The sequence below is a fragment of the Magallana gigas genome, chromosome 6 (assembly GCF_963853765.1).
Source record: "Magallana gigas chromosome 6, xbMagGiga1.1, whole genome shotgun sequence".
Taxonomy (NCBI): Eukaryota; Metazoa; Mollusca; class Bivalvia; order Ostreida; family Ostreidae; genus Magallana; species Magallana gigas.
The window spans coordinates 12009724-12069621 of NC_088858.1; the positions used below are offsets into that span (position 1 = coordinate 12009724).

Here is a 59898-nt window from a genome sequence, read left to right on the forward strand (position 1 = left end):
AATAAATGTCGTATTGTTCAGACAAATTACAAATAAACATGTATATGTTTTGTTTGCTAATATTTCTGAGGTTTGCTTGGTTTACAATCGATGCATTGCATGCGGGTTGAATAACCCTAATCATTCGGGAGATGAAACCAAACAGTTCCCTTTTCTAAACATCCTACGATGCATTTTAGTTTGTTTTTTCGTTTGCCCAAAAAGAAATTATTTTTTATTTACTTTGAAGATTTCTTACTTTGAAAGAAGAACGATTCTGCAGGTGTTAATAGGAGAAAGTCCATAATTTTCTAAGATAAACGGTTTGTATGGAAAATTATTTGATACTATAATAACCAAAAATATCGAACCAAGCAGCTTTAATGAACGTCAACAGGTATCTCTTTACCTTTCAAAATTGTTAACAGATATAATTTCACATTCTCACAACGTGAGAGATTTTGAGTCCACTAGTGGTATTGAACTTAAGACCTAGACTGGCATTATTACCCATATCAACTACTAGTAATCTGTCGTTTAAATATGAAAAACGAAGAGGGAGAAACATTCGGTCTAACATAACGAGATGCAAATCATACGATTTGAATTAGATATCATAACTCAAGTGTTACAGTCCCCCAAAGTATCAATTTCTTCAATGTTGTAAACTTAAACGGAAACGTCATCTACAAATATTACACAAACTTACCGATACGTTATGTACAAATATTATACAAACTTACCGATACGTTATGTACAAATATTACACAAACTTACCGATTAGTTATGTACAAATATTATACAAACTTACCGATACGTTATGTACAAATATTACACAAACTTACCGATACGTTATGTACAAATATTACACAAACTTACCGATACGTTATGTACAAATATTACACAAACTTACCTATACGTTATGTACAAATATTACACAAACTTACCGATAAGTTATGTACAAACATTACACAAACTTACCGATACGTTATGTACAAATATTACACAAACTTACCTATACGTTAAGTACAAATATTACACAAACTTACCGATACGTTATGTACAAATATTACACAAACTGATACGTTATGTACAAATATTACACAAACTTACCGATACGTTATGTACAAATACCGGTATTACACAAACTTACCGATACGTTATGTACAAATATTACACAAACTGATACGTTATGTACAAATATTACACAAACTTACCGATACGTTATGTACAAACATTACACAAACTTACCGATTAGTTATCAAATTAAAGTTATATATATTTTAGTTACAGTTATTAATTTTCGTTCGTCATGTATTATTTGGCTTTTGAGTTAGTGGTCTTTTGGTACGTGATTTACATGTACAAACAATTGTCTGATGATTTCATCAATTAAATTGGGCTACCATATTTAAATTTTTTTGCAGTAATTGTTTTGAAACAAGAAGTGTACAATATTGCAGACCCAATAAAACAATTTAATCAATTATACATGACGTCGGATCCAATACTTTTCTATAGTTTGGTTTTAAATTTTAAGAATTGGGCAATTGTTATAAAAAATGTTTTACAGTGTATAATTGTACAGTGGTTTGTGTCTGACAACAAAGACAATATAAATATACATTTCTGTATGTATTAACTATACATTTCTGTATGTATTAACGAATAGATACATTTCTGAATGTATTAACTAATAGATACATTTCTGTATGTATTAACTAATAGATACATTTCTGTATGTATTAACATTGGCTGTTAATATATGTATAATATATGTTTATATATAATAAATGTTTATATTTACTGTTCTTTGTTCGAACGTTTATTAACGAGAGACAAATAAATTGATTTTGTGCAATACTTTGTTTTTCTTGAAAACTGGTTTACTAGTAATTAATCAGAGTATATTACCCATCATTATCTATTTATATATTACAATATTCAGCCCAAGTTTATGTGCTATACAAGAGCTTTTCACACCATCATTACGTGTGCTCGTATATGGAGATGTAACAATTTTAAAATTAGTCATGTTGTATATTTTATTTGACAAAATGAAATTTATCAGAAAGGACAGCATCGTAATGCCTTTGTTAACTCCTATCTACTATACTGTATTCAGTTATGAAGATGTTCATTACAACCAATTCATGCCATGAGTCCTGGTCATTTAGTTCAGATTACATAACATGTATAATTGTATAACTTAGAAATCAGACGACCGGGCTGTACAGTATGGCAATAATACAAAGTTGAATATTTACTCACTATAATGCTTTGCTATTTCCTTCAACCTTAGTTGGCGATTTTGTAAGATGATTGTTAACAACACATAGTATTGTATCAATACACACTTCACACCTTTGCCTTTTAATCACTGTTGCATTTTCATGGAGCATCTTGGCACCTACGCATTTTTGTCCACTATCAGATCAGGCGTGTACTGTGACCATTCTGGATTGGATGTAAAGATAAATAACCATAATATTGAGTTGAGAATTGGATCACAGAAGAAATAAAGAAATTGTCGGATATATGAACGTGTCTAGATTAATATTTCACTTCTGCAAATCATGTTGACAAACTGCACTTTGTACATGTATCATAATGCTACTTTGTGAGACCGGTTGGAGTCTGCTTGCTTGAAGACACTAACTGGTTTTGAAACACTTGATGTAAATTTGGTCCTAGTCTATTGATTACCATAAACTTTAGCATTAAGTAAAATGTGCCTTGTTCATAATATGAAGGGATAAGGAACTATCAGACAGACGTCGTACATCATTCAACGAGTCGTGACAATGTGGACAACTCCTAATACATTAACTTATATGTCCTCATCCTTGGGGCTTTCCCTGCTAAGAAGAGATAATTGCATTAATTAAGGCTGAGTGAAAATCGAATAAAAGTGAAGATTTTTTCAAGAAAATGGTTGAATCCACTTTTTTGTGTTGGTTTTTAAATCGACGTGAAGAACAAATAAGCATAGCAACATTATATGCCTGTTTTGGAGCTTTTTGGGTTTAACGTGTTATTCTAAAAATGACTTGATATAAGTTACAAAATGTTCAGTCTTAGTATAATTATAAAATCCCTTTACAGTGTAAAAGACCTGTTTTCAGTACTTAGAGCTAGAATTTATTTAGATTTATTTTGTTTCCTAAAAATAAACAATGCATGCATGTATTGACCAAGTTTTCCTCAAATTGAGGAATGAAAGCCATTGGAACGAAATATTTTTTGCCATTGCAACGAAACAAAATATTCAACTTAAGTGAATCAGAACAGTGGCTCAAGCAAACACAATTTGTCGTGTAATATATTCTCATTGGTTCAAATGATCGTCCCTAGAGATAGACAAGATATCAAAATTGAGTCAGATTTCAGCATATAGATATCCGAAGAAAACAAATTTGCTCTAAGGAAACGAGGCCAGTAATCGTTATTATACACGTATAAATGTTGACTGTGGGTGAGCGTTTTTGTCAGCCCCCTGAAAACAGAATTCTGTATTACCCGACGCAAAGCGTCAAAATTTTGATAATATGAAAAAACAAGAATGAAATAAAAATCACCGTCTATTCCTCAAATAAACGTAGAATATACAAGACAAGCTTGTTTTCAGACCTCTTTTAAATACCAATGTCATCTAAACATTCTCTGGTAATAGCTTTTATCTCACGGGAACCACTCTACAGACGTTAAAGCTGTTTCTTAGTGCTCGATAGCTGACGAATTATTGTCTCACTTGCTACCAAACCGCTCCGTTGTGCGTCCGTTGTTGTGTCTTGACTGATTACATATTATGACGTCACGCTGTTTTTTTAGAGTTGCATTTATTTTATTTATAAGTTTATTTACATCATCTTCAACGAATGGACGAATAAGATGTATTGTTTTGCCTCGGACAAGAATGTCTCGACGTCATTGGATGGAATGCGTCACATGATTGCCTTACAAATTTCTTTACACGGCAAGCGTCAAAATTTATACGGCAACATGGCGGAGGCAAAATTATTTGAACTGATATTTTACACAAACTTTCGACCATACCTTAAATTTTTAAGCCCCAATATACTAAAGGTGACCCCCCCCCCCCCTTGCCCATGACCTTAAATTACGATCCTACGATGACATCCAGGTTTCCGCCGACGACTGACGAGGAACGAAAAAACAAGAGATTTAAACTATGAATTTAAATGTTACTTTGTCTCATGTTTGCTTAGATATCAAACTTTAGGTCATCGACAGAACAAAACACTTATAAGGTTTGTTTGTTACAAAACTAATAAGTAATTATGTATTTAAATTGTGGGGTGTTTTCTCGATCTCTCCTCTGGCCCGGTCAATTTAACTTTAATGTCCCAGAGAGCGATATATCCCATAGGCCTCCTAAATTCCGTGGAATCATTTTTTCATTGATTGTCAATTTTTTTACAAGTTTATATATATATACACACAAGAACACACACACACATCCTTACAGATATCAGGTTTAACAATTTTGTACTTAGTAAGCCTGAAAAATTCAAGAATGTAAAAAATAAAATTACAAATTACAATTTATAAAAGATATTTTAAATGGCGTGTACAACGTGGAACATCAGATGCCTTGCTACCCATTCATCTTCTCTTTCCCTAACCAGGTTTAATATATTCATTGGTAATATTTTAGGTGCCGTATTGATGATATGTGCAAGCGTGATTTACTTAAGGTGGCTCACTATACTATGAAATAGGTTCTAAAGTCGGCAGAAAGTTACTCGATTAATTTGAAAGATAGCAAGTCTTACAGGCAAAAAAAAAGCAATTTAGGTTTTAAAAAAATATGATGTTCAAAAATTTAAATCAGTAAAATAAGAACAAAAAGACCGAGGCAAATTTAAACTCATGTTATGCGGTGCATGATCACAAGCCCGATAATTTAACCACTGAGCTATCATGGTATTAAACCATCATGTAATGACGTAGTGTCGTCAAAAGTTTTTGTGTTGATATGAGTGAGCTACCTTAACATGTCTATATTCAGCAATCTTCGACCTCGTTCTTACAAAGAAAACATTTAGACTTGCCATCTATTTGATTTGAGATCATTTTCTTTAATGGTTGGCGTAAAATGATGATCGTTAAATGCAACTTATGGTTTTTCCTGCAACTTCTATTAAACCAAGGACTTTCAAAATATTCACAAACCTTTTATTTGTGTAATTAAAATTGTGCATTGAGATTGAAAGAGATTTCAACAGGTTTAATTTAGAATATGTAGTAGAGATTTTTGGTTAATTTTCATCTAAATCCCTCACAAAATTGCAAGAAATAAATCAACTTGTTGTATTTTTGATAACAAAAGAATACCATGAGAACGAGTATAGAACGCAGGCGATAGTGTGATTGATTTTACAATTGTGTAAAAAAGAATGAGGAAAAAACTGAAAGTTTGTTCAACTGTAAAGAGATTGTGCATTTTGGTTAGACCTTCATACGAAATCATTTTATTTCGATATATTAATCATGTTTATCACATATTCATGCGTTGCTATTACCAAATTATCTTATATTTACAACAAAAAAGGGAAGATATTTTAGCTTTATCAAATTAATATATAATTTATGATAATAGCTGCACCATAACGATGTGCCCTTGCTGCACTAACTCGTAATTATAAGCTAAAGGCATTATAAATTGATCGGTTAAATGACCTTGCATATTGTGCATGCGCAGTGCCATTATTACTTCGTACGCCTTTACCCTCAGCCTGACAATGAGTGTAACCCTTGACAGATGTGTGAATACTTATATCTGAGATATATATATTTGAGAGCCAAACTGTTTTAGAGGGGTTTTATACAACAATTTATTTTAGAATAAGTTTAATTATCTTTTGCGAGAACTACGAGAACTAAATATACAATACTTTAGACAAGTGTTACTGATTAACTATATTTTAAAACTATTTCTGTTTTCTGTTGTAGATATTGAAAAAATGTGTTAAACAGAATTGTGTCAAGTTCACCATTTATTCTGTTTCGATTGTCTTAATGTTAGTTTAAAGCGAGATTTCATTTAGTGAAGTCATTCAGGTCAAACAATACAATGGGTTGCTTTACATAGTCGAGAATGTGCCATGTATTGGGATCAAAGAGAACTTCATGCGTATAAGTAATACACAACCCGCATGTTGTACAAAAGTGTCGGAGAAGCAGCAGCGACATGAAATATGCATGTAATATTAATTTCCTTCTACCAAATGCATGCTTTTCCTTCGGTTTGAATTAAGTTGAGTCGCTTTTAATGTTTCGAACATGAATCGTCGCTTAACTAAAATGCTGTGGACTCTTTGGAGAACACAACAAGAGCAGCTCTGCTCCTGACATCTTCCAGCTGATGTAATTAAACTTCATACAAAGAAGAACATAATTATATTCTTTGGGAGGCCTTTGTCCCTCCGTCACTTCTTAAGATTGAAAAACCATTTGAACGTTTTCAGTACACATTGTTAGTTTTTCTTCTGGGAGGCAAATAATACCCCCCCCCTTTCAATTTGTAAAGGGGGAAAGGGTTGTATTGGCAATGTAACATAGCCAGCGACGGTTGATATATAGAGCCATTTTAACAAGACCGTGGACTTTTAGTAGGACGTAACTATTACTAAACCTATTTCTTGCGTCAATACAAGTTAAAAATGACGCCGGTTTCAAACGAAACATACACCGATTGCCTAGTCTTAGCTCAAAAGCATACAAATGCTGTTGGTTTCAAAGAGCCATGGTTGAGTGGCCTACAGTGAAATAGACACGACTACGCCATATTGCCGTTGGACACAACTACCTGAAGTCCAAGCTCTTGTTAAAATGGTTCTATGTGTAATACTACTCACATCGACGAATCGATTGACCTTCAACCCTATGTTTTGCCCGCAAGGGAGCATGCATCCCTGATTAGTTTTTTCCTCCAATAAGATACTGCAATAATTTATGGTCCAGTCAATGCCGAACTCTCTGAACACCAGAATCAAGCTAAATCCGTCCCTCAGATAGATGGAAACTTAGATTACAGCAATTTAGTTCAGGGTCATAACTAAATGGTCTGTTATCAGGACCGACGTTAAAAGAGCTGGTGATTTTTTTTATTAGTTGAATTTGAAAGATGCGTTCTCAAATACCCACTTACGACATGCATGCAAAGGTTTTTAAAAAGCTCATATGTTCTGTAGATTTTTAAATAGGTTCTTGCATAAAGTAACAACACAATGTTCTGACCTCGTGAAAATGTACTTATCATCAAATCATTAGTCAGTATTTATTTCACAGGTACTTGTGAATTTGTGCAATAATGGATCGCGGAGAAAACAACACAACAACATATTACAAAAGACTGGGTACTGGGTAAGTAGAATACGAATATACGTTATTTATTATTCAAATCTTCAATAAACAATGTCGTGCTATGTTGTGTTATTATTCACCAGATGATTTTTACGTCATGTACAAGTATATATTTCCAGAATAGGCATTGAATAATTAACCTAGGATTGGGATTAGCTTGATAACGTAGAGTAGAATAGATCAATGTTCATGAAATCTGATTTGAATATATCTGCTTAATTCAGCATTCGTTACATTCATTAAGATGCAATAAAGAGATGAGTAGATATTCTTAATTATATAGTCTTATAACTATAAATAACATAGCAGCATTGTTTACCGGAAATGACAAGCTAGTCCACACCTTCACATGATTAAATACTATTACAAGTATACCCTTAATCAGCGAAAAAGGCAATCTCAAAGTTTTGAATTGAACATAAAACAAAATAAAGGAAAGGATTGATAGAATTTATAAAAATGGCTGTGATATCAATTTTCGCAAGGTTAAAACATCGCGTGACGCAAGGATTCCATGAAATTAAATTATTGCATGTTGAAGTTTGATAACTGCAGCAGAGACTATATGATTACCAAACGGTGAATATGGATCAATGATGTTGTTGCTTCACTGCAACAGAACCTGGATACATGTAATGGTAATATTGGGAGTAATTAATTTAATCTGAAGAGTCGGCTCTTCCTGGGATTACTTCTGACACAAAAGATCTTTTCATACAAAAACGTTGTGATAATATCTCATCTACCGTCCGACAACAATTCGGTTTTGCAGTGATATATATTTTTTGTTATTGTGTGCAAAACTGCTGAAGTAAATGATATATTATTGCAATTGTTTGAATAGGTATATATATTCTACTATCAATAAAATACTCTAACCAGTCTCTATTTATTACTATGACTATTTAAAAAAAAAACCACATACATGTTCTTATCAAAGAAGAACAATTGAAATCGATGCGAAATAAACAGAATTACCTTGATTTCTTCTTCCACATACATTATATCCGGGGGGGGGGGGGGGGGGTAGCGTGTCACAAAATTTACGAAAATGGGGAAAATATGTAGCATATTTAATTTGCATTAGTCATTTTTAACGAAAAATGTCTTAAAGAAAATGATACAGGGTATAATTTCTGGGTATTCAATATTTTGCGATTTGAAAGAGGCTGTGAAAAAATCGAAAACTAGAACATCGCGAAAAGTACTGGATACGGTATACTGGGAAGACAATATTTAAAGGTTTTATCTTGAATTATTCTTGTCGTCTTTTACAAAATTTTATTTAATTAGCAGTGTTCTTAATCATCAGTCACAACTGGCCGTACGTGTTTGGTGATCGTTCGTGTGCCACGTGTTCTGTGCGGCTCATGTGGCTGACTGTAGCATTAAAAATCGCGTTGCAGTGATTGTAAGTGTAACATAAGTGTAAGACAAACTAACGTTTTAAGAGCCAATCGTACATGTAGGTGGCATGTGAGATTACATTTTTAGATGGGTGCCATTCGCAACGTGTGATGCCCGGAAGAACCGTTCATGCGTCGTACGATTGTCGTACAATAGACGTACGTTCACGCGAATCGCAGCAGTAGTACATGCTCCATGTGAAATTTGCAAGTTAATCGAAACTGACGTCTTATATTGGACTTACGCCAGTAAAAGTATTTGTGTTCCTGATTTCTTTGTAAAAAGAGAGGCATGTGTATATACTGAATTAAAAGTAAGTGTACATCTGCGGTTACATCGTAAAGAAAAATATGTCAGTACAAGAACTTGATGACATAGAAGACCATGATGCTATGATTGCTGCCCTAGTAAACAGATAAAGCAAAATGGCCGTAAGGTAAGGCGGTAGTGGGTAAAACAATGGATACAAAGACGTCGATATTTTGGCCAGTACCAGACCTTATTTACCAAACTTGAATGAGAATTTCATGAAGACTTAATGGCTTCATCTGGATAGACAGCAACCTTATTGCTGAAGTTTAACAGCGTGTTGCCCTTCGTATCACAAAATCCTTTAAGTATGTACATTATTTAGTCTACTTTGATAGTAGATATTCAACATGCTGTCAATTTTTATTGTACATGTAAATAAATAAAGTTAGTTAGCACTAATTCAGGCCGGCGAAACTAATCAATGATATATATTTCTGTAAATTCATTAACAAATCTATCTGGTGATTCAATATAATTTCCTTTCTGTTAGTTGATTGACAGTTGGAGACTTAATTTTTTTGTGACTGCATGGAAATAGTTACAAATACCCTGAATTTAGCTTTAGGGTTGGTCATAACACCTTTCATATTGCATTCCTGAAGTTTGTTATGCTATATATGACGAATAACAAGATGAAGTATTTACGGTACGGTTTCATCTACACCAGAAGAGTGGCGTTATATTTGTCAACATTTTTGTATATGCTGTTTACTAAAGTTCATTGTTTTCCATTCTCTTTTAATTAAATAGTTGTCCTTTTGTCCTTTCCTTCATTATCTAGAGTTATCCTTTCACTTGTAAATTAGAGTCATTTTCCCTGATTATCAACTCCCTGTTGATTCCTCGTGTGACCCACATCAGGTCATTCACCTGCCAGTTATTTAAAGTCTAAATGCTGCCACACACTGTAGTAATGTACCTGTGTTTTTGCGAATATTCATTGCATATGTACCTTGGGGGTTTTTGTTGTAAGGAAAATAACCCATTCTCTTTTAAAGTATGGAACAGTGTTACTGTCATAAAAATAATATTGAAATAATAATTTTCTATGGAAACCTATTTTTGTCAAAACTTAATATTTTGAATCTTATATTTGATTTGAACATCTTTATCTTTAGATTATTTAATAACCAAATTTCATAATATGTTTTTGTTGCTTTTATGTACATTGATAATGATTTTTAAAATGTATTAATAATTCATATTTTGTTTCTTGTTTCAGTTTATTACCACTAGGATACAATAAACGATGCACCTTTTTGTGTTTGGTAATACTATCTGCAAGCCAAGGCAGAATAATATTGCTTTTAATTTCAGCACCAACGGGAACTTCATTTACTGTTGCGTTGATGGCAAACTTGCAAATAAGAAAACTAATTTGAAAAAACAATGTGTGTCGCCCTACTATTATTATAAGGAGTATTGCTTAATCATCCTTCTTGCTTTGGTGGATGCAGATTATGGATTTATACAGGCTAACGTATGTGGCAATGGACCAGCTTCGGATGCTGGAATATATAAATCCGATTATTACATGTAGTAAAGATCACTATTAAAGAGATAACCTAGTATATAGTTTGAATATTCACTGTATTAATAGCATTTGTTTGAAAAAAAAATATTGGTTTTAATTTTAGTGCCCTCTCTCGTAGGTTTGGTATCTCAAAAGCAAGAGATAACGACATAACCACATCCAAAAACTGATTGCCATTGCCCCCGCACAATTTTTTAGGTTTAAGAAGATAAAAACTTGTGTCATAATTATTCTGATCTAAGTAATATGTTTATATGTTAATATATGTCCTCATTTTCTACAAAACAATTCGGTCTACTCAGTTACATGTATATATTCCTAAATACTTACATTTTCCAGTGTTTTTGCCTGTGATAACACTACGTATCGATTTTGTAATATATAACCCATAACTTCAAATGAAGCCAACTTGAGGCGCCAGCGGGGTTTGCTTACTTATATTTAAATATTTAATCCTACCATGGTTAAAAACCATACAAATATAAGTAATAAGGAATCATTCTTTGAATATTATGAGGTGATAATTTCGGTCGGGGCTTGATCAAATCTATCATAAAGCCCTTTGGGCTTTATTGGATTTGATCACGCCTCGACCGAAATTATCACCTCATAATTCTCAAAGAATGATTCCTTATTCCTTAAATAATGCATTCCGCCCACAATATTTCATGTCGCGAGGTTATGCTCAACTTTGCGGGGCCCTTGTAAAGAAAGTAACTTGTCATGTAGGGTTGCTGTGATTCCTCTCTTGGCTTCAACACGTGAACGTACATGAACCACCTCAATCTCAGCCAATTGTTTTTTTCAAATCATTATAGATTGAAAAAATCTTATTTATTAAACGACTAGGTTACATGAATATTTTTTATATATGTATGTCAAAATTTTTAAGAACATCGCCTTTGTTTTCTATGTCAATGCCTCGTCCTCAAGAGTAAACTTCTCTTTCGGATTCCTACTTGTCTCCCATTATATACTACTATGTATGAGCACCTCTTTGTGCAACAGTTTTTTTAAAATCCGTCAAGAAATTCCTTCTTTGAAAATTTATTAAATAATCTAATTTGAATCTTGGGTTTTCCAACAATAAAGTTGGAATTTCCGAGCTTTATTTGGAATTCCAACATTATTTTTCCAATTATTGATGTTGTGATTTTTTTTTATTACAGAGTGGCAATAATACATTTCGATCTTGAATAGTGAAAATTAGATTAAATGATCAAAGGTTATTATCAAGGGAATTGTTGTTTTTTTTTTATTGTTGATGATATATTAGATTTGCAAGAAAATGGTTAAAAATATTTTTTTATAGCTTAATAAACACAAATCTAACAACACGGAAGCGATTTAGGCTAATCTTTTTCGGTTTTTATCGTTTGTTATAATAAACTTGGTTATTTTTCAAATAAAAAGCGCAGTAAGGTTTGCATCAGTCTATTAATCTCCAAACCGCTTGATACGGAAGCCTGTAGGCTCTTAATGAAAAAAATAATTTATTTGGTGGCCTCCAAAACTTTAAAGTTGCACTTTAGGCGACTACGTGTATATGTTAAATTGTTGTTAAAATTATTAACTCGCTTGAGCTTGATATAAGCCTGCAAGATTTCTACAGATGTTAAGAGATATCAACATCATAATCAAAATATAAATATCGTTTTTTGAATTGTAAATTGTAAAGAATTGAACATTTAAAAATTCTTATAACTTGTAAAAAGATCAGTGGGTTTCGATTTCATGACGCGCTTATCAGTAGCTGACGCTTTGACTTATTGCGCTACGCTGGTAAGATATCAAAAGCTTATAAAGTTAATTTCATCGTTTATTTTTTTTTTTTGGGGGGGGGGGGTAGGGCACGATATAGAGATGTCCAATACCTCCTCGATTAAGCAACTGATCTTATAAATGAAAAAATACGGTTAATTTCATTGTCTATTTAAAGAGAGAAAGTACTTCGCAAAATGAAGGGGTCCCTTACCTATGTACTAGTATCTCGTTAACCAGCCACAACATTGAGGTTGGTTAAATTTTCACTTAGCTAATTGTAGTAAATGTCAATAACAAATCATCTTCTGAGAGTCCAAAACTAATTCAAATTAGATTTAAATGTAAATCGATCCTTAGGCTATCGATAAAAAATCAGGTATCCATATCACCAGTCATTATTATAGCGAGCTCTAAGAACCAGTGTGCGCGGGAAAAAGAACGAGCTAAACCTACAGTTCATCAAACAAAATTTTTTGTCTGCGTCCCATAATGCTCTCTAATGTTTTCACCCGTGGTGCTATGCCAAAAATGGCCGACTTTTAACTCGTAATTTACGGTGTCTTAAGGTTTGAAGACACGTTTTGAGTTAGGCGAGACTCAAGAGATTTGTTACATGCTTCCATACCTTTGTATTGAGTCGTGATACGTAAACAAAGACGAACAAAGTCATGGATGACGTCACAGTGCTCTCGCGCTATATTTCCCGCGATAAAGTTAGAGGTGGATCAAACATCTGTAATTGCGTGTACTAGCTATTTCAGTATAGACTGCGATACCTGCCTCATTGACATTCAATGATTGTATGATTTGTTTTTAATTTTTTTAATATATAGATTATATAAATATATACTAGCAAGAGTCATACTTTACTGTCATATCTATCCATTTTTAAGCTAATTGTGCATGCATGTACAGTAGGCAGGTACATGTAAGTATATATGAGTAGGGAGGAAATAAACAATAGGACATTTTGAACTAAATAAAAAGTAATAAAGAGAAAAATAAACAGTTAAAAAATTAATGTAGATATTGCATATAGTCAAACCATTAAATTTAAAAGTGGGAAATTACACACCAACCAACAGGGACCGGGCACTTTCTCTCTCTCTCTCTCTCTCTCTCTCTCTCTCTCTCTCTCTCGATCGATCGATCGATCGATCGAGGGGTAGGGGGTTGCGTTGTATGTATCATAACCATTAAAATTAGTACCTTTGGCATACTTATTGTAGAGCAATAATGTCTCAAAAATTCTTTGACGTTCGTTGATACTTAAATAACACTAGGTTGACAATGATGCACGGTAACACGTTATGTGTAATTCTTGATGCGCTCGCCAGAACGGTAGCACCGTAAAACATATTATATACATGTACATGTACTAGAATGAAATTTAATTACTGAAAATTTATTGTGAATCTGAAACAGCTAAGTAATTTTAAATATAGGTAAAGATTTATTCAGCTGCCAAACTGAAAGTGTAACAATTTTTAAACCAATATAATGTCAATATCATCTCTAATAAGTAACATTATACGTAATTCTCGTTCTTTCGAGAAAACACGAAAAACCTCATGGCCACGCAAAGTCCTCAAATTTACCATTGCTTCGTAATTGATTAGTAGGGATAGTGAATTAGAAGAAGGCATATTCTAGACAAATTTAGTATATTTTACATGTATAGTAATGTTTTGGGTTATGTCTCTATAATTCTTTTAGATAAGGAATGTATTTCAATATGCAGGGTCTGATAATTTCTATGATGTACTAGTATATGCCGTATGTTGTCCAAGCATTCCAGAATCTCAAATGTCTATTTAAATTTTTTTTTTTTTTGTGGCTGATAAGAAACATATTGTCATATTTCAAACTGTATTTGTAAGGTAAATGATCATTTTGAGAAGCGATTCATAATTTTTTGCGTGGACCCTGAGGTCCACGCAGAAAATATATAAGCGAGGTTAAACCGGATGCTATGGGGGAAATTCAACCTGCGCATGAGCTAGCCTGGTTCCTGTGCGTAATGGGTAGCTCAGGGAACCAGGCTAGCACACGTTTATCTGAATCGGGATCGGGATTCCGTGCCGTATGCACACATAAGTTCAAAGGCGCTGTAATTGTAAAGTTGTCGGTAAACAGTATAGAAACAAAGTATTCCTTTTAAAGAAATGATTGGCATGTGATATGGACAATCAGTATTATGAAATAAGTTAATGTTACGCCGAAACTACAACATGCATCAAATAGCATAATTTGCAATGTTTTGTTGTTTTCCGAATACACGTGTAACTTAACTTTACTTTTATAGTAGGCGAGACTAGAAAACTTCCCGATTAAATTTTTGTAAGCATTTAAGTATGATTAAATAAATATGTCACTATATAAAAATTTAAATCTCAAGACAAATGCATCAAAATATGAAATTTTTAATTTTCACAAAGCTGTCACTGCATTGTTAACAAAGTAGTGCGAATCGTAATGTGCGCACAAATATTAGAATTCACCGAATGCCTGATACTATACACACAAACTTTATTCATAGATAGATCATAATTATTTTAGAAGTATGAATCCTCTACATTCTAAGATAAAAAGGGCTATACATACATGTATACGTAATACAACGCACAAATTTAGTGGTTAAAAGCAGAGGGCTAGAGTCGGTGGAATCTCTGATAATCTTAAGGCTTTCACGTTTCGTTGGAAACACATGCTAATGGTCCACGTTTTGTAGTCCTTTTTTAAAGGACAGCAACTTGTTTTAATTTTAATAACTCAAAGATTGAATTTTACCGTACGCATACAATCGTTATGAAAGTAGAATTTGTGCAACAGATCCTGCTAAAGAAAACAGCTGTTGCTTTTGATAGCTTTGGTCATTTATCATCTTTCGATAAGCCATTACATTAGCTAGAGAGATCAAACAACGATTTTGCACTATCGAAATAGTTCGTTACAGCAGAAAATAGCCAATCTTGTCCTTGAATGGAATCGAATGAGTGCAGTGTATTTGATGATAATGGTGTCAATATAAAAGGGAAATATTTTTCTTACAGGTAAACCTTTCCTTTTTAAAAAAATTTTCTCGTTATATATGGAGTCCATAGGTCTGATTTAAAAAATATCATTTAGAATAATAAACTTGTAGGCCAAACTATCAACTTGTAGTTATAAAAAAAAAAACGAACCGTTTTCCTGTAGATTTAAGAAAGAATTCATCTTAAAGACACCTTATTGCTTGAAGGGAGACATATCTTAAAATCCAATGTGGTTATTTTTCGCACCCAGTAGCAAAGTTTATTTCTTCCTTCTGTGGGTTGATTTCATCCGGTCTTGTTTTGTTATCAAGGGGGTCTATCTTAATATTGGGTTAAGCCTTGTCTTGCATTTAACACAAGTCCTGTAGATTAAAGTATAAGAAAATCAAATAACTTAGTCGAACTAAATTGTCTGCTTTGATTTATAGATGAATGATATGTTTGATAATATGGTGCGATTAGTTAGCATTGGGTGATTTATTTTTGACGTCGTCGTGTCAATAACTGCCGTCAGGTGAGCAGACAAATTGAATAACGCGCGTTAGCGCGTTATGATAATTTGTCTGCTCACCCGACGGCAGTTATTGACACGACGACGTCAAAAATAAATCATTTAATGCTTATATTTACATTCCCTTAGTGAAGAAATCAATTGTTTACTTAAATAAATCGATATAAAGTGCAGACCACGGAGGGAGTAAATTAGTAACAGCAAGAACAGCTGATTTGTAATACCGGTTTAAACTGGTTTTCACAGAGACCGTTGAGATGAGATCGACTAGAATGAAAATATAATCCATGAAAAATAATTATTGAAATGTTGCTTTAAACAATAAAGTCAACTGTTTTGTTGAATAATTATAAAACATGGTGTTTTGACAACATTTATGAAATACATTTTTTAACCGATTACACATAGAAATCACTGTTTGAGAACTACTTATGTAAATTCATACGCAGTGAATAGGTGTTGCATTTAGAGGCATTTAAACATCACGGAATTTAACGGAAAAACACAGTAGAGTGTAAATATTTTTGTTTAAACGATATCGGTGACTAATTCAAGTTATTATGATTGCAAATAGGAAGTGTCTTGAATTCAGTTTATAGTTTGGCATTAAAAAGGTTCTGAGTGCATTATTCTTGGCGTAAAAAAACCCAACGTAGGTTGAACCATTATTTCTATAATATTCCAACGTTCTTGTATTGATCCCTTTTATTAGCGTATTTCTTTCTGCCTCTCTGATCAGCTTGTTCGAGTAGACGCAGTTTTCCACAATCAGATGTAGATCATCATTTCATTAGACTAATGGGGACTTTAGAAGTGCACCAAGGCTAACCTATTGTAAATGAAGTATTGTAAATTTGACATGGATTTCAATGAACATTGTCTCACAATAGTGCAGGCCACAATAAAACGGCGGTGGTGATTATTCTGATTAAAAACAGGGAAAAGAGTACCAATTAATTCCTCATAGAACTTTATACAACCTTTTGCCCTATCAGTACTTGACTATATTAACTATTTCTAGTCAAATCTTTCGTACCGTTTGAAACTTCATTCCAATTCCTTTCAGAATATGTCGAGAAAAAAAAAAAAAAGAAAAGGGATTCCGCGGCGTTTATAGGTCAAATTTGCAGTTGTTTAAACTTACAGCAATCAGCAGTTAATGACATTGTACATAAAAAAATATACCCCTTTGTTTTCAAGTTAATTTCCCTAGGTATACTTTATAACAGTTTTAGTCTGTTTTTATGTTCGTCATAAGTATATTGATTACGATATTTTTTTTCAAATAACTGTGCAAGTACACATCTCACCGGAACTTCGCCCTTCTTCCGTCAGCGGAACATAAACGCTGTGTACAGACATCTAAACAAAACTCTTCGTATTATCAAAATCTGCAACGCATAATGAAATATAAGTGATTAATTAAGAACAAACCATTTAAAGATTCATTTTCCTCTGAGACCCTTTTAAAACCACAAACACTTATATCTTTAGTACAAATGAAATTTCTTCCAAGCTATATTTTGCTTAACATGTTGAAACAAAAAAGTATTGTAATAGGAATAAACCCATTAAAATCAATGCCGGTTTTATAACAATGTAATTGTTTGTCTTTTGAGGCTGTAAGCGAAAAGTTTAGTACATGTAACATCAGTATTGTTTGAGAAATCGATATCACTTTCAAAACTCGTTTCTCTTGGTATGGTTGTGACAAAAAGTTTATACACATGCCGAGGAAGGAGAACTTAATATAAATTGTGATCTTTTTTACCTTGTGATAATAGAATAAGGACTTTCTTGGTTTAGATATTTAAGACTTAATATCAGGGTTAAATAGGTGATGGTCTAAAAAAACGATTTGAAAAAGTCAAGGTCTTGAAATAGAATATTATGTCATGGTCAGCAATTCTGATAGAGTTCAGCCTTGTTATATACCATCTATCTAAAGTACAAGTTTAAAGTTTGTATGATGAAGGAATCTCATGTTATGGCTTTGACAATGTTTTTCATAAAACGCTTCACCTTAAAAGACAAAAAAGGTCAGGGTCAATTTTTCTAATGGTTAAGCAAAGCTTTATATTTTATGTCTATAGAATAATTTTGAAGGCTGTTTGATAAAAGGAATTTAATGCTATATCCTAGATGATATTTTACATATGATGCTTAACCTAGGGATACTAAATAGGTCATGGTCAAAAGTATGGATCACCTTTTTTATAGATCGTCCAACTATGTTTCAAGTTTGAAGTCTTTAAGTCAAAAGTTGATGTTTTTTATACTATCGATCTGTGATACAAGTTTAAAGTCTGTGTGTTTATTTAAGGAATCTTGTGTGTGTTATGGTCTGGACAATATTTTTCAAAAAACGCTTGACCTTGAAAGACAAAATAAGTCAAAGTCAAACATTTTGATGGCATGCACTCCTGCTCAATAATATTTATCTATGTTCCAATTTCTGGAGTCATAATGTCAAAGGGTACGTACGTTAGAGTAACGTTACGGCCCGAACAAAATATGGATGACGACGAATAATGAAAAGAAAATCGACAAAAACAATAATGTATCCCCTTTGAAATAGAAGATATTATAAAACGGGACTAAAGTGATCATGAACCCGGAACACAATTATATTCAGGTTATCATAAAGAATCATGGGCTTCTTGTTATATAGCTTAGATACCTTCAATAGCTAAGAACATATTCTATATAAAAAAAAGTCTTATGATTGCATCTAATCCCGACTTCTTGTTTCCTAATGTATTGGTTTTTAATAATCTTTCCATTAAGATAAAAGAAACGCGGAAATATGAACAGACATAGAATGAAAGAAAATGAAAATTTTCTAAGAATACTTAGTAATCATTCTGTATAACATTTCTTTTATGAAAGATTAGAACCGAAGTCGCTTCGTACACAATGCATTAATGGCCCTCTATTCACTAATGAACAATACTTTTTAACTTCGAGAAATTACATCGTATAAAGATTATCTAGGGCAGTTTTATAGAGTACATGATATTAAATTTTAACTCGGGGTAAATGTACCACTGATAAATCGCATATTTTCACTAAAAGGGATCAGATTAAGTTTTCACTTTTCTGACACTAAATCTTGGTCTAATTTTTACATTTATAGGTTAACGTCCAGATTACTCGAATTGATAGTAAATGTAAATGTTACATACGAGGGTTGTTCGGAAATTATTGAGACATCACAAATATCTCTCTTTCTAGGTGGCGAATTTTAATGAAAATAGGCATAATCATCTTTTCCCATGGGAGTAAGAGTAAATGTCTCAAAAATTACCGAACAACCCTCGTATACTTAATTTGACTGGTTTCCATATTCATTTCGACGTCAGCAATGAAATATTTAATTTGAAAAGTAATTTAACGTGGTTGTAATTATGAAAACAATAAATTCAATCGGTTTCAATGCTTATGAACAGTACATGTATGTGGTCATACGCCATAATTCATAGGTCCATTTGCATTCTCATCTGTTGAAAACGCATACTGTATACCTCAATGCAAACCTAGATTTTGTGCTACAAGCAATGCTAATTTTTGTAATAAAATTCTATTCATCATATCGTAACAACTTTATACGAATAAATGTGATGGATATCTGGGTAAGTAATATTCTAAATATTTAAATTACCAAAATTTCATTAGAACGTTTTGTAAGAAACCTCGACACTTTATTCTACATCTTCAGGGTTTAAACAAACCTAAAGGGTATTGCGCTCATTTGAGGATTAATTTTTATTAGCAATTTTTTTAATGAGATATATCATCATTGACATTTTACTTATAGAAAGATGAAACTAGTCAAATGCATAAGGTTGGGATTTTTCATAGGAGACAGCGATTCAATTTCATAGAAAGAAAGATAACTTCCACAAAGTTTAATAAAATAGACTTTCTTTCGCAGAAAAGGCATTAATGGCCATATGACAAAAAATATATACTTATATAAGTTACACAATGTATGCGTACCTTTATTACTCAGTATAACAGTGGCTTCTAACGTGATCTGTGTTTTGTATGAAATTGATACCTATGTGGCAACGCACTTTGAAAAAATTGTCAAAGTGCGTTAAATTTGGGACTAAGTTAACCCACTTTTAAAATGTTTTTCAAATTGCATTATGAAAGAACATCAACATTTTGTAGTATCGAGACACTTAACGCCCTTTGAAAAAATATGTATTATTTACAAATTCCTAAATTGTTGATAGTATGATGATTTGTTAAAACTAATGAATCTCATTTACCGTCTTTAAAAGGGGGACAGGTGTGGAAATGAAAGTTAATTACCAGAACATCATTTGATTGATTACAGTAAGAAGGTCCCCTACCCCTCTTTTTCCCTTTCAAAACATATATTATATTCAGCAACTTATAGTAAATGTATAAAATCGGGGAAAAAATACGCTTTGTTGTAAATTAAGTACAGTGATATTGACAAAAACAAAAACAACAATTTCTCCAATGGTATGTTAAATAATCTATAAGCGTTTCAACATTAACCCTCTTTTCAAATTCTAATCAAATAAATCATTTCATTATAAAAAAAAAATCACATGTGCATTGACAAATATTAAATTATTATAAACTTAAGAATAAGCATTTGGGTGTGGGGTTTTTTTTCCTCAAAAAGATCATACTGTTTTTTTTATAACCATAACTAACGTATCCTTTTTTCACACCCTGTTTGTTTATAAGCACATGCAATTGAAGCCAGTTGAAATATGTTATACATTATCTCCATTATTAATGAATCATTTTCGTTTTTGGCACAGCACAATGTACCAGATAACTAGTAAGTTTGCTGCATACACAAAAAAGGAAAATGCGGTTGCTAAGCGACGCAGTTTTGTCATATTTGGATAATTCAAATCTCCCAAGTTTTTCTTTATGTATATTGTCAAACTACGTAAGCTTATGAGAAAGGAAAAACAAATTATAATCGAGAAACTGTTTATCAAGTTAGCTGAGAACGCATTAGGTTCTTTCTAAAATATATCCTATTAAGCTACACAAGGTTAAAACAATTATTTATTGTATCTATAACTATATTTTATTCCGACTAAACCCTGAATTTTTTTTTTCAAAGTTCATTAATATCTACGATATCAACGCACTTTTGAAAACAAAAATAAAAATGAGTTGACGTGGTCCCAAAATTGGCGCACTTTGAAAACAATTTTCAAAGTGCGTAATTTGTCAAAGTGCGTTGTAACATACCTAAAACAATGAAAATCTACACCAAAGCTCTTGCAATTATTTGTCTAAAACAGAATGCTTCCGTCACTTGAACTGACTCATTATCAAAAGTATCAATTTACCATCGTAATACCTGAGAAGAATTGTGTAAATAGATTCATTTTTCTGCGCTAAATTTTAATTAAATTGATTAAGAATGATTTTTAGTACCCCAGATACTAGAATTAAAATATAGGTCACAATTCTTTCCATTATCTTTATCTTCATTTTTATCATATGAGCGATATAGTCATGTATATTTATTTAAAAATTTGTACATGACAAAATTGTCCTCTTCATGTTTTTTGATTTTTAAAAATTTGATTTCTTTTTTTTTTGTACTAGACAGTTAAACGTTATTCATTCATTCATATTATACAATTTTTGTTCTGTCGAAATGCAGAAATAATCAGAGACACCGAAATTATGGGTCAGCCGTGCCACGAGCCGAGTTTCACTTAACATTTTAAACACACCTACATATAGTCTACAGGTATTTAAACCAAACTCGTATATTTGTTTTGTTACTAGTATATTATAAATTGAACCGATTCCCCCATCCAACCAAAGAAGCAGTTTACAATGCCCACTAATAGACCAATGCGATTGTCTACATGTATAACCACTTTTGTTTTTATTGTGACATAAAAGTGTTGTCCCCAAATTACGTAAACTGAGGGCAGTATCTAAATTCTGTTGACTGAATGTTGTCAGAGCACCGTATGATGACCATTGACCCTTTGTCAAACAGTACCTCAAAATTCAAATGCGTGCTTAAAATATTTTTTTGCGAAACAAAATAATTTATATCAGCGGTTTTGTCAGAAGGCGGAATGTTAACTGAATAACGCCACTTGTCTACGCTATTTTGGGTCAACCCTTGTATATTTCTACATATGTAGAATATAGTGAAGGATAAATGAAGTTGTTTGATTCCAGTATAGAAGTCTTTAAATAATAGGTACTATTATCAAATGTAACACAACCGTTTTTTGTAAGCAGTTGCGTCTTGGCCATGGATTCAAACACAGGTCCAAAAATATTAATTTGGTCATGACCTAATTATCCGGCACCTTTTAATTAAGGCAACCGATCCATATTAGGACCTCGTTTTTCTAACCTTAAATATCCATCAGGTATTAAATACTCTGATATTAATATTAAGCGTTTAAGAGAAGAAAAAGATTTACCGAGAGAAATTTTCAAAAGTATTAAACAGTAATTAATTGATGAAGATTGCATTATGGCCTATGAGGACAAGCACACTTTTTTAAATAAAAAAGTAAATACTATCAATAAATACTTTGGTGGAAATGTGTATTATATCATAAGGAAATTATTGAAAATAAATTTTATACCGTTTAGATTTTATTACAATTAATTTTTAAAGATTAAAAGCAAAGGGGGCAACTCTTCGGGAAAAGGAAAAGGTCGATTATTAAGACACATTCCGCTTTTACGTACTGATACATGAAAATTATGTCAAAGAATACTGAATATTAAGCCCATACACATATGTTATGCATCAAGATTCAATGAATCTCGGGCTATTATGGATCGGATACCTTAAATATTTCAATAGATCCATTTATGGATCGGATACCTTCAATACTCTTATATTTTATAGAATACTAGTAAAATACCAACAAATGATGGTGCATCAATTTATTAACACTGACTGACTGGAAAAGGCTTTAAGTTAGAGAGTTTGTTTCGGCACTGCACATCAGATGGACCAGATTGCTGTAAGTACATGCACATGTATGTATTCCACCCAATCTCAATCGATGGATAAAAACATATTCTTTGCATAGATATACCATACAATATACATATGCATATGATCGATACACACGTATCTTTGGGGTTCATTTTCTAACAATTTCAAATTTGAAATCATCGCCTTGATTATATATCTTTCGGCTTATTTCAAATAAACAGACACTGACTCGTTTAAAAGAGCATTCAACCAGATCAGTCCACATGAACATCCGTAATCGAATTTTAGCTTAGTAGAAAGATATGGTCTCCTCTCAGTCTACAGTCCGCAACCGATTCGCGCTTTGCTTTCTCTTGCAACCGGCGCATCTCACGCCGAGTAAGTCTTTCCAGTCTAGATTCTGGTCTTTTTTCTCCCTCGGACTCTTTCACTTCTTCTTTTTCTTCATTTTGCTTGGCGATGTAAAGATCAAGTTCATCCAAAAACACTTCCTTTCTTTCTGTTAAATTATTCGCATACGAATGTTCAATATCTAACAACATTCTTCGGCGTTCTTCGAACGGATCGTCTATGATGTAGTTACTGACGGACTCTCCATTACTGGAGGCGGATTTGGCCATCTCTCGTAGTTGATCTTGGCTGTGCGTGTGACAAGAAAACATACCTGCCTTCATGGCCGCCGAAGCACTCATCCGTGTTATTGAGGATCCTCTGCTGCGACTCCTCCTCTCGATAGCTGATTTTCTAAAAGTGTCAAAGTCCTCAACTATTGTAACTTTTTTGCCTGAAGTCTTTTCGTTTTGCAACCCTTTGTTTGCTTCGTCGTGTTGCTGTGGGTCCTCCGTACCTCCCGTATGGCTGCTGGATTCCGGCTTTAGCACTGGTGTCACTATCACACGTGGTATCGCGGAATGGTTGAGATCCAACTTTGATGCAACGCCATGTTGCTCTGTTGTTTGACATTTGTCCGGTGACATATTTTCAGACAAACTTGAATGACAAGAAATACTTTTAGATCGGTCTGATTTTCCTTCTAGTCTAGGTGATGTACTGGTATTTGCATCCGATTTCACTACGTCATTTCCGGATTTGGTGTTTACGTCATCTTTTAGGTTCTTTTCCATTACTGGGGAGGACAAAGATATAATCGAGCTTTGCCTCCCTGTCGACAAACTCCTAGGTCTTTTGGGACGCTGTTCCCTCCCTATGTTAGCCAGACACGTGTTGGGGCGGAGCATAGGAGACATGGGAACAGCGTCACTGCTCTTTCTGTACATGGCGCTCCTAGACATCCGCTGGTTATCACGTCCCTGAAGCTTTAGACGTTTTTCTGCGTCTGCTATTCTCAACGCCCCAGTTATATTTAAGGGCTTTACGAGTTCTCTCATCTCACCCGTGGCGTCCAGAATTTTTAGGTGAGCGATTTCGTCGCTTTGTAGATGCGACTTTATTTTATTCACTTTGTCTTTGAAGCGTTTGTAGAACAGTTTAATTCCTCGATTGTTGAGGTCTATCAGCTTCAGGGAATATGAAGCCTCGGCATCTAGTGTAGACAGATTCTTCAAAAGGCATCGCTGTTCCTTCATATTGAAAATCACAGCATTCACTTCTTTGTCGTTTTTGCTGGCATTTGGGCGCGACATTGTTCTGGGGTCTATAAAATTACAAGAATATAGAACTTAATGCGATACACATAAATTTGTATTCTACTGACCAGTTTAACTAGCATTCGATCACATCCTTCCCATTGTTTAATTAGAAAAAATGTATATCACATGTGTACATGTAAATCAAAAGCTTGGGGAATTCTCACGTTAACAAAACGACAAAAGATTAAAAACCAAGGTAGACTAGAGTCGTAATCCAATTACAGACGATTACCGTCTTTTCGGATCACCTCGTTCCTATATAGGATTATATTGGATAAAACTCAGGGGATTAATGTTAGACCAATTTCAAAACGTTCAAAACCATTTTCATTTACACAAAAACCGTATACACAGCTATTTTACCTTATGCAATGATGTTTAAGAAACAACACTCTGTAGATATAACTATATGCTACACATTGAATGTAGAGTCAAGGTTTCATGTTTTTAATTTATATATTCAATTGATATTTGGGTTGTTACATGTATATTTATAATCTAAGGCTAGAAATAAATCTTAGATTTCAAAGAGATTAGAAACGTGAAAGGGCCTTTTAATTTCGATGTGTCGGTCGAAGTTTACTTAAAATCAAGTGTAATGAAATACATCAGCAGTGAAAGACTTGCCTTTAAACTTCATAATAATTGCATAAATCTAATCAATGCATAATGCTTCAGAATGTCGGATTATTTTTCATGCGTTTTAAACTGTAAAGTAATAACTTTTTGAATGTTCAATGACAAAATGACACATAGCTATACACAATCATATATAAATCAGTGAACATAGGGTATTCTTACCTGCTGAATTCAGAAAATGATCCTATACACATATATCACACATGTACTTAATTTCGCGTTCTCAAACACAGATTACCTGAAGAATCTATAACTGGTCTAGAATAAAGAAAATTTGGCAACTTGAGTATTCAGAGACAAAACAAGTCTTTAATCTTTGAAATAAGATTAATAATCTTAATACCTTAAATGAAAGGAGACATACCTGAGGTATATGTTAATTTGACTAAATGACGTGTTTCGCGTCATATTTTAAGCAATGTTTGTACTTAAAGGAAATAAAAAGGATCGGTTCGTTATATAAGCACTGCAATTTGTGATGTTTTACATGCCAACACCAACAGAGAGATTATTCCTTCTAAACTAATAAACTTTATTTACTGTTTACTTATGAATAATACATTGCACAAAAATTACTACATTTACAAGTATAACGAATATTAGACATAAGTACTCTTTAAAAAGAATCCTACAATTTAAGATAGTAAAGGAAAATATTTTATTTTATTTAAAAACCGAGACATCTGCTAGAGATGCAGTCCTTGTTTGTACGGTAATAATTTCTGATTTTCGATTCATTGATGACCAGTTGCAGAGAGGAGGATATTGGTATCTTATACTGTGAATGTTTTCTGTGTAAAAGGATGCTACAACTCTTTTATCAAGGCAACATACCGTGTCCAAGGTGAATTACTGGATATCAATTTCGGAACTTGGGGGGGGGGGGGGGATTTGTTACATCATTTGGTTACCTTCTTCGAACTACATGTAAAATATATTCTGATTTTATTCTGGTCGTTCAATTTAAAGTCCGATAACTTGGACATATATGTATGGACGACAAACGTTTATCCTCGACAAGGTCTGCTTCGGTATAATAAAACACCGACTTATTGCATGACTTTTAAGACAAAACAAGTTTAATATCCTTCCAGACAACGACTTTTTCCCTGGACTAGGTCTCGGTACAGTACGGGCAACGCGGATCCCGTGTTTCCCGCGCCCCGTCACGGTATAAACACATCGAGGTGATCGGCCAGGTGAGACAGGTATACTGCGTTCCCATCAACTCATCATCATCTACCTGTCCCCGCCACTCTAAAATTATCGATGGAAAAGTATCGTATACAAGCGGGAGTTATCTCCCCGAATGACAAGTAATATATTTACATTCTACTGTGTTTTTCCATTAAATTCCGTGATGTTTAAATGCCTCTAAATGCAACACCTATTCACTGCGTATGAATTTACGAGTAATTTACATAAGTAGTTCTCAAACAGTGATTCCTATGTTATCTGTTAAAAAAAACATTGCATGAATGTTGTCAAAACACCATGTTTTATAATTATTCAACAAAAAAGTTGACTTTATTGTTAAAAACAACATTTCAAGAGTTATTTATCATGGATTATATTTTCATGCTCGTCGATCACATCTCAACAGTCTATGTGAAAACCAGTTTGAACCGGTTTTGCAAAACAGCTGTTCTTGCTGTTACTTACTCACTCCCTCCGTGATCTGCACTTTATATCGATTTATTTAAGTAAACAATTGATTTCTTCAGTAAGGGAATGTAAATATAAGCATTAAATGATTTATTTTTGACGTCGTCGTGTCAATAACTGCCGTCAGGTGAGCAAACAAATTATCATAACGCGCTAACGCGCGTTATTCAATTTGTCTGCTCACCTGACGGCAGATATTGACACGACGACGTCAAAAATAAATCATTCAATGCTATATTAAAGAGACAGTACGGCGCATCTTATCGAAAAACCGACTTGAAAAAAATTTCCGATTGGGTTTGGTATTTTTGTACTACTCATGAATGTATAAACTTTCAGAAAATTACAAAGTTCTCCATGCAATAAATCTAATTATTTCATTAAAATTAATAATGACGTATAACCTATCACATAAATACATCGCAACGTGTTCGGGGTTCAGCCTTCTATACTATTACGCATGCGTATTTACTGTAAACAAAACACATGCAGGGCTCGCGAAGAATCTCCTGGACAGGTTTGTTGATAAAAATATGTCTTTTCTACTTCTCATAGGTAATAACTGTTCAAAGTTTTTTAAATAACCACAATTATTATTTTTGGAAGCATGTATTTTTCGTGTTTGTCATAGGAGTTGCTACAACCTAAATTTATAAATGAGGCCCCTTGAGGGGTTATTTGACATATTTATGTCTATTAATTTTAAAATGAACCTAAATTGGTAAACCATTTATAAATTATCGAGTAAGTAAGGATGTGTTTCATTTAGAGAATCGCTTTAACCTCGTTTTCCAGGATGACCGTAGTGGGACGAAGATCTTGTAATTTTTCAGCACGTGTCAATTACTGTCAATCAAAGTCCACGTGGTACAAATAAACGATATAAGATTATTCCGGTTTGTACGACCCTTGAATTTCCGGAAGCTCATAATTGCGTTAATTAAGTATGTGAAAGGGATTTTCCTGTATTTCAACTATTATAATAAACGTTATTTCTTATTTCCTAACTATACAATAGGTAAATCTGAAGTTATTCACACATGTGTTTTCAGCTGTACTGTCTCTTTAATGACGATATTTAACCAGATTTTGACAGAGATTATAATCGAAATACTTGGAGTCTTTATTACTATTTTTTTTATTATTTCATAGCTATTAAATAAATTATTAAAGTATTTAATTTAATACTTGTGCAGCAATTGCAAATAAAATATTTTCGATTCCATTATCATATTTTAAGAGGGTCGTTAAAATAAAAATTTTCATGAAATGATTTTAATTGCCTATAAAATTATAAATGTGCAGTGTGATTGTGTTTTTTTAACAATTAATTGGTCCGCCTACATTTTTATTGTTTGTTGTTGAAGTCCATGCGTGTCAACTAATGATGAGCAAGTGATTAAAAATTAGGGCTTCCTATAATTAGCAACCCGGTATTTTTTGCACGTTCGGTTCATTTCTTACAAGGTCTTCTACGTGTAAAGAACATTTTTTGTGAATTCACGTTTTAGTGATTTTGTGTTGCGTTACTTTAAGTATGGCTCGTCGTTTGTCAGTGCGCGAGGATTCCCACTTTCTAGTGCGTTACGTTTGCGACGACAATCTTCAAGCGCGAAGCCGTGTGTTCTTCAAGACTCAGTCTGACTTGAATATTCAGTGTGGAAATGAGTATGACGTTCAGTGGGGCCGGCCTAAGGAAGTCGATCGAGCTGTGGTCTTGCATGCTGGATGTGAGCAGGACATGAGGGCCAAGCTGCGAGAGATGGAAGATACCGAGTGTCTACCAGCCTCTCCTTGGTCATCAACTTCTTTGCCACCTTCACCCAGATCTCCAACTCCACCGCCATTCCAGGAGCCCAAACGTCGCAAGAAAGAAAAGTCACTTGTAAGTACATAAGTGAATAAAATTAAATTCGTCTATTTTACAAAAATCACTAATAGATGTATATTTTCACTATTATTTATTATCTATAGATATATTATCCTAGTTTATAACGTACATAATTAATGCTGCGAACAAAACCATTGGTTAGTAGCCTTACTTTGATTTATCTTTTTTATAGTTATACTTGCAAGTTCATGCACACAGGTTTATAAGAGAAAGCTCCATGTTTTTTTTAAATGACAAGTCATACTCCTGATAGAAACTAATGAAGACTGGAAAATAATTTTAAAACAAAAATTCCATTACACACGGTAGGTTGTCGATTCACGATCATATTTTTGTAAAAATATCAAAAGTAATAATATTAATAATTTGTAAAAATATCAACTATGTACATGTATTTGTAATCAACTCTATAATTGAAATTATAAACCGCAAATATCATAAAAATGTTTTGTTTTTTATTTATACGTCGATTTTTAAAGAGTTGGCGGAGTTCGCTGTTCATTCAGATATTCAAAATTTGACTAACAAACTGTAATCGTTTTTAGGCAAAACCTGAGAAGCCAAGGGCAACTGTTCTTGCCGTTGGACAACCCCCAGCTGTACAACCTGCAGTGCCGGAGCCAGAGCCTGCTGATCCACCTACCTATCAGACTGATGAAGCCCCGTCCACGTCAGCTGATCCGCCAATCTGTGAACCACGAACGCCATCCACTCCAGTTCAGGGCACCACTCCCGTACGGTTCCGTCCCTACCACAACTCCACTGCAGAAGAAGGCACCGGAAGTTCCTTTCAACTGGCCTTGATGAGGGAAATGGTGGAAATGCGTCAAGCCATCGACACCCTGACGAAGAAGTTGGACGCTGCCAACCGCCGCATTGCATCGTATGAGGCCACACAGAAGACTGTGCTCTTGAACACCAACGTCTTGATCGACTTCGCAAGGAACATTCGAAGCAAGCGCCAGGATCCTATCGCTCCTGTGGCCGTGTCGACAACATTCTCGCTGGACGACATACCCGAGGAATACGCGATCGGTGATGAGGAACTGCGCCAGATAGTGAGGGATTCCCGGTATATTAAAATATAGATACTGGAGTATACAAGGGAATTCGATTCATTGCATATGATATTTTTTTTTTGTCAAAACAATGAACTTTACCAATGAATTGTTTATCCGTACACTTATACTACTTTTTTAATGAATTTTGGTAAAATGGCTTGTATCAATAAAATAAGTCTCAATATAAACTTTCCCCTATTTTGTTTTCGCATTGTTCAAAAACTGAAGGGGGGCGGCTTTATATTAAATTATATTTTCAGATCAGACTTTAAATGATACAGATGGTTTTTAAAACAAAAGTGGAGGGGCAAACCCCCCTCCCCATTGTTATGACTGCATACATGTACATGTATTAACAATTTAAGACAAACTCCTTTTTTTATAATCATGTCAATAGCGACATTTTGTTGCTACAAATTAGGAAGTCTCGTGAAAACTTTTGTTTGATACAGTTCTTTATACAAATGCAAAAATGTAGTAAATTAAATGCTAAAAAAATTACAGTTTTATAATCATTTTTATTCATTGCCGATTTTAACCCCCATATGTAGGATCAAATTCAACAAGCATGTCTTATACAAGTAAAATGTGTGAATTTACAAATTAAAGATCCAGTTAATGTTATTTCCATAATTTATTTTTTGTGAAAATGAAGATTTGCAACGGAACAGTGTCATTCAAAAGAGAATGGTGCATTTGGAATGCATATTACGTGGAATTTTCACATGGCTATTATAAAGCCATTTATGCAGTTATCGCTCTTTGATTATAATTTCCTAAACATTGCACGGATAATATATGGAAATGCGAGGTTTTTATATATTTTTTAAAGATTGTGTCGATGTTCAAGGTGCTGCAAACCAAATTTTTACTTTAAATTTTCTACTTTGAAAAACTATACTCTGCCCAAGATATCCTGGATTTACATTTTGCTTAATTGCATGATATTTATTAATACCTCAGGTTTATCTTTTTAAGGTCATCCAGAGTGTCTTTTTGGTGCTTGAACCATTATGACGTCATAATTGATTTGAAGAATCTTTTTCTCGTACGTTGCAACCTTCAAGGAATTATGTAGAAAATGAAACAGTTTCTTGATATTCTATATTAAATAATGGGAAAATTAATCCCGATACCTATATTCAATCTTACAGATGGCATTCTAAAGCGGATTCCAAGAGCTTGTTTAATTCCGTTTTTGGAGAAACTGTAGGCATTCTAGTTATATTTCATTAGTCAAAAATGTACAAAACTCTGAAATTCGTTACTCATTTCCTTTTTTATTTATAGAAAATGACCGTTTAAAATGATTTGTTATCGTAAGTCCCGACACACCTTTTTTTTTTAACTTATCAAGCATTTGTTATTTAGTTTAAAATTGTTCGGTTTAAAATAGCTGGTTTTGAATGAAACACAAGTACCTGTTTCAAATGTAAAAAATGACATAATCATCTATATATAGATTTTAAAAAAATCTATAGTAGATTTTTCTTAATTAAAACTTTTTTGAAGCCCTATTATTCAGATACCACAATATCAAATTAATCATAAATTAAAACGCCATTCCTGATGCAAATGCTCAAGCTTTTAATTTTTAACTAGTTTGATTTATCATTACGATCATAGTTATTAGTTATCTGGAAAAAAAATCTTTCTTTCTGTAACCGTGCAGCACAGCTGGGTCTAAAAGTCTGCGCTGCTATTTTAACAATGAGCGTATTATGTAACCCGGATCTAAACGACCCGGAAATCGGCCATGATTTTCCTGACTGCAAACTCCTTATTTTTTATCGTCTCGGTTACGTATTATTTTATCGCCAATATATATAAATTTCATGTATATGATAATAGGTTCATCTGTGGGCATATAAACCTTAAAGTTATTGATCGGCATTATCACATGTAACACGAATGCATGTTTATTTCTCTCGGTAAATATATGCACAAGTAAATGATACAGTACATGTACAGTACATGTACATAGGCTGGCCTATGTGTAGTGTATGTACAAGGTAGATATTAAACTATATATATGTGAAGGATAGATAATATAATGTACATGTACAAGGTACATGTATGTTCTTAAGTATAAGTGTTGCTAAGATACTAAAGCATATATTTACAGGTATATACTAAAGTACAGGTATAGGGTGTCAAAGCCATTAATTCTTTGCTGATGTTCTAGCCACATTATCAAAAAGATTAATCATTAGCATTGATTTACTAGTTTCGTATACCTTGCATGCCGGTAGAAAATGCAGGTCTGAAGCTGTACTGAGATAATTTGGGTTCACAGACAATAGATCTACGTAGAGCTACAAAACTGCAGCTCTAAGGGTAGATGACAAACGACCTGCACCTGATGTTGATGTATGTGCAATTTTAAAAAAATGTGAGCAAAATATCTAGCTAGCGATGTAGGCTTTTTGACACCGACCCACAACGCCTTCACCCCCTTATAACGTGAACGTGGGTCCTGTGTGGACTTCCTTCAAAAATCTTTCTAATAGTCCCTGTACAAAGATTCTGATAGGCGCTGTAGAAAGAATCTGATAGTCGCTGTGCAGAGATTCTGATAGTCACTGTACAGAGGTTCTGATAGTCGCTGTTCAAAGATTCTGAAAGTCGCTGTATAAAGATTCTGATAGTCGCTGTTAAAAGATTCTGATAGTCGCTGTACAAAGATTCTGATAGTCGCTGTTGAAAGATTCTAGTCACTGTGCAAGGATTTTGATTGTCGCTGTACACAGATTCTGATAATCGCTGTACAAAGATTCTGATAGTCGCTGTAGAAAGATTCTGATAGTCGCTGTTGAAAGATTTTAGTCGCTGTGCAAAGATTTTGATAGTCGCTATACACAGATTCTGATAATCGCTGTACAAAGATTCTGAAAGTTGCTGTACAAAGATTCTGATAGTCGCTGTACAGAGGTTCTGATAGTCGCTGTACAAAGATTCTAGTCGCTGTGCAAAGATTCTGATAGTCGCTGTACAAAGATTCTGATGGTCGTTGAACATAGATTCTGATAGTCGCTGTTGAAAGATTCTAGTCGCTGTACAAAGATTCTGATGGTCGTTGTACATAAATTCTGATAGTCGCTGTTGAAATATTCTAGTCGCTGTACAAAGATTCTGATAGTCGCTGTACATAGATTCTGATAGTCGCTGAACAAAGATTCTGATAATCACTGTACAGAGATTCTGAAAGTCGCTGTTGAAAGATTCTAGTCGCTTAGCAAAGATTCTGAAAGTCGCTGTACAAAAGATTCTGATTGGCGCTGTACATTAAAGATTCGAAAATCGCTGTACAAAGCGACTATCAGAATTTTGGAGCGTAGCAATTCTGATTTTGATAAGATTGGAGATGGACACGGATCTAATCTCCCTTCGCCCCTTTATATATTAATGTTCACCATTCCTATAAGAAATGGTAGTGGCTCTGGTGCTTAATTACGATTTATAAAACTATAGATTCATTAAATGTTTTTCATCCAATATAGCCATAAGTATATAATCTACTATTAATTTCGCTGCATTATATATCACGATTTAGAGATAAAATTTATCAATAAAACCTTGCGTTCATCAGCTATTCTTTTATAAATATAAAATCTAGAATGCATTGAGTAATCTTCAAATCAAAATACTTAGAGTTTGCATGTTTTAGAGATCAAAACTTCGAACATTTCAAACCCTGATTCGATTTGTGCATTAAGACTCTTTTTCGGGAGATAAAGCTTCTTGAAACATTCGGACAAAACCCTAATGATATCTATTAACTTTAATCAATTTTCCTGTTTTTCAAAACAGCGATTATTATTTGATAGCGATCATGAATACATTGCGATTGTAACGACTCTCCTGGGAATTGGTTCTCAGATGTCAATGTGCTACAAAGACAATTTATTGGAGGAACCTGTACCAGTAAGGATGGGACTCAATCATCTTAATTGACAACGTGAAAGTGTCAACAACGCGCAAGATCATAAAGCAAGTTTGTCTAATGTAGCAAAACATTGGAAAATTAGATCTCGCTGTATCTTGCCTGCAATCTCAATATCTATTCAGCCTGCCTATTACTTAAATTCTATTTTTCATACTTTTAGAGAGTTGAGTAAACAATCGAAGAAGGTAGCAATAATACCTTGGAGTATTAGAATATTATCTGATGGTATTGCGGTGCGGAACCTGGTGTGAATTCTCTGCTCCCTCGCATTCATCTACTCAAATTGCTTTCTGTGACAATTTATTCAAATCAAATAATAGCTTTGGGATTAATCGCGACATAAATAATGCAGATATGGACACTGTCTTTATTAACTATTAGAAGGTATTCCTACGCGGAAAGAGAGCGTTTGTCACGCAGGGCTGTACTTTAATAAGATCAGTGTGTGATATGAGACAATAAATCACAAGACCCGTATATTATTTTTTCTAAATATGAAATTATTGATAGAATTTCATAACACTGTATTTTATACACGAAAATTGAATGAAAGCAAATTACAAACAAAGTTTACAATATAGAGCACTCTGTTGCATGAAATAAATATAATGTCGGATATCGCAACTCTCCGGATACAGCCAACTGCTGTGCAACATTTGCTGTGCAACATTTGACAAAAAATTCAACGTTTGCAAGCGGTTATTTTTAGGGTCCTTTTTTTAATCAGCAAAATCTTTCATCGTCCAGTCTACCTGACAAAATTTTTGACCATGTTCAAAGCCCAAAACGAGCACCACTAGTATTGATTTGAGGTGTCCGCTATGTCCGCTTCATGTACATGTATGCCTTTCCATGTGACGTGTTTACATATGTAGTACCAAACTCACGCGCTTCTGTTCCAGGACATGACAGTCTGCTAACGTTGATGTCCGTTTGAATGAACGATTGCAATTGCTGAAGCGTTAGTATACTATTGGAAAACTGTTTCGCCGTTTTTCTGGATTTGCTTTTTTAAAGCATGTAATTACTGATCGAAGAAACAGCATTGATATAAAGTGTGCAAGTATCTCTGAACACTATGTTTCCACTCGATTTATACCACATAATACAGAAAGCAAAACATGTGCATGCAGACTGTAAGGTGGCGAGGAGCTTTGTATTTATGTATGTATTTATCCAAATTATAGATATCATAAGAATACCCAACGCAGCCTCTGTTTATTTTGTGGGTGTAAACAGAGAACTTTTTTACAATATGACAACTACATGTATTTACTGACTTAGGTCATATTGTAAATTTGTTTTAAATTTGCATTCGGCATGTGAAATTCAGAATTTATAAGATGACAAAACTCTAATTTAAACAAAAGGATAGCAGGTTTAAAAGATTCAAAAGGCCAATAGATCCGCTTTTTTTACAGAGTCGACGTCTTGAACTCTAGTACCGGTGTATTAGGTGATAATACAAACATATGTAAATATTCATTTTGAGAAATTGATTTATCAATTGTAAACTGTCGTCAGTTAAATATTTTTCCTAGGAGAAACGGCTTTGTGAAATATCTAAAGGGATTTTTAAAAAAGAGTAGAAATTAATCCTGCTTCTTGTTCAGTCTGTGAAATGCTACTGTCTATGATCGAAGTACTGAACTTATTAACAGTGCAGCATGCTATCGGCTAGGCATATGTTTAAGTTTCTACACTGTATATCAAAGTCTTCAAAATAAGAACTAATATGAACAAACTAAACAAGTTCTTTAGTACTAATTGATAATTATCATGTAAAATGGTATAGTATCTGAAGAAAATTGTTTTAACACAAATAGATATTAGAAGGGTTTTTTCCGCAATAAACTATAGTTCGTTAGATAGGATCACTCCAAAAATTACTACCTTGTTGAAATGGACCGAAATCCAAACCAAAAAATAAAATGCCAATGAGTACGTTAACTTCGCCAAGTACTTAATCAAATCAAGGATTTTGTTCCTCTTCTACGCATCAAAGTATTTATCGATTGTTATACCCCGAGAAATCTAAATCAGCATCTATTATACCATTCCGTTAACCTGCAAAATGTCTAGCATTATGGAATGGCTGCCACCTTTTCATTTTCTAGATTGTCTCACTTGGGCATCTTATCAATGTTTCATATTGTTTAATGTAATCCTTTTCAAATATGATATCTTTATCAGGAAAAACCAATATATCAAAATGATTTTGAGATTTTCCTTTTTCTCTTCATCACTGCGGCTCTCTAACATGATACATGTATTTGACGCAGATTTTTTTTTAATCATACAGGTATGTCCAAGATTGATGTTACTTTTATTGAACTGTTTATTATTGATTGGTATTCCCTTAATTTTACATTGATTCGGTCGTTGATATTAGGTGTAATTTGTCTAAAAACAATTAAATCATGTATAATTATATAACTGTTTTCTTTCCCAAAATTATTACCTAAAAGCATAGCGTAGTGCGTTCACTACAAATCTGTAAGACATGAGTACGAATCCTGCTGGGGCTTTTATAAAATTTACTTTTACAAAAAATGTAAAAAATATATTTTTTGGGATATATGTTGTAAAATTATAAACCGGTGAAATCATTTGGATAATGATGTAGTTTTATCCAAATTGATATCGATAGGTGTCCTATTAATATGCAATTGATATAAGCCGAAAACTGTCCACTCTGTCAGATATTGTACAGTCCGCGGCGCTTTAGCGCAGAGGACAGTACAATATACATCTGTCGATATTTGTGAATTGAATTACATTTTCATCAAAATACTTTCACCGGCTTTGAGTTTTCATATGTTACAATATTTTCCCCAGATCTGTTTAAGCAATTTATGGTAAGGTAGAAATTATAAAAAGCTCCAGCGGGATTCAAACTCATGACTTACAGATTTATGGAACGCCATAGCTACCTTATGTGGCTATTTTATATGTAGATGGTGCTTTATTATATTATGCTGTGGTTATTTCATGTGAAGATGGTGCTTTATTATATGAAGATGGTGCTTTATTATATGAAGATGGTGCCTTATTATATGAAGGTGGTGCTTTATTATATGAAGATGGTGCTTTTTTATGTGAAGATGGTGCTTTATTATATGAAGGTGGTGCCTTATCATATGAAGATGGTGCTTTTTTATGTGATGATGGTGCTTTGTTATATGAAGATGGTGCTTTATTATATGAAGATGGTGCTTTTTTATGTGATGGTGCTTTTTAATGTGAAGATGGTCACTCGGAACTTTATTTTTGAAGACTGAGTTAAACAATTATTATCTCGAAATTTTGAAACTAGAACAAAATTGATTCAGTTAAAATCCATTTAACACACAATTGCTAGTTTCTCTTTTTTAGCATAATAAGTATTTATGTGACGAGATGAACTGTACGACTTCATCTCAACTGAATTGACAATATGATTAATTGAATAATACAATATTTTGTCAGTATTTCTTGACATTTTACTTTTGCCTTTACCACTTATAAAAGGGCTTTCTTTGAGCTATATTATAGTATAGTAGACCTTTCCCTGTGACTTAATTTCCCTTACTTTCTCTTCAAGTCAAATCCTATCACCTATAGCTAGGGCATCAGTCTGTTTAAAATCAGATCCTCAATCCGTTCCTTTTTTTTGTTTTTTTTTTATGATGTTTTGTTTTGAAACACTCAGAATGTGAGCTCTCCCTCCAAACTCACCACTTAGGTTAAAGATGAACGGTCATCAATGACGAAGACCGACTGGGCGATGACAATAACAAAATCAAAGTACTGAAAAACTGACAGGAGTTGATTTTGTCGATGTTTATTTATTTTAAAATCAATGATATGTTATTTTGCATGACAAGTACATGTAGTTTCTTATTTGTATTTGAATTACGCACATTTTTATAATATGAATTTTTGGACTTTTTCGACAAGAATGTCGAGAAACCCCAATATGAATCATCTTAAATAATATTTAAAGATAAAATTAATTCAATCAAACTATGTATCAGTAATAGAAATATTTCTCGAAAATTGTATGGATCCAAGCAATATTGAACTACATAGTCTCGTTCAACCAAACGCTCGGCTGACACCGTAAATCTCCGACAAGCAAGGGAGACTCTCTGCTTGTCGGAGATTTACGGAGACAGCCGAGCGTCGAGTTGAACGATACTATATTGAACTCTGGCGTAGGAATACATACGACTACAAAAAATATCGAAATTGTTCGTACCATTTAAAATCTGACTATTTTCAAGGTATTTATAAATAAGTTTCCTTGAAAAACAATGCTGTAGCATACATTACATCGAATTTATCAATTATGTTCAAGAACTAAGTCTTGTCAGCAGCGATGATTTGTGCTGAGGTCCAAACACTGTTTCACTTTCGGTTTGTCTGAGTAACTGCATAGGAGAGTTGATTAAAATCAACTCCCAATTAAGAGCGGATCAAAGATCTTATTTTAATCATATTGCTGGGGCATAACCTTCGCTAAAACACAAATAATTAGTAAATTCAATTTTCTGCTTTTCAGGATAACGTTACTAGGCTTTAATTCTTGTAATATTCCGTCATTATATAGTTGTCACTTAATAGATGTAAGTTCGGTTTGGGTAAAGTCGTACACAGCTAGATCTCCTCGATAGCTTCTATACTAATTGTGCTAGAAAAAAGAGGAACTAGCAATAGTGTATAAAATGGATTTTGATCGCATCAATTTTTTGTTTTAATTTCAATATTTCGAGATAATACATAAATGGTTATGTGCTGTTACGATAGGCAATGTTGTTTTTTCCATCGGGTTCGAAATTCAATTAATTTCTAGGGTATATATATTTGACTTCTTTACTGAAGAGCGTTAGTCCGTGCAGTTTTACCGCCAATGTATCTGTAGTTTGCAGTCAGGTCACAAATGTAAGTTTACAAATTATTTGCTGTTTTAATCAAAGTTTACTAATTATTATATCAATTCTCATTTGTTATAACATTTAAGTCTTTTCTAAGATACCGTAGTATTTACATCTTAAGTGAAGTTTTTATAAGTCTCGATAAAGTTGCATAGTATTGTAACGAGTAAACACACATAATAGTTATTTGTGTATTGCATTAATGTTAAACATTTATAGTATTTTCTGTGTTTGCGGAACATGCTTTTTGGGTAATGATATATGTATTGATATTTTTCCTTTCTGTAATATTGTAGCTTCTTACCCTACATACACAAGTACGCACGAATAAAGTTGATAGAAAAGTGCTCGTGTTCGGGTTAGCTATGCACAAGGCATTATAGGTTAATTCAGTATTCAAAAATAAGAGGAGTTCCGAGTGACCACCTTCACATTAAAAAGCACCCTCATATAATAAAGCACCATCTTCACATAAAAAAAGCACCTTCACATAAAAAAGCATCATCACATAAAAAAGCACCATCTTCATATAATAAAGCACCATCTTCATATAATTAACCTCCACCTTCATATAATAAAGCACCATCTTCATATAAAAAAAGCACCACCTTCATATAATAAAGCACCACCTTCATATAATAAAGCACCATCTTCACATGATATAACCACAGCATAATATAATAAAGCACCATCTTTACATGAAATAGGCACATAAGGCAGTTATGGCGTTCCATACAGATTCATAGTTACTTGTGCAATGCTGTAAGGAAGAAAAAAATATAGACGTGATGTTGTTGTTTAATTCGATAGGAAGTACGTCACAACGTGGAGGTTTTTCATACTAGCATAAATCATTTTGTCTTTTCCTTGCTTATGAACAGTTTTTAGATCATTCTTCTTTGAATGTTTCATTTATCTGGCACTATCCATTAATTTTCATGTAACAATAAGAATTAGGCCAAACCAGATAATATTACATTAACTAATCATTAAATAAACAAGTTTTGATAAACAAAAAAGATTTTTTGCATTTGACTTATTAGTCCGCACTGCGTCTTGAAAAAGCATGCGCAAAGGTGAGCATAGTTCGAAACCCCCGCGTATTGGTCATTTTTGTACTAACAACGGTAGAATATGGTGTGATTTTGTAGAGTTCAAATGGGTTTTTTTAACACATGGAATTATGAATGTTCGATATGATTTAAGTTAACATAAAATACTGCCCTCTCTATATGTAAATATTTTTTTTAAAAACCGTAAGCAAGGTTTTGAGCCCCTTTTTTATTTTTACCTCAATTTAACATAGCAGGAACGAAATTGGTCTATAATGATATTTTTCATCGCATCAGAAGTATACATTTTGTAACTATTGAAGGGTACCTCCAGTCAAAAGTGTTTATTTCGTTCACATTTAAAACACAGTTTAAAAAAAAACCAAGCTTGTAGGATTTATGGTTTAGCTGGAATTAATTGAAATGTCAAACAACCTGACGAGAGAGAGAGAGAGAGAGAGAGAGAGAGAGAGAGAGAGAGAGAGAGAGAGAGAGAGAGAGAGAGAGGGGGGGGGGGCACACTTATTGAATAAACATTGTACATGTATATGGACCCTTTATGCTAGCTTGCAAATTGGATCTGTATTTTCCAAGGGGTGTGGGGGTTTTAATAATGTTTTTAATCATTAAATAGAAATGTGAACCTGGAGGAGTTCAGACCACCACCCCTTCGTACCAACACATGAAGATATCTAAGACATTTTCATTTTGCATATAACATTAATGAGAGTGTAAAGTCAAAATAAATGGTTACACGTGTGTAGAGACAGCATGCTGATACCAATGTTATTTGCACGCTGTAGGTTAAAGCAATATGAGCTGCAATTTTCATGCTGAATTTTTTTTTAACGAAAAATGTTATTTTGAACTAAAATGGCAAAAATATCATGGTTTTTAAAGTTTTGTTAGCCATATTTTTATTGGAAAAGCCGTTAAGAAGCCTTAAATGAATTGTCGTCCTGTACAAAAATTGATCTGCTATATATTTCTTAGAAGAAAAATCTTTCTTCTGACGAAAATTAATGATTCTTTCAAATCTTTTTTATCATAAGAGTTTAATTTACTACAGACTTATCATACTAGCAGGTTTTTGCAGCAAAATAAAATTCTAAACAATACAGTTCATATTGCTTTAAATGTATATCTTCTTCAAAATCATCTTTAATGAATTGTAAAATCCTCCTTTACACCGAAAAGAAATTAAAATTATTTTCTCTTTTAAACACTTCAGTTGCACTTGAATGTGAAGCACTAATGCTGGTGGACACATTTGTTATGAAGCACATTTCACAACTGACATGCGACATTTTCAGATTTTACGCTCGTGCGTTTCCGTGAGAATAAAAAAAAGGTGACATTTAATTGCTAATACATGTATCTGCAAAACCAGAAAGAGAGCAGATATCAAGCTGTGGATTATTGGAACTTTCTAAGTCAGATGAATTCTATTGATTGGTGAAAAAAAGATTTTTGACTGGAGGTACCCTCGAAGCAAATTGTAGATTGAAGACTTACCCGTTTTAGCCATTGTAATAATAAAATACTAACATTACATGTAATAAATTCAAGGAATTTGAAAGCAATTTCTTTTCTCAAAATGTATGGACATCGTTTTCATTTGTAAATACTGGTAACTTTTAGTACGTAAGAACTGTGTCCAATCAATGATTGACCTGTTTGAAGAGTGAGTTGCCCTTCTTTGTTTTAAGTACATTAATGTTTCAGTAATTAATTTTTTTGAGTTTTCTCTCGGTATTTCACTTTTAGGTCAATTAAATTATTTTGTATCTGTTGAGTATTTGATGATGTATAGTTTTATCATTATAACTTAAGAAAACCAAATGCAATTTCGAAATCATTGAATTTGAGCAAGTATTTTATTCAGTTTTCACAATGATTTTTAACTTTTTTTTTCAAGAAACGTTCACGTACGGTACAGTATGTTATTCTTTTTTCAAGTTCTGGTTTATTTATTTACTCAATATCATTTAAACATGAGGTACACTATAAAATATGATATTCAAAGTCATTGTAGCGTTACAATTAAAAATTCATTAATTTACCAATGCAGAACGAAAAATATCTCGAGGGGGCGCGACTAGCTCATATACTTTAGAAATAAAAGTTTTTCGGTGATTTTACCTCAGATCTTATCTAAATCAAGTATCAATTTTTATTTGTTCGTCAACTATTTTGTGCTATTTTGTAAAAGCTTGAGTTTGTTCACTACTGTCCGAGATATTGATTTAAATACCTGTCACTGTTTGCAAGTTTTCTACCTTAATTATTTTTCCAGATTATTAATATATATAATATTATTTCCAATAACATTAAGGTGTATTTTTCAAATTTTTCAATCCTGTCTTTTTACGCAATCTTCATTGGAAAACGGTATACAGGGTTGATATATCTTACTACCGTTTCTGATCCTTTTGAGCAATCAATAAAATATGTTCAAAACAAGATGCCGTCATTGAATTGTGCACTTATTTATATATGTGACTGGTAGAGAGTCAATCATTTTAGACTGGGTTATTTCTTTTTTTATTGAAAAAGGAGACAATTTGCCATTACATATATTTGTAATTCAGGATTGTTGCCACACACACCCCCACCCTCCCTCTACTCTACCCACTCACACCCAAAAACAAAGTCGCTGTATCAATCAATGACAATAATTGTAAACTCTCTTGTCATACAAAACGATCGAGTATTACTGCATCCAAACAACTATGTTTTCATAATTTGCAGATATATTCTTTTCTGCACGCAAACAATAAAATCGAAATTTAAAAGCTATTTCTTGCTATGCGTATGTGTCGTGTGTAGGTGGGTCGAGGAGGGGGTGGGGGTGGTTAATGCTATTATTGAAAATTAAAAAAAAAAACAACTAATAATTACATTAAAAATGAATTATGGGTTTATTTAGATATTTTCCTTCACGAACTAAGAAATGTTTTCTCTCTGCTACTGTTTTAGATTGTTATGTTTTTAATTTGGCTGATTTTCAAAATTGCAAAATATAACATATTAGATTTTTTATTAAATAAAGGTACAGAGACTATATTTACCTTCAGTGCGATAGTATTTTAATGTGTTGGAATCATGTTTTTCTGATCTATTAAAAAGTATGAAAAAATACCTTAAAAAGTATTCTTTCAACGAACTTTAAAAAATGTTTATAAAGTTGGTTGATTTTGTTACAATGTCAATGCACTTTTGCAAAAAATATATGCTTTGTTTTTATCAGATTGTCATTTACAAAGTTTTCTCAAGGACGACTAAACCTGTTTAAAAGGCTCGGGTTCATGATACATTCTCCGATCAAACTCCTGGATTCTTCAATATCAGCAGATGTTGCTTAAAATATCATCACAGATGTCTTTGAGCAGGTTTTGTTTTTTGGTTTTTTTTAATTGAGTTTTAAATTTTTGTTTTGGGTTTTTTTTTCTTATTATTATTTCATACTGTACAAAGACGTTTAAGATAGAAATACATTTATAACTGCAAAAGCCATCAAACGTAGTTGACATATAAACAATTCATTGTTTTATGAGTTTGGGCATTATGCATGATTTATTGTAGGGATATTTATATGAATTATTTATTTGGTTACTTATTTTGTTCATTAAAAAGAAGCTTTATATTCCTAAATTTACAGGCCGTAAAGTTGCAAATTAATGAAGATTTCAAGGATGCAAACCTTCCTTCCACATGTCAATTTTTAAAACTCATGATCAGACTTAATTTTTATAATAGAACATCCATCATTTTTTAATACAAATATTATATGATTGATCAATTTCTAGCTCTCTGGTTGACTGATATCCAACAATCTATGAAAAATCAAACATTATATTCACCATACCATTTGAATTTTGCTACATTGGACTTAAAATTAGGTCGTCCAATGAAATATTGCGTTTCTCAATTTGTTCGGCTATTTTTGCCAGTATCGAATAATCTTTAGAAAAATTATATTGGTGAAAAACGAAGTTAAGGTTTTATAAAAATCCAAGCTACATGTAGTTAATTATAATACAGAAATAAATTTTTTATCAGTGTGTGAAGTTGTTTGACATTTGCTCGATTATTTACCGTATTGTTTACAAATTAAAAAGGTGACCCAGATATGAACTGCCGGAAGTGCAAGGCAGAAAAAAACGAAAGTGTGAAAACAAGTAAACCTAACTCAATCGCAACTTCTCGGGCCTTTCCGGCAAGCTCGGAAAAACACAACTTCTCGGGCCTTTCCGGCAAGCTCGGAAAAACACCTCGAATGTATTACCTAGACGTCCATGACAACCCCCCTTTTTGTAAAACTTGAAATAAATAGAACACTTTTTACGATCTGTTGAGATGTGAGCTATACTTAATTAAAGTAAACGATATACACTAAAATATAACACAGAAGCGACATACAAGACCGTCTAGCCGATACTTATTTTAATAGGAAGCGACTCCATTTTCTATAAAATTCTAACATCCGGTGATGTTAATACATTCGAGGTGTTTTTCCGAGCTTGCCGGAAAGGCCCGAGAAGTTGCGATTGAACCTAACTATGAAAAAAAAGTTTGTTATTGAACCATTTTTAGTGAGTAATTAGTAATAATAATCCATTTAATGAGATTATGCATCATATCAAATAATAATGGAGCTTTGAATGAAATTACGACTTCAGATAGAACCACGTGTAGTTTTCCTCGTGTCGATTCATTGCGACATGCAGAAGTATTATTGGGCTGGATATATTGATAGATATATGGGCAAAACAAAGGCGAATGGCAACTTTCATTAAGTAACGCAAAATGAAAAAGTCCAGTTTCAATTAGACGGGAAAACGGTAAGATAAAAATAACGATCATATTATTTGTTTAAATAACATATTTCCACAATTATTTTTCCTTGTTCATTTTAAAGTCTATTGACATGTACCTCTAGTGCATTTTTGAAATTAATCCGCACCAAAATATTCGGTCAGAAGTGATAGAGGGCGCTTGATTCGATACTGGGAAACGTATTCGAAACTAGGAAAATGGAGGGGGTGTTGAAATTACTATCTCCGTAATTCATCCTTTATATTTTCCAGTTTGATACTACAGTGTAGAAGAACAAAGAAACGTGATTTAAACAAAAAATAAAAACATTTGGAATTCCCGATAATAATACTCGAATGCACGACGAAACCTCATACTGAATCGTTACCGGTAAAACGACAGTACAATCTTAGCTTGATAACACTCAACTTGCTAAATCATATAACAAAACAATTATTGGTGGGGTTTTTTAGGTAAAAAACAGCAATAATTGTATAATAAATATCCTTAAATATCAAAGATAGATATTATTATAACTACATTAATATACATATTCCATCGAAGAATCTGTCGCTTAGAAATGAACAGCAGCAAATTATTGTTATTAATATGAAAATGTATTTTTTTACATTGATTTACAACATCTTAGCAAAATGTCTATATTGTCAATTTCAAAAAATTATTATCTAGGCGTAATTGATATTTTAAAATCAATATTAAATATGTGATAAAAAATATTCTTTCAAGCTCTTTGATAATTTTTACCAAGAAAAAAAAATAGGAAATATACGATACATATCTTACACTTTACAGCATTAAAAAGGATGTGTTGATGAAATTTGCGTTTATATATATTATTATTATTCTTTCAAGTTAATCTGTTTGGTTTAAACGCAGTTTATAATTCGTTCAATGTGCGTATATTTTGCGCGTACTGTTTGCCGTAGAATTCACGTCAGCAGTCTTCTTTAGAATTAAAACATTTAGTACATTAAAATAAACAGGGCCTTATTTGGAGGGTAACAGTTGAAACACCCTTCGAAAATCACTGTCAACCTCCGCTTCGCATCGGTTGACAATGGTTTTCTCGGGGGTGTCAATTTCAGTTGTTACCCTCCCAAACAGGCACTATTGGTATATAATTGAGTGTGCATTTGTTGAATTATTACGAATTACCGGTGAGCTGGAACAATGTTAACCTAATGAAAAATACTTACAGAGAAACTATTACTTGAACTTTTAATTTGAGGAATGAATCGATGAAGACCTTATCTTCAGTTTTTACTGTTTTACAGCATTTGATACAATTTTCGGTTTTAATAGACATTTTTAAATCTACATTTTAGTACTATGAACAGAATTTTTAGAGTATTTCACAATGAAATGTTTTCACGGTTGTAAGAACACTAGTTATGTAGTTCGAATGACATTATTACTATCATGAAATGTGAAGAGTTTTCCAATATTGCATTCTTAGAAACAGAATATTCACAATAGCCTTACATATAAAAAGACTTATTTGTTGAGTGTAGTATTTTTAAGCCAGTAAATTGCACGATGTTATAGAGAAAAAACAATTTGAAAACAAAATAAGGAATATAATCCTTAGCGGTATTTTTTAATTCTCTGTAATTTAATATCTAACTGCGCAAATTCATACTTTTCTTTATTAATGTAGGAAGATATTTTGAATTATTATACCTGTAATAATCTTGATATCAAAATAATTTTCCCGAACCATGATGATGTTTCATTTAATGAAAATAGATATTTTTTTAGTTTATATAAGAATGCATGAACTTATTTGCAATGTGTGTGGAGCATAAGGCTCTAAGGTCATGAGTGTTAAGCCATTAATCCCTAGGTCGCTGGTTCGAGTCCCAAGTCATTTAATCTACATTGTCTCAGTCAACTCAGCTGTAGTTGGGTAACAGCTTACGCTTAATATTGTGACGACCCGCGCTTGAAAATTGAGTCAAAAACGTTAACGTCAATGGACATGTTGGAGCACTGGGCCGTCATTAAATTTTGTTTGCAAGCAAGAAACATCTCCGATGGAGACAAAAAGATTCTTAGATGCTGCTGGAGATGACACACATGTGTCTAGGACAATGGTTTTACAAATAGAACCAGAGGTTTAATTATGGAAGGACTGATATTTAGAGTTCTGGTTATATGGGGTGGATATAGCTCGGATCTTGCACCCATCATGGATTTCGTTTAGTTTCCTTATCTAAATTAGAAAATGCGTGGACTGAGATTTTTTGACTTACAATGATCTACAATATGCCACAAAAGACATAGTACAAAACTTGACAAATAATGGCATGAAGGTGCATTATATTAGTGGGTTAAATGACATGAAAAGTGTGTGTAACTGAAAGGTCATTACTTTACAAAAAGAGAGGTTTTTCTTTCAGTTTGACGTCACCTGACGTCGTGGAAATATGAAATGGTGCTCCGTAAATCTAATTCATACAAAGTAAAAATCGCTGTATATTTTGAGAAAATCATCAAAATCGTATGATATTTTGCATACTTATTTTCAATTATTAGTCATCTAATAAAACATAAGACATCCTACAAAGTACACAGCGATTTTTCTGTAAAACACTGGGTCCGTGAACTTTTCTAACAACCCTGGCCTCGTACTTCCTAACTTAATAAACAATAAAATTAAGTATAACTTTATAAATGTTTTCTTTCCAAAAACTTATCTAACAGTGTAGCGCAATGGGTTAAGGCGTTCACCACCAATTAATCTATATGTCATGAGTACGAATCCAACTACCTTTCCAGAAATTTTTAAAAAGATATATTTTTGGTCAAATAATGTAAAATTTAAAACTCAAAACCAGTGAAAGTATTTTGATAATAATGTATTTTCATTCATATTAAAGGGGCATGGTCACGATTTTGGTCAAAAACTATTTTTATGTTTTAAGTATTTACAATGCTTTTGAAATGCATTTCTAATGATCAAATAAAATTTGATTGTCATTCATAGAGTTATAAGCAAGATACGGGGCTCACAGTTCGCTGTTTTTGTTTACATAGATTCAATATACCTACAAAAAATCTTTCCCCGGCTTATTTGTCTATTATTTTATTAATTCTAAGCAAAGATAAGCAATTCCTAACGTTTAACACATTCGTTTTAGGTTTTAAACTGGAATGTTTACTTCAGCGTACAAAATGTAAACAAACGCTTTGTTTACATAGCGAAGAAATTCAAGCTCTGTTACTTGCTTATAACTCAACAAATCACAATCAAATTTCGGTTGCCTATTAAAATGCCTTTCTGAAGCATTGTAAATATTAAAACTAGAAAAATAATTTTTGACGAAAATCGTGACCATGCCCCTTTAATATCGACAGAAGTCCCATACGGAATGAGAGTACCAATGCACCGGATGTTGACATCAGAGAAGTGTGTTAATACAAGATTGAGCCGCGCAGAAAAAGGTATGGCTAAGGTGATTGGCTGAATTAATTGCTGAAATAATGATTATTTCAAAGTAAATTTATCACTGTTTAAAATGAATGATGGATTGAAGAAGTACTGCAAAAAGTGAAGAAATAAGAGGGGTTGAAATAGGGGATGGGTGTCAATTTTGGGACTTGGATTCATTTGCTGCGGATCGCTGTAAGTTGTAAACAAGCTCAATTTTGACCTATAAACGCCACGGGACCCTATGCATTTCTATTGATTTTGTGTTAGTGCTTGGAATGAACTTTCAAATGTGACCAAGGATATGTCTGTAAGTATAATAGCAAACTAGCCAGGTGGGTTTAGGTTAACATTGAGCCCTATGGGAAATGAATTGGTACTCTTTTCCCTATACCGACTTAACGTGCGATTAACTGGTGCCCCATCCAGACTGGTGGCCCATCCAGAGGGAAGCAATGCACCTCATAGCTCGGAGAAGGATTCAACTTTTTAACTTTAAATCAATTGCATTTGATGAAGTTGTATTAGGGTTAATATTGCCTACTTTTTATCTTTAATTTTATGATACTTTTTGCTTTTTTCGTTAGTCTTTTTCACTGGAATAGGCATGCTCGACTCCACAGTAGGGGATTCTGGAAATACTGCACTACGATAGATAAACTGTACCATTTGAATTTTGTTTTATCGTCTTCACATGAAGTTTTGTGTTTTATTGTAAATTTCAAAAAGTAACAATAGCTCAGGTCTTAAAATGCAAAGTTATTTTCAATATTATAATAAAAAGCTATCTTTATCTTAAATTCCTTCAAGCTCGGAAAACAACTTCGGATATGTTTTCCGAGCTTGTCGGAAAGTCCCGAGAAGATACGATTGCTTCAAAAAGGAACCGATGGTTCTTGAAAATTTTCACCTCGAAATTGAAATTACAGTATATACATAATGATTAAGGCACAGTCAATGAGCTATGCCATTGCCGATGTGAAGCCCACTCTGGGTTAACAATTCTCAATATTGAGACCCCACTCCAGCACAGTTCCAGTACACCACTTTGCCTTCTTATTGTTAATTAATCGATTCAGAAATTTAAACCAATGTTTTAGAAATCTGCTTCTGTGTTTGTGATGGCTACAGCGCTAGCTCACCAATCTTTTTAAAAGATAAGCTTGTGAATTAACTAAATTGGTAAAGGGTGTAATTTTCCACAGATTTCAGTAAAAAGAATAAATGAATCTGCTCCATTGAATCATACTACAGGTACCTCGTACTGTAAACTGTCTTGAGGTATTGCTCCCGTCACTTTTTGTTGATTTTCCATTATAATAATAATTCCTGTCAACGAAGTACAATTCAATTGGATAAAAGGAGGACAAAATCCAAGATATCTTCATTGAAACATCATCTGTATACCCGAGGAATTTCACAAGAACAAAATCAAACATCATATGGAGATTCAAAATAGGAAATGTTTACATCTTTTCTCCATTCGGAAGTACTCGGGACACCTCGCATAATTTTTTAACTTTATCATTTGGGGTACTTAATATTGTTTGCAATGCAAAAATCCGTAGAATGTTTTAGTTGTGTATGTGTATTGAAACCTGAAGCGGTAGAGGTTTCAGGGCAGATAATCTGGCTTTTTTTTCTTTCTTGTGAATTGATATATAATAGTTTAGGCACAGAGGTATTTATTATTATCGAGATATTCCGCCAAAACCGGTGGAAGCAGATACATACTTTCGACAGATTTAGAGTACAGTTTACGTGTGATTTGCGTGAATCAAAGACTCGCACAAAATCATGATAATGAAAAAATACGACGCTCCTGCAACTAAAAAATGTAAAATATAAACATAAATAATTGTTTTTACTTCAAGCTTTACCGACACCTGCGACATTATAATTATCCATGATATTATACATGTAAGTAAGTGATAGCCGTACATGTGTAACTAATGTGTTCTTTTCATTAATGAGGTCTTGTTTCACGCGTCCGTATCCAAGCCTATTTTACATGGACATGTCTTTTAAGAATTTTAAATGGAAAACAACACGAGCGCAAACACCTAAAAATTTTATCATTGAATCATGATCTCATTTACACGCATAGACATTTTTTCTCGTAATGAAAAATATGTACCCCCTATCTGATAAGTTAGCCTGGGGAAGGGTTGGGGGTGGTGAGGAAAATGACGTCAGGTGTTTGTGGTTACAATGTCTTCCGTAGCAAAGCTAGCTTGTCCTGCTTAGCGCCATGGCCGATCTTGTTTCAACTTGCACCCAAGTGCCATCTAGTATCCCAGAGTTGATTCAGAGCAAATTTTATTTATGGCAAAATAAATTAAACAAGTTTATTTTTTATAGAACTGGTATTCTTTTTTTTCAAATGACACTTTTTGTACGGTCTTTACTCTGGTTTCGTGTTTCCTCAAAGGGAAATTTGATTAGTCCATACTTATGGTTGAATAATATACATGCAGTCTATCTAAAATGAAATCAATTCATAGAGGTAGTTTTGCGAAAACTTGGTAACTTTGAAAACTTAATCCGAACGGTCTATAAGACGTGTAGTAATTCTATATCCTGAGCATGGACTTTTCCATCAATTATTCAAACGAAACGTTTACTTCTGGTTTCAAACGATGCTTGAATTCGATATGAAATTATCACTTTATACCAAAGACTACCAAATAGAAATTGGAGAGGCGCTCAATTATTCAAGAGGTGCTTCAAATAATATTTGCATTCTTTTTATTTATCGGGCGTCATGGTTGTTGTTTGGAAATACTTTTTTTCTGTGTCTTTTACTAAATGACAAATGTCGGTCATTTCATCATGTCTAATTGATTGGAGCATAAAAGTGGGTCTAAATTAATTCTGAGAATCGAACACTTCCGTGGAGTCGACTGAGCGGCTAGATTTAATGTACCATAACTAGGCGAAACATAACCCTCCTAAACCGTGTGTAATATATCTTCAGATTATTTAAGATAGTCGATATTGAACTAAGAGAACAAGCGCTTTAGATTTCGGATAAACAAGAATAGCCTCTTGTCTTGGTCATTAATATTTCATCAAAAATTGATATTCCGTAGCCATTGTCAGCGAGTCTTGCCAGATAATACTTAAAGTGAGCCTTATTAATGGCAGTTTGTTTAAAACAGAATAAGCGAGTTGAGAGGACCATTTTTTTTTGGTCTGGGATCAAATTTTTGCAACATTAAATTATTTTGGTTTACCAAGTAACCTCTTTCATTTGACCTAGAAACATGCAATACTTTAAAAAACATTATTTCATTTCTTTTTTAATCAATATACTAACATCACAAAATTGAAAGACATATTTATGTTACTTTATCAATATAGCTTTAGGTATAAGTTTCATAACATATTTATATATGTCAAAGATCACAAATGTACCTATAGAATATCAAATGCATTGCGCGTGAAAATTTTTTTTAAATAAATAATTAAATTCTAAATGTCAAAGTTCTATAGAAGCATTACTTACGATACAAAACGAAATGATCATACAGAGTTCAATATGCTTGTACATGAATTTTCATTTTAAAAATACATTTTTTCAATATATATTGAAAAAATATATAATATCTAAAATTGGATTTGTCAAGATATTAAATAAGAAATTACATCCTCCAACTGAAGCATATATTAATGTACATGTATCGTGTTGTATCAGCTGCATACTGTGATTGTATCAATATTCGAATGCATCAAATTTCGCGAGGTTAGTTACATGTAATTACAGGTTTTCTTGAGAACATGTCAATTCGTTGACAATATATTGACAAGCAGGATTTTTGTCCTGTGAATATCGCGCGACGTTTCATTCTGTGAATCATCTCAACAACGAAATCCACGAATATTAATATTCAACGAATAAATGATGAAACCAGAGCCCCAAGGGTCTGTGACAAATACATGTCAAAAATAAACTTTCTTCTTAACCAGCGGCGTTTCACTGAAAGAGACGTATTCTCGAGAGGACATAAAATAACAATTGCTAGTAGTTATCTATATAGATAAATCAATACTTATAAACTGTGTAGGATTGCAACTGGATTTTTTTCGCCATATATCAATATGTATTTATCGGATACGATAAAGACACTGCTTAGTAATTTCCCATTTTATCTTGTAACGCAATATAAAAAAAGAAATAAACCTTCTTTATGTCATCGATAAGTTATATTCACCTGTTTAATAATATTTTCCCGTTTTGTTTACTACCTTTTTTTTAAAAATATTATACAACACATATTTCTTTTACTTGTTGTTTGTGCTTTTTAACTTTGCATAAAAAACCCTGTCATTATTTGCCTTTGTTAAATTACTTTCATTAAAATGTTTAATTTTTTAAAGTGTAGTACTAGGGGCTGTATGAACCTCAGATATCGGCCTGAGTAGCTCAGTGGTAGAGCTAGTGACTAGAGTTGCAGGTATCCCGGGTTCGATTCCCGGTCCAGCCATATATTTTCAATAAATTTATATGCTAATTTCTTATTACAAAGATAAAAGAAGTTTGCCATTGTGTACGTGTATCTCCTTGTTAAAGAAAATTGTTAAAGAAAAGTTTTTAGAAAGACGCACTGTGCAAAAGTCTGAAAACAGCATTCAACGATGCTAAAAACGCTTCTATGTCTCAAAGGATTGAATGCACACATACTAATAAAACACTATTGTTCTATAAGTTTTTGGGTTTAACGTTAGTTTTTTCATCTTTTTCTTCACTCAACGCAGTCATCAGTGATTCGTTCAATGGCCGACCCTGTTTTAATTGATCGTCTTTATCCTTCTCAACCGGAACGTTCAAAGTTCTTGGTAGATCTGCTAAACTTCTCTGTAGTCTGCTTTCCTGTCGAACAATTGAACATTTCAGTGGAGACCACAGCTGTTTGATGTGAACAAGCCCTGTTCACGCTATAACTCCACTGTGTTGGAATTCCTGTCAGATGATGTAGGTTCTTATTGGGTGCACATTGTTCTTACATCATGGTCGATTTAGGGCATCGTGTGTTTCAAGCTTTGGCTAACGCTAAATTTAATGGCAATGCATTGCAATGCATTACGTGATTCCAAAGTAATGTTAGTAATGTGTAATGCCACAAATTTAGCAAGTGATGGTAATGTAATGCATTACTTTCCAAAATCTAGTGTAATGCTGGCAATGCAAAGCATCATTTTACATTACTATCCTTATTTTTGCATATTCATCTTTTAAATTGTGATGAATTGAAGCTTTACTGTTTTTAAATATATTACTGACTTTTCACAAAGTAATGGTAATGCATTGCTTTGCTACTGTAATGGTAATGTAATGCATTACTTCAGGAAAATTAAGTAATGGTATTTTAATGCCTAGATTCATAAAGTAATGGTAATGAAATGCATTACTTTTCAATGCAATTCACCCCAAGCCAGGTGTGGTGGTATATCATTGGTACACTAGTTTTAGCCCCCTTTCTCCTCCAATTTTTTTTCAAGATATATTCTCGGTAATTACAATTTAAAACGTGTAAAATTATACAAGGGTTTCTCAAACAATCATATGAGCTGTTGAATCGTCGATTATATAAAGTGTACCCTCTCGATAAAAAAAAGACATAGTATTTCATTTGAGAAACCTGGTACACATGTCTAGCAATTAAAATAACAAGGTTCGTTTCAGATTAAGAGTTTGTGGGGAGAGAGAAAAAATCGGTTATTAGTAATAAAACCCAGAATGCTTCAGAAGCTGTAATAATGATTATGATATGTCTTAGATCTAAGGGAAACTGGTTTCCGCAAAGCACAACTGCAAAATGTCTTACCCCCAGGGGAAGCCTAAATCACTCGTGCAGTTAATATAAAGGGGCCAAGTAGCGTTAAAATTAGTCGTTTTCTTCCGATCTATAATGCTTGTTTGTTTTTTATTGTCACTGTAGAAGCGGTTTTTCTTGAGATACCCTCCCTTCCCTTGCATAACCGATTTATTGCAAGCATTAAAAGTTTCAAATGCTACCTTCGTTTGTCGGTCAGACTTCGTATTGGTATTTCGCGAGTATTTGCAAGACTTTGAGTTCTAAACTCTTTACAGGCGTATAGTTCATACTCTATAAAAATAAGACTTTGATCCGTGAAGCAATGATATAAATGATAATCACAATTTGATGGAAAACGGAATGTGTTTTATCCGTAACGTCAATTAAAGCAAGCTTTCTTTGCACAGACATCCTATCATGATGAAGGAAAGCATGGCGTTGGTTTGATCTTTTTGTTTAATTACCTAATGTCAAAGAAAGCTTCAGACTGATCAAATCTTGCCAATGTTCTTGTTCCTTTCCGGCTGTGTGCACCAATTTCTTCAGGCCAGTCATTTTCCAACGATTCAGGAATTCCGAAATCACTTGAGATGTCTTTCTATGGTCTTGAATCAAACGTCTATATACTGTCCTTGTCAGCGCTGGAGTCATTAACGGGAAAACAACACGTTTAGAGCTATTAGAGAAACAACGTCTTTTGAAAATTGTCGATAAAGAGATAATAACTTATAAACGACCGTAAATTATTTCCTTTGGGAAATATTCTTCAAAAGATGCTATGAAAGAAGTGTGATGTCTCAGAATTCAAGACGTCTTTATTATAATCACAGGCTCTGCATCAAAACGACAGTTAATAAGATGTTAAATATTCTCAGTTTGGGTTGAATGAGATGGATCTATTGGGTTGCTTCAGCTTCTATTAATATATTTTTCTTTCTACTCATTAGGTTCAACAACGAATAGCATTAACGATGAGTAATAACCATACATTGCAAAGACTCCAAGCTGCAAACATAGAAGCCATCAGAATATCAGGTTTCTAAATCGCTACCGTTATTTCTTGTTACAATTTTTCTTTGAATTAGAAATTCATAAAAGAAAGAAAAAAAAGAACTTAGAAAAAGAAACTGCGCTTCAAGATTTATCGATTTGGGTTTTTTTAGGGGTTTTTTTTCGCTCAGCTTCATTTTTTACACGAATGTATGAGTGTATAGAGCCATTTTTACAAGGTTATACAATATAAACATTAAAAGGCGCTATGCAATGATATAACAAATTCTTTTCACAAATGTCCCCAGTCAAGAATATAAGTGAAAAATACTACATGCATTAAGACGTTTTAACATTCAACTAAACCACTATTTTTCGTATATATTTTATTTTATCATTAGCAACGTGAAATTCAACAATTACTTGTATTTTTGCTTTCAGATTTTCAAACAATTACATGTATATAACTTACCATCCAAATCGTTAAAAAATTAAATACAATGTATTTTACAGCCACCCTAACATCAATATTTTTGGAACCCCCGCAAACGAAGTTGGGATAGGGTATATAGGAATAACCTTGTCCGTCTGTCTGTTCGTCCGTCTGTGCAATCGTACCGGTCTATATCTTTCTCATGGAGAAACATTGGACGTTCCTACTTCACATAAAGATTGATTATGACCTGCTAGTGTGGCATGAACTTGACCCAGGTTCTTTGCGCAGGCTCAAGGTCACTGGAAGGAAAAGTGGAATAATTGTGTCCGTTCTATACCTTTCTTATGGAGAAAATTTGGACGTTCCTTCTTCACATAAAGATTGCTTATGATCTGAGGGTGTGGCGTTAACTTGACCCAGATTCATTTGTGCAATTTCAAGATCATTGTTGAAAAATGCATAACTCCTGTTTAGGCCATATCTTGTAATGGTAAATGATTAAAAGCTAAAATTTGAAAGATTGTTTTTGACCTGTAAATATTTTATGATCGTGAGCTTTGGTCATTTTTTCAAGTTCAAGGTCACTAAGAAAAATGGTAAATCCATTAATTTCGAATGGAGAAATATTTGAGTTACTATATTTTCTTAGCGGGGTATCATTTGTGATCTTGCTCACAGTACCTCTAGTTTTTTAATAAAGACGGTGTTTATCGCCTTGTCAAGTCTTCTACTGCTAAAACAAATCATATTATCGCGCTATCACAACTTTAAACAACTTGCCGTCGCAATAACACAACTTCCCACAACACGCTATCGCGCAAATACAACACGCTGTCGCACTATCACGATTTCGATGTGTTAGCACGACAACATGTTGTGCAAATGATTGTTGTTTTGCGTGTTGGTGCGACGGCGTGTCGTGTGATAGCTTTAGCTTACAAGCGAGATTAGTGAAACTGCGTTAGCGAGAATGCGTGTTGTGTGACGACGCTATAGCGATTTGTGATTGATGTTACGCGTCTATTGCGAAGTTGTGTTGATGGCGCGTTGTATACAGTTGTTTTAAGTTAAGGGCGTGTTGTTTTAAGTTTTGTTAGTGCGACGTAATTTTGTTAAAATTGTGCTAATGCGACAACGCTTAAGTAAATTTTTAAAAGCATGACCGTGTGTTTTGTGACATAATGACCAGGTGTATTTTATCTTAAATTGGCCCTATCCAGACACCATACTCCAGTTTAGGAAAATCTACATTTTGGCAAATGTATCTTAAACAGTCATCAACAGACCTGTCACAATTAGGCACATATCTCCAGGTGAGGGGAGGGAGGCCTGCCCCCCCCCCCCCAGCTTTTTTTTCGCATCAAAGATTTTTCATGAATTTACATTTAGAAAATGAGAGCTGGCCCCCTCACTTTGTGGAAGCATATAAAAAGTTGATATGAAAATAAAGAAATAAACAGTGAAATTGAAGTTAAATTTTAACACCCCCCCCCCCCCGGGCTACTACACGGATTAGGGTTTTTCATGTTTGCGGAAATGTCTATTTTTTTTTCTTGCCAAGATTTTTTGAATGAGTATGCCCATCCCCCCACCCCTTCCACTTTCAAAAGTGATGCTCTTGCCCGAACATACGAGATCAACACATAATCTAGAACGTAGGGTTGTCACCAATATACCCAGCAAATCTGCCTGAACGATTAGATACAATTGTTTAGCATAGCTCTTTAGCTTTTGTTTAGCACAGAAAAAATATTTTACCTCTAATTTCCATTTTTCCTATACATCTTTCAGTAGAATTTTTCTTCCAAAGGAAATTAAACTTACCCCGACTCTCTTAACAAGAGTACAAGTTATGGATTGTATAACTAACTGAGTTCATGGTGAATTTGACATTTAGTCAAGATATCCTTCTTCTTTAAAGTTTATAGAAAAAAATTAATTTCGCGCTAAGTAGTTGCCAATATGTCGTGAAAAGTGATTGTCAGTTGTTCTATAAACAAACCACCACTTTGTATTTTCCAATGACAGGTGTCAAATGTTTGTAAAAATAAATAAACTGAACAGGAATATGTACACGTTTTTCTCTTTATAATATATATAATGTCAAGGCAATGCAGATATAGCAGAATCCCCAAAAATGCCACGTCCGTACAAATCACAGAACCTTAGTATCAATCCGACGATCTTCAAAAATATCAAAATATTACGTAATCTGAACTACACTTCCTTACATCACAACAAGCAATATACAGAAATGAAACTGAAACAACAATCATTGAATATAACAAGTTTTGGTAACATGTAAAATGTATATACGGCAATTTTAATTAATGGAATATGTTGTTTAATGGCCACGTGTAAAAGATATTGCACTATAAGTTTCAAAAGATGAACATGTATCGGTAATTGTTAACAATAGCTTCGATTAATACATGTATTTGTGACTTTGCGTTCATTTTACTTGCATGTCCTTAAATATGTGTTACAAAATATTATATGCACTTCTGTGTATCGAATAATTTTTACTTGTTATCACTCTTAAGGCAGCACAGACATCATTTAACCAGGAAAATATACACATGTACATACACGAGTTATGACCCTTAGTCTAAATTAAAACTGCACATTTTTGGCGTTTTGTCATATTGTAAATATTGATTTTAATGAGTGGATATAAATCAAGATTTAAAAAAAAAACCATAATCGTAAATTTGGATAAAGGTGCATGTATATTTGTAAATTTTGTATGAATATTCACACCGACACACAAAAATCACAATTTACCTTATAAACTATTTATATTGATTTTAGCTTGAATTCAAGACTAGTGTACATGTAAGAGAATGAGATTAATTAGTATCATGAAACTGAATTAACAACCTACAAACTATCTACATAAGAAAATTGGAAGACTGTCATCAACAGAATTTAAATCAGGAAAAATACCACGGGAAAAAACCAAACAATTACAATAAAACATCTTTTTTGATCGAAGAGGCATGCAGTGAGGTGCGAACAGGCCTTCGTCTTGTGGACTTGCGTTGTCATAAGGAGAAGCACCAATCCCTCTCATTCTTCGACAGTTCTCCACTAACCTCAGCCGTGGCACTGGTTAGACGTGACCACTGCAGGGGAGCCCACTGTGAGGACCGAATGGTACTCGACTTTCACACTCCAAGGCGCCAAAATCTCTCGCACGCAAAACTATACTTCTTAATCCCGGCCTTTGTTTGGGGATCCTACGCAGAAGTTCCATCCTAAGACAATATACGTCTATTTTCACGCCTTTAAAAACAATGCTTCGCTCTTATTCTACACAAGGTATTCATTATCAGATTCAAAATCCGTGCAAGTTGTGAAATTTCAAATCGGATTTAATGTTTCACAAGAAAGCCTACTCACATATCTACTGATACTGTGACAAACAGGCTGAAGAAATAATATACTTTATAGGCTGTCCGCTGAGAAAATACACTTATTGACATGATTTGACAAGTTGAAGAAATAATATATTGAAGAGACATTTTTTTTTACATGAAAACAATTTTTTACAAAATTTTACAAACCAGTGTAAAAAAGCTACACATCAATAAAACAATCATTTACTTGACTCCTTAGGACATCGTTAAACTTAAGATGACTTTTAGAGAAGCAATGCGTGGTTTTAGTAGCATAGTTATTTTTCTTTATAGTGCCTTCCATGCAGGTTAGTTATAAAGCTAATCTATAAGAGAGAGAGAGAGAGAGAGAGAGAGAGAGAGAGAGAGAGAGAGAGAGAGAGAGAGAGAGAGAGAGAGAGAGAGAGAGTAATTTCTAAAGGTATAAAAAGAGACAGTTGAGTTTGATGAATAGAATAGTTAAATCTTCAATAAAATTTTAATGTAACATAGTTTATAAAATATTAAAAGATCGATAAGTTTTCACAGAAACTTAAATGAACGTGGTCTTTAGTTCAATGATCATGATATTGCATCTAATATCAATTGCTTTTTAAGAAGGCTTTTGTAAAGTGTTGAGGAAAATGCATGGTGAATATATGTGACATTTTAAAACGCTTAAAATTGTACTTCTAATAGCACAGAATAAGTACGTTTGTGGAAACTTTTGAAAAAAACTATTCTGAAGTGAAATTTGCAAAAGCCGATCAATATACATGTATCAGTGAAGTATTGAGAATTCATTTGTTTCCTTCAACGTTTAACTTTGGACATTGCTGGCGCGTGCCAAGTGTTCTTTTCAATGACAATCCATTTAACGGGGCAGTGGAACCTAATTCCACATACAAAAGAATGGTTTTGTTAAAATGTACACTTGGCTATCCTACCGTTTCCTGTGCTATGGCACCGTCTCTGATACTTAATACTACTTTGCTCGGCGCCGAAATCAGGAAATATTACAAAATCGCAAAAACATATATCCCTTGATTTTAACTCTGTGTGTCCCCGAATATGACTTTTGGACGCTATGTTGGAACAAAATATTAATTTTTCCGTTTTATTTTTTACTACGCTAGTTCTATCTTTCAATTGATTCCTCGTCCATACTTCCTGAATTCGATCATATTGATATCCTAATTATAGGGTAAGCGACGGCAAAAACTGATACCTCCATCTCATATACTTGATTTAAACCATGATAAGATTTGA

General features: G+C 33.3%; 2 protein-coding genes and 1 long non-coding RNA gene across 3 annotated transcripts; 2 read left to right on the forward strand and 1 right to left on the reverse strand.

Moving 5' to 3' along the window:
• Positions 1 to 22859: 22859 nt before the first annotated feature.
• Positions 22860 to 25566, reverse strand: LOC105345929 (uncharacterized). Its single transcript, XM_020074373.3, has 2 exons — positions 25370 to 25566; positions 22860 to 24573 (listed from the first exon to the last, which is right to left on the reverse strand). The coding sequence occupies exon 2, from the start codon at positions 24560 to 24562 to the stop codon at positions 23204 to 23206; it is 1359 nt and encodes a 452-aa protein (XP_019929932.3). The 5' UTR covers positions 24563 to 24573; positions 25370 to 25566; the 3' UTR covers positions 22860 to 23203.
• A 2605-nt stretch (positions 25567 to 28171) lies between these two features.
• LOC105345930 (uncharacterized) lies at positions 28172 to 30276 on the forward strand. Its single transcript, XM_011454303.4, has 2 exons — positions 28172 to 28757; positions 29309 to 30276. Exons 1-2 carry the CDS (start codon positions 28410 to 28412, stop codon positions 29849 to 29851), a joined length of 891 nt encoding a protein of 296 aa, XP_011452605.3. The 5' UTR covers positions 28172 to 28409; the 3' UTR covers positions 29852 to 30276.
• Positions 30277 to 47994: 17718 nt separating this feature from the next.
• LOC136276555 (uncharacterized) lies at positions 47995 to 56547 on the forward strand. Its single transcript, XR_010715062.1, has 3 exons — positions 47995 to 48317; positions 54774 to 54861; positions 55330 to 56547. It is a non-coding gene; the product is annotated as an uncharacterized lncRNA (long non-coding RNA).
• Positions 56548 to 59898: the final 3351 nt, after the last annotated feature.

Bases quoted from the DNA above. Each gene is read 5' to 3' on its own strand.
- LOC105345929 (XM_020074373.3), bottom strand. From the start codon at position 24,562: ATGTCGCGCCCAAATGCCAGCAAAAACGACAAAGAAGTGAATGCTGTG.
- LOC105345930 (XM_011454303.4), top strand. From the start codon at position 28,410: ATGGCTCGTCGTTTGTCAGTGCGCGAGGATTCCCACTTTCTAGTGCGT. The intron at 28,758-29,308 runs GTAAGTACATAA...AATCGTTTTTAG, and splicing joins GCAAGAAAGAAAAGTCACTT to GCAAAACCTGAGAAGCCAAG.